The 66,414-nt window shown below is 43.0% G+C and overlaps 1 pseudogene across 1 annotated transcript; it reads right to left on the bottom strand.

Annotated features, from left to right (window-relative positions):
- Window positions 1-28,214: 28,214 nt before the first annotated feature.
- Window positions 28,215-28,890, bottom strand: Gm6083 (predicted gene 6083; annotated as a pseudogene). The gene has a single exon (NR_102704.1). The product of NR_102704.1 is annotated as a predicted gene 6083 (transcript).
- Between the last annotated feature and the right edge of the window lie 37,524 nt (window positions 28,891-66,414).

The following is a 66,414-nucleotide window of genomic DNA, read 5'->3' as shown; positions in this document are numbered from 1 at the left end:
TCACACTGGTACCATGAAATTCCATTTAGAACAGAGCCACGGTATGAGAGTTGCAGGCAAGGTAGAGGAGAGCGCAATAGTCTCTGGTGCCAGGAAAATCAGTAGTTGTGATAGTGGTTGCACAAAAGTACACGTGACAAGGTGACCCAAGTCAGTTTGGGTGACACAGAACTATTTGGAGGAGACATTGAATGTGTTGTTATCTTGTTTGTGGCAGTGATACCATTGGGTGTATACTCAGAAATAATCAGTACACATTAAATACAGATATCTGCCCCTTCTACATAATTTCAAATACCTAAGTCAGTTATGGTTCAAAAATATTAAATGGAAAATTCCAGATACAAGAAAACTCACAAGTAGTTTTCTAAGTAATCGGATGAAATCTTACTGTTCTTCCTATAACCTGAATGATGCCCTCATTTAATATCCACATTTGCACTTGTTACCTTCCCATTAGACACTTAGCAGTCAGCTTTGCTATCATATCAGTTTTCACTTAATGCTTGTGAGGTTGTCAAATGCCTCTTTTGAGGGAAAAGGTGCAAGCCCATCAAGTATGTGTGGAAAACACTGTATGTATAAGGCTCAGTACTATCCATGCTTTCAGAGTTCCGCTGAGGCACTGAGGACTCAGCTTCATGCATTCAGGAACCAAAGTGTGAATAGTTCTTTGTATATTAATTGTATAGAAAACAACCAATAACTGTATAAATGCAGTGTCATTTGTGTATTGAGCCATGGTGATTTAAAGTATAATCATAGTCAGAGGCTAGATTCAGGATTTCCAAGGTACCTGAGATTACAAATGCTTCCCACTTTTGTCCTCATGTTTATGTAGCAAGCAGTGTTCTTGCAACATGCTGTGGATGTGGATGTGGTTGTGTGACTCAAAATAACAAATTTTAATTCAGCCTAAAATAATAACAAATTATTTACAACTGCATGGCAGGTGGTGTGTATAGACTAGGGATGGTTCATTTTATGTTTCCAGATGCTAAGGAATTTCTAGATGTTGTCTGCTAGTAAAACATTATTTTTGGTTGTGTCTGTGAAGGCATTTCCAGGAGAGATTAGCATTTGAACAGGACTGATTAAAGATCTGCTCACTTCTGTGGCCTGGCATCCTGTAGCCACTGCAAGTCTGACAAAGGGATGAAGGAGAGCAGATCCTATTAGTTCTCAAGCCAGGAAGCCCGTCTCCTGTCATCCACATCTTGGAGTTTCAGGATCATGGGTACTTGGGGGCTGCATCAGCCCCTAACCTCTGGTCCAGGCTGAACACTACCTGATCCTCTGGGTCTCTGGATCACAGATGCCAGAAATGACCCTTACCAGTGTCCATAATCACTTTGCTGAGGTCAGGTTGTGCCTTCCTCTAAGTTACTCCATATAGTGTAAAGGTGTTTTGTTGTTTTTGTTTTGTTTTACAAGCAACTTTTGACTCCAGATTGAGGGTGGTGGATGATTGTGGCCTGAATGAACGCACAAACCCCACCATCTGTCTGATACCTCCTATGTAACACAGGCTGATAAATTCATTATTCCTGGGAGTAGAAGAAATGTCATCCTGTAAATTTATGGGGGTGAATTGAGACTATAGGGGCACACAGGTGATTTAAAATCATATCAGAAAAACCAGGCCTATGAATTTACCCAACATGCCCGACTGCATAAAGGGTGTAACTTCCTCACCACCTCATAAAGTGGTGGACACCTAGCACTGTGATGGCACATAGCTCTACCAATCTGACTCCTGGTGTGTGGGTGAAAGACCAACAGGCAGAGAACTCCCAATTATCTCCAGAGTTTCAGCTTGGCTCAGTCCCCCACTATTGATACAGCCTATCCGACTGCTATCTGCTGGTCCTCCTGCTTTCCCATCTGTACCTGAACCCACACTTCCTTCTCTGAATCTGGCTTTGCTCTTTCATCTCTGCAGCTGGTTGTATCTTCTCTTTCAACCCCATTCTCCTGTAGGCTGGTTTCTACAGCAACACATTCCTTACTGTGGCTGAGTTATAGTCCTTATTCTAACAATACAGACTCTATTGCATTTCTTTTAGCTCATTTTAAGCAACACATATTAAATTATTGTGGACTTTTTGTGTGTGTGTGTGTTTTTTTTGGACTGAGGCAATATTAAATTAAGAGCCTGACATATTATTTCATCCTATAAATTTATGGGAGTGAATTGAGACTATGGGGGCACACAGGTGATGTAAAATCTATCAGAAAATCACATATCACATACATGTGAACAAATAATCACAAACTTATCTGTTGAAATAACACACTTTTATGATATTTCTATTCTGGAGGCCAAAGTCTTGTACAGCTCAGACTACATGGCTATAGAATTGCCTCTGGAGGCTGCAGAGTAAATCTGTTTTTTTTTTTTTTTGCCTCTTCCAACGTCTAAGGGGCCCCCTGTGCTCCATATCTGGGGTCCCTCCCATTGATCACATCCTTCTGCTCCCAGTGTCTGTCTTCCGGTTTCTTCCTCTGACTGACCTTTCTGCCTCCTCCTGTTAGACTCTATGATTATTTGAGGTTTCTGAAGATAGTTCGGGGTCATCCTCCTGCCACAACTCTCAGTTCTAGGCATTAGGATGTAGACAGACCTCTTTACAGGGCCTTTTTATTGTATGTAAAGTATTATCTCTACAGAAGTTTCCTGTTTTAAATGAGATTATATTTCTCCCTTTTCCCTCATTTTTTTGGTATCAAAATATACCATAGGTGGGGCTGGAGAGATGGCTCAGTGATTAAGAGCACTTGCTGTTCTTCCAGGGGACCTAAATTCAGTTTCCAGCATCTATATCTGGCAGCTCACACACACACAAAAAACCAAAACTGTAATTCCAGTATCAGGGGAATCTGTTGTCCTCTTCTGGCCTCTCAAAGTACCTGTACACATGTGTATACATATACAGACATAAATAAAAAAACAAAATGTTTTTCAGAAGAGAAAAAGAAATATACCTGAACTCCCATGTTTACTACAGCACTTTACAAGCTCTGGAAAAAACTAAATGCCGACCAGTAGATGAGTGAATCAAGACACGATTGAACCGTTTGTTTGTTTGTTTGTTTGTTTGTTTGTTTGTTTTTCAGGACAGGGTTCCTCTGTGTAGCTTTGGCTGTCCTGGAACTCACTCTGTAGACCAGACTGGCCTCAAACTCAGAGATCTACCTGCCTCTGCCTCTGTCACTGATCAGTGACAGTCTCTGTACACTTATCTTGAGATGTTTGTAGAATATACAAGATGGCTGTCCTTGAATTGGCTCTCTCCTTCCAGGGATGGAACTCAGGTTGTCAGGCAAGTGCCTTTACCAGCTGATTCATTTTACTATCCCAGCACCTAAATCCTAAGAAGTCACCCTCCAGAGTCGAATGCTTCAATGTATAAGTTTCTGAGCCTTCAAGAACCTCCCTCCAGGGTGCAAGGTTTTAATTCTGAGGAAATTACTATACCATAGCCACTCAAGTTGTGCCCTGACCACTAGAGCTGTCAAAGTCATGCAATTAGATCAGCCACTGTGGTGGTTTGAATAAAAATGCCCTCATAACAGCTTAGTCCCAAGTACATGTAACTGTTTGGAAAGGATTAATCTGGCCTTGTTAGAAGAGCTGTGTTACTGTGAGCTAGCTTTGAGATATCAAAAGATTTATGCCATTCTTCATGGCCTTTCTACCTTCTACTTGTGAATCTAAATGTGAGCTCTAGGCTACTACTCTAGTCACCTGCTTCCATGCTTTCATTTAACCCTCATAAACCTTATCTTCTGGAACCTTAAACCCAATTAAACCCTCTTTTGTAAGTTTCCTTGGTCATAGTGGGTTTTTTATTGGTTATTTTATTTATTTGCATTTCAAATGTTGTCCCCCATCTCAGTTTCTCATCATGCAACCTCCCCCCATCTCATTCCCCCACTTCTGCCTCTATGAGGGTACTTGCCCCCCCCCAACTCTCACCTCACCACCCTAGCATCTCCTTACACTGGGGCATTGAGCCTCGACAGGACCAAGAGCCTCCCATCCCATCGATGCCAGATAAGGCAATCCTTTGCTACATATGCAGCAGGAGCCATGAGTCCCTCCATGTGTACTCTTTGGTTGGTGGTTTAGTCCCTGGGAGCTCTCGGGAGGGGGGGGGGAGGGGCAGCTGGTTAGTTGATATTGTTCTTCTTCTTGTGGGGTTGCAAACCCTTTCAGCTCCTTCAGTCCTTTTCCTTACTCTTCCATTGGGGTCCCTGTGCTAAGCCCAATGGTTGGGTGTGAGCATTTGCATCTATATTGGTCGCCAGCTGGCAGAGCCTCTCAGGGGATAGCTATACCAGGCTTCTGTAAGCAAGTGTTTCTTGGCATCAGCAATAGTGTCTGGGTTTGATGTCTGCAGATGGGATGGATCCCTAGGTGGGGCAGTCTCTGGATGGTCTTTCCTTCAGTCTCTGCTCTACACTTTGCCCCCCCCCCATTTCCTTTAGACAGGAACAATTCTGGGTTAAAATGTCTGAGATGGATTGGTGGCCCGATCCCTCAACTGGGAGCTGTGCCTATCCACTGGATATGGACTCTACAGGTTCTATCTCCCCTTTGTTGGGTATTTTGGCTAATGTCATCCCCTTCGGGTCCTGAGAACCTCTTGCTTCCCTGGCATCTGGGACTTTCTAGTGGCTATCCACAGTTCCCCATACCCTACTGCTACACACCTCCATTCAATTTCCTGACCCTTTGTACTGATCCTGCTCCCCTCTTTTTCCCTCCTCCTCCTTTTCCTCTCCCCCTCCCAGGTCCCTCCTGCCCTCTATCTTCCGTGATTATTTTGTTCCCCCTTCTAAGTAGGACTGAAGCACCCATACTTTGGTCTTCCTTCTTAAGCTTCATATAGTCTGTGAATCATGAGTATTCTGAGCTTTTGGGCTAATATCTGTGGGAAGCCACATGTGCCGTTGCAGAGTGGCGCTGGCTACCGCTGGCCACCACGCATAAGTTTGGGCAAACAACCAATGTGTACATATGCAGTAAAGTTTTTTGCCAAGATACTGCCTGGCCCGGGCATGATAATGAGGTTCTGTGAGGTACTGAGAGAGAATAACCAATCAGATGAGGAACATGCAATGAGGTAGAATGCATAACCAATCCGGGTGTGAGACACACCTCTCCTAGGCCTATATAAGCAGCACCAGTTCTGGGCTTAGGGTCTCTTTGCCTCTGCAGTCAAGCTCCCCCAATAAACGTGTGCAGAAGGGTCCTGTTGCAGTGTAGTTCTTGCTGGCGAGTCGGATGCGCGCAAGAAATATCCACTTGTCAGTGAATATACACCATGTGTGTTCTTTTGTAACTGAGTTACTTCACTCAGGATAATATTTTCTAGTTACATCCATTTGCCTGTGAATTTCATGAAGTGTTTTTATTACAGCAATAGAAAATAACTAGTATGTAAGTTGATGCCCTAAATGACAGACCTGACCATATGGACCTTTTTGTTGTTGGGAGGTGTTATTTGTTTGTTTGTTGATGAATATGGGAGACTTTGAAACTTTGGCTAGATAAGCAGGCAATTTGATTGAGCTTAATGGACGATCTCAGTAGCAATTTTGAAGACAGAAGTAGATTTATGGGACTTGTGGACTGTAGAGGCCCAGCTCAAAAGCTGCTTCAGAGAGAAACAAGGCCTTTACATCAACATGGCTAGAGCCATTCCTGTGATATTTTGGCAATATTCTGGCTCCCTTCTTGCCCCGTCCTAAGGATTTTCCAGAGACTGATTTCTTTAGTGGAGGTTTTAAAACAGCTTAATATTGACTCTGTTGCATGGTTGTTAATGATTATGCGTGCACAGGTCTTCAATGAAAAAGATCAAGTGCGGCAGAAAGAAAGGGGCTGGAGAGATGATACAGTGGTTAAGAGCTCTCCCAGAAATTCCCAGGACTCACAACCCATCTGTAACTCCTGTTCCAGGGGATCCAGTGCCCTCTTCTGGCCTCTGTGGGTGCTACATGCATATGATACACAGACTTATACAAGTAAAACACATATCATACACATAAAATAAAATTTAAAAAAAAATTTTTTTTAATGGAAACACAAAATGTACAGTTTGAAGAGCAAAAGAGTACCAGGAAATTGAATGTTGGAGCCAAAGCATGTGCTGAAAGAGATCCTGAGATTAAGGTGAGGCCTGATCTACTTTGGAATTAAGGGAAGGATATCCTTAGGGAAATACCCTACCCAATTAAGCCTCCAACTTGTGAAATGGACAGATCTAGGGAACTTTTTGTTCCTAAAAGAACCACAAAAAACCAAAGCTGTTACAAATGTGACTCAAGGGTGCCAGGCTTCACCCAAGCTCTGGTGGTTGAACAGTGTTATCCATATGGTTCACAGGCTTTAGAGTCATGAAAGATACACAAATAAAGGGGTTGTGAACTCTTCCTCAGTGGTCAAGGAGAGCTGTTGTGGTCAGGCAATGTGTGGTGCTACACCCATTCCAGTAGTGACTCGTGTGACAGGCTTAAAAACTTGGACGCAGTCCCGAGGTGAAAAGTTCACGGAAACTTAGTCCCCTGGAACCTTGGCATTCCCATAGCATGTGTGCTCTAAACCTGTCCCCGAGTTAGTCTGGTGTATGGATCTGTTTGCTTTCTTTCAGTATTGTTTTATTGTAAGTGCTTTTAAGGATTGATTTTGACATATAGCTAAGTTAGATTAGCTTCTACCAGTGTGCCAATGTCCTAGGCAGTCCTTGAACCGACCCTGAGCTTAGAATTCAGTGAGAATGTTACCTATTCAGTAACATTCAAAATTACCTCTAGTAGAGACAGTGAAAGTAATCAGGCATTACAATTTACTTGAATAGTGCTAGTAATCTCAGGGCTAGTTACATAGTAGTTACTTAGAATAGCCAAGTCACTCCTATACACAGGAATTTACAATGGCCTAGGAAGGTGGGTTGTGGTTGTAGGAGGAACTGAAGTATTATTCATGAAAGGGTTAGTAGAACAGAATTCTCCTGGTACATATTTTTCACTAGGCCCAGAGGAATAGCATAATCAGGTATTTACTAAGGGACTCCTGGTGTTGGGTTTAATAATAGACTAGCATTGCCTCAGACCACTCACCTGGCTCCTGTGTTTAGCTGATCTTAGATAGAGCTGTTCCTATCTCAGTTGTAAACACTGCCTGGTTCCCCCTTGCTTTTTTGTTGTTTTTGTTTTTGTTTTTTCGAGACAGAGTTTCTCTGTATGGTCCTGGCTGTCCTGGAACTCACTTTGTAGACCAGGCTGGCCTTGAACTCAGAAATCCACCTGCCTCTGCCTCCTGAGTGCTGGGATTAAAGGTGTGTGCCACCACGCCTGGCCCCCCTAGCTTTTTATGTATGCATTTTCTTTGTTTTGTGTAAAGAACCGCTATGGATGTACCTTGGCAGATGTATTTGCCTAGCTTTCTTGTTTTTCTTCTGTATTATAAGACTGGTGCTCACTTTTGAGAAATTACATTCAGATACCACACTTCCTTGTGTCCTTGTCTGTTTGTCACCCTTTTCTCGCCGACTCCTGCCCACCTGTAACCGGAACCCTGATTTCTCCTGCGGATTGAGAGGGGCCGACCAAAGCGGTCCGTGGCAGTGTGGCAGGCCGCTCCCTTGTACAAAGGCCCCTAGAGATCAAGAACTCCTTAGAGGCCACGGTGTAAACTGGATTGTACTGGACATGCCAAGATGTTGTTTAGAGCCATGGAATATCTGCCAAGGAGAACTGCAGACAAGGAGTGGAGCCAACCCAAGAGAGAAAAGTGTGTTACAGTCAGCAAAGCTGGAAGGGAAGAGCCATCTAATCTCTTTGACATCAGACATAGAGCTACAAGATTTGGAGTTTGCCCTTCTAGATTTGATATCTTTGTTTGTTGTTTGAGACAGGGTTTCTCTGTGCAGCTTTGGCTATTCTAGAACTTTCTCTGTAAACCAAGCTAGCCTAAACTCAGAGATCCTCCCGCCTTTGCATAGTGAGTGCTAAGTTTGCTACAACAACCCTGCTACCCTGCTGAGTTTTAATCTTGCTTTGATCCAATATTTACCTCATTATACTCACATTCTTCCCTTTTGGAATAATAATATATAGTCTGTGTCATTGCGTGTTAGAATTATGTAATTGCTTTTTTATTTTACTAGAGATTATAGTTAGGGAGAAACAATGGGCTTTGGACTTTTAGACAGTGTTGAGACTGAGAAACTATGAGGCCTTTTGAAGTTGGACTAAATGCATTTTCCGTTATGATATAACCATAAGCCTATGGAGTAAAGTGTGCTAGTTTGAATAAGAATGGCTCCCATATGCTCATATATTTAAATGTTTGATAAATACTGTTTGGGAAGGATTAGGATGGCCATTGTGGTGGTTTGAATATGCTTGGCCCAGGGAGTGTCACTATTAGCAAGTATACCCTTGTTTGAGTAAGTGTGGCTTTGTTGGAGGAAGTGTGTCACTGTAGGGGTCCGCTTGGAGACCTTCCTCCTAGCAGCCAGGAAGCTAGTCTTCTCCTGGCTTTCTTTGGATGAAGATGCAGACCTCTTAGCTCCTCACCAGCACCGTGTCTTCCTAGACACTGCCATGCTTCCAGCCATGATGATAATGGACTGAACCTCTGAACCTGTAAGCCAACCCCAATAAAATGTTATCCTTTATAAGGGATGCCTTGGTCATGGTGTCTTTTCACAGCAATGGAGACTCTAACAAAGACAGCCATCATGGTAGGGAAGAATGGCAGTAGGCAAACATGAGTTCAGAGCTCACATCTTAAATTGTAAGCATGAAGCAGAAAGAGATGGGTCAAATTGAGAATATTGCATGGCTGTTGAAATCTCTAAGTCAGTTTCCAGTGACATAGTTCTTTCAGCAAGGCCACACCTCCTAAGCTTAACCAAGTAACACTACCAACTGGAGACCAAGTATCCAAATACTTGACAATATGGGGGACATCTCATTCAAACTACCACATGTACTGATACTATTTTATGCCTTAACTTCAACATAATTTTAATCACTTAAAGAGACTAGCCAATTAAGAGCGTGTTTGGTAGCCATTGCATGTGTGGAACCAGATGGCCAGAGCACAAATGCCTCATACTACTTTACCAGCTTTGGGTTATAGGACCATCAAGGAGCAACCACTTCAGAGCACACAGCATTCTTGGAAGATGTGCACAGGCTTCCACTCAAAGTCACCTAGAAGTAATTAAGAAGTAGAATATGAAAACAAAGCCACTGCTGGAGCTCTGGAGTCCTGCTAGGCTCCACTAAGGCTATACATAATCTCACTTGCTTCTTCCTAACAGCACACCTAGGAGGTTAATAGGACTGCCACATTTAAGGAAGAACAAAGCTCAAAAGAAGAGTTAATCAAGAGGCTTTCTAGCTGGGGCACAAAGCAGTCAAGACCACAACTGGTTTCTCTATAGCTCCAGGGGTTGGCATTACCCTCAAGATGCATCTCTGAGAATCCATCAAAAATCTGGATTCAGTTTCTAGCAATAGAGATGAGGATTTGTCTCAAAGATTTCCAAAACTGTTTTTTGTTTGTTTGTTTACTCTGAGTGGGGGAGGAATGCTATAAAACATATTGATTGTCATTAGACAATATTGAAAACAGCACTTCACTTAAGTACTTTCTGATAGTTAAGTATCAGGTGGCAGAGTCTGCCAAAGAATGAGGACATTTTATTTAAAATTACACTGGTATAAGACCATCAAAGTATCTTTAACATTTTCATTAAATTGAGATACAGAAGAGGTAGGACAGTAAATCTCTTCTGATACAAGGAGTTCATATATGAGCCAAGGCTAGAGGCAGCATTGGTGGCTAAAATAGTCACTAGCTGCTGAAATCTAGAAATATCCAAGATTTTTGTGAAAATATTTTATGTGTTCCCAGGCTGTGTGGTGGGCCGATGGTGACTGAGCAAGGTCTCAGTGGCTCAGATTTCCTCAGGTCCTAGTTATACATATGTGAAGTGGACAGAACCAGGCATAGCACTCTGAGATTTGATTCAAGGGCAAGAAGGTTAGTGGCTAAGACAATGACCACAAGTAAAGAGGGTGTTGTTCATTATTCCAAGAGGCCACGATGGCACAGAGCAGTATGGAAATGGACAGGATAGCAGGGAGCAGAGGGAGGGACCAAAGTGCTTCTCATTGTAGTTTCTTAGGAAGGAATGTAACCAACTGGTCAGCTCTGGAGTCTTGAACCACCCTGATGCAGGTAGAAGTAGAGGTCCTAAGAGTGAGACACCAAGGGAGAATCTGTCCCAGTGGTGGTGAGTAATAATGGTCTAGAAACAGGCTAAGTCTGAGAGAAGATGGGACTCTCAAGGTCATCATAGGCCACTGGCCAGAGCATTTGACCCAAAAGGAGGAACAGGAGGAAGAAGAAGAAATGGGGTGGGGTGGGGGAGCAAGAGGAGGAAGAGGAGGAAGAAAAGAAGAGGAAAAAAAGACAGGTTAATCTAGTATTAAAAAGTTGGGGATTGTCTTGTTAGGGTGACTATTGCTTTGATAAAATACTATGACCAAAAGCAAGTTGAAGAATGTGATGATTTGTATATGCTTGTCTCAGGTAGTGGCATTATTAGAAAGTGTGGCCCTGTTGGAGTAGGTGTGTCACTGTGGTCGTGAGCTTTAAGACCCTCATCCAAACTGCCTAGAATCCAATATTCCACTAGCAGCCTTCAAATGAAGATGTAGGACTCTCAGCTCCTTCTGCACCATACTTGTCTGGATGTTGCCATGTTCTAGACTTGATGATAATAGACTGAACCTCTGAACCTGTAAGCCAGCCCCAATTAAATGTTGTCCTTATAAGAGTTACCTTGGCCATGGTGTCTGTTCACAGTTAGTAAAACCCTAAGTAAGATTTCTGTTGGTACCAGGAGTGGGGTATTGTGTGATAGGCCTGACCATGGCTTTGTTTGGAACAATGTGGATTTTGGGACTTTGAATTTGGAAAGAGTGGAATGCTTTAAATGAGGCATATCCTAGTAGGAATATGGAAGACTTTGTTACTGAGAGTGATTGGAATTGTGAGGACCTGGCTCAAGAGGTTTCAGTGGAGAATATCTATACATGACCTAGAGACTGGTTTGTGGTATTTTGGTGAAGAATGTGGCTACTTTCTGCCTTTGTCTGAAGAGGCTGCCTGAGGCTAAGATGAAGAGACTCAGATTAATTGCATTGACAAAGGAAGTCTCAAAAACACTCACCATAGACTTTGTTCTCTCATTAAGTCTCACGCAGAATATTTTAAACAAGCATAGCAAGTTCAGAAAGGGAAAATATAAAATATATGGTTTGAGTATTAAAGGGGCACCAGGAAGTAAAATGGAGGTGACTCATGTGTTCAAGGATATTAAATTGGATTAAAGGAGTCGTGACCATGGGGCAAAATCCCACCTAGCTAAATTTAGGTCTAGGCATGGTAGTAAAAGCCTTGAATCTCAGGAGGCAAAGACAAGCAGATCTCCGAGTTCAAGGCCAGCCCAGAACAGAGCAAGTTCTAGGTATAGAAAAACTTAAAGCCAGGCATGGTGGTATAAACCTTTAATCCCGGGAGACAGGCATGCCAATCTCTGAGTTCAAAGTCAGTCTACAGAGCAAGTTTCATGACAGTCAAGTTTAGGTAGTGAAGAAGTTGGAAAACAAAAAGCTGATGATAATATAATAAAACAAGAGGCCATGTTCCAGCCCCAGCAAGCAGCAGAACTCTGCAGCTTTGGCCACGTGACTCTGGCTTTAGAGTGAAAAATAGAAGGGACGACTGAGACAATTGATGCTGGTTAACTGGAGCTAAGGAATTAGTGGTGATTAAGAAGAGTCCAGCATCACTGCAGAAAAATCTTCTGGGAAGTGTTTTCTGAGAGCACAAAGAAGCTGTGTTCCAGAGACAGACAGGGTTGTACCTTGTGCTGTAGCTGTACTTGGTAACGTGTAAGTGTCACCCAGGTGGTACTGGTTTTGAAGGTATGAAGGGGTCATGAAGAGCAGCTGAGGCTTGGTAGTATGAGAGACCATGGAAGGCCGTTGAAGAAGGTGCAGCCCCAGTTGCAGTTGATGGCCCAGGGCTGAAGGAGTTATGCAAAGTATTTGAGGCCTGGCACCATAAAGAGAGCCTATGAGAAGCTATTGGTGAAGCCTAGTTGCAACAGAAGACTCCAGTGAATTGGAGATGCCAGTTCGCCAAGAACAGCAGCAGTAGTGGAGTGGATGAACCTGAGCTTAGAATGCTACAGAGGGCAGAGCTGGAGAAGTGACACCAGCCCTTTGGAGGAGCCCAGAAGATCATGTGTGGATCCTAGACATTGAAACAAGAATCTGTAACATTGAAGTTGCCTTGGAGGAGACCCCAAGATGTTTGAGATGCCAGAACCATGGGGTATCTGCTGAGGAAAGCTGCTAACAGGTAGTGGAACCAGCCCAGGAGGAAGAAGTTTGTTGCAGTCAACAAAGATAAAAAAGGAGTTAGAGATCTGAAGACTGCTTTGACATCAGCCATGAAGATCAGAGTTTGGAGTTTGCCCAGCTGGTTTCCTGACTTGCTTTGGGAATTACAGTTAAGTGATTGGTAAATCTCAGAAGAGACCTTGAACTTTGGACTTTTAACATTGTTGAGATGGCAATAGACTATGGAGACTTTGGAAGTTGGACTAAATGTATTTTTGCATTATGCTATGGTAAGGTAAGGCCCCATAAACTCATATGTTTGAACAAGCCTATGGAGGCCAGGAAGTGGGATGTGATGGTTTTTATATGCTCGGCCCAAGGAATGGCACTAATTAGAAGGTATAGTCCTGTTGGAGTAGGTGTGTCACTGTCAGGGTGGGCTTTTAGACACTCATTCTAGCTGCCTGGAATCCAATATTCTGCTAGCAGCCTTCAGATGAAGATGTAGAACTCTCAGCTCCTCCTGCACCATGCCTGCCTGGATGCTGCCATGTTCCAGTCTTTATAAGCCAGCCCAAACTAAATGTTGTCCTTATAAGAGTTTCGTTGGTCATGGTGTCTGTTCACAGCAGTAAAACCCTAAGGAAGACAAGGAGGAAAGGATTTGCTTGGCTTATACTTCCATATCACCATACATCCAAAGGACAGGATGTCAAGCAGGGCAGGAACTGATGCAGAGGTAGGAGATTATGCAGAGGCCATGGAAGGGTGATGCTTACTATCTTCTTCATCATGGTTTGCTTAGCCTGCTTCCTTTTTTCCTCCCTCCCTTACTCCCTCCCTCCCTCCCCTTCACTCTCTCTCTCTTTCTCCTCTCTCTCTCTGCTTCTTTTGTTGTATATCTAATATCTAATTAATTTTGGTCTTCAATTTATAAATCTGGATCAATTTTTTTTTTTGAGACAGGGTTTCTCTGTGTGGTCCTGGCTGTCCTGGAACTCACTCTGTAGACCAGGCTGGCCTCGAACTCATAAATCCACCTGCCTCTGCCTTCCAAGTGCTGGGATTAAAGGTGTGTGCCACCACTGCCCGGCAGGATCAAAATTCATTCTACAAAATAAAATAAGTTTACCTTCGGTAGTAACAGAAGAGTGGGTTTTATAAAACAGGAACGAGGAAGTAGAATTTTGAGGAAGCTGAAACAATGGTTTCTTCAGGTTTCTAGGAGGGATTTTTGCTGTGATTCTGTGTCACAGAGACTGGGGTCTTCCGTTTTCTGGAGAAGCAAGTCTGTTCTGGAGTCGGCCTGCTCTACCATCTCATATGGATTATGTGCCGCTAAGCATGGGTGAGTTCATGCTGGTTTGTTTTGGTGTGTTGGTACCTAGTGAAGGAATTCAATCACAGATGGTAACATCCCATGATTTTTGATTAACAGACGTAGTTATATAGACTAATTTAAATTTAAATTTGAAAAAAAAAAAAGTAGGGTAGCCCTGAGAACTTAGCTTGATGATACAGCACATGGACCTTGGATTTCATTCCATTACTAAATATAAGTATAGATACACTTATAAATCTATGTATTAATGTACATGTATATACATGCATGTGTGTGTATATAATGCATCACACATTTTTAAATAGGCCTGCTTTCTTATAGAACCCAGGTACCACCAACAATGAGCTGTGCCCTCCTTTATCAATCACTAATTAATAAAATGCCTTACGGATTGTTTACAGCCTGATCTGGAGACATTTTCCAAGTTGAAGTTCCCCCCTCTCAGATGTCTATATGTTATGTCAAGTTGACATTAAACTAGCCTGTACAGGGGTCAAGCCTCAGTGACCAGCTGTGAGTGTATCAGGTGTCCTTAGGACCTGACTGTTGAGTGTTACCCAAGATTGATAACCTGTTCCTAATTTATTAAAGAGTCTAGCTTAATGCTTGAAAGTTTATAGGTATGGTTAAATCTTAGATATGTGAAGCCGGTGGTGGTAGCAGATGCCTTTAATCCCAGCACTTGGGAGGCAGAGGCAGGTAGATCTCTGAGTTCAAGGCCAGCCTGGTTTATAGATCAAGTTCCAGGAGAGTCAGAGCTGCATAGAGAAACCCTGTCTCAATCAATCAATCAATCAATCAATAAATAAATAAATACATCTTACCTATATGAATCTAGTGAGCTTTTAAAATATGTCCATAGATTCTCTAACATTCCCAGGCATGAGGCTCAATGCTCACCTGAAGTAGAAATTCAGGATTCAATTCAAAAGTGGAAGAATACTCAATTTAGGAGTCTGTATCTAAGGAGCAGCAGAACCACAACTTCAAAAGTGCTTGATCAAGATAATTCAGATTACAAGATCCGTGTGTTCCCTCTCTGGGTTGCTTTGCCTAGAGAATGTGCAGCACCAGGGCATGAGAATATGAGAGACAGCAGGAGATTCTTGGGATTGTGTGGCAGGAAACAATCAGGACCCACAAAGTCAAGTGTGGGTATAAAGTCTCCCAAACTATGGCTACTCAGAAATATGACAGCCTACCTGGTCTTCATACAGAGCCTACTGTGAGTCTTGATTACATGCCAGCTAACTGCCAGATGGACACAGGATCTCTAGCTGCCTGGATTTGGAGGCTCTTACCACCTCTACACAGGTGACAGCTCTCCACAAAAGGACAAGAACATTGTGGTCTGGGAGCCACTGGATGCTTTTGCTCAAAGCTGCACGCTTTTGCTTGCAGACTTTTGCCAAAGTTTGTTTCACAGCATCTAGAATCACAACCACTGGAAGAAAACAAAGTAAAATTATTTAAGGCCTGGGAGGTGAGATCAAAAGCACCCCACTACAGGCATCCACAAAGACCTCTATGCACCCACCATGAATGCTGAGCCACAAACTGGCCATTTAACAAGGGAAGATAAACCCTAGCTCACAGGACCAATATACTAAAAGCCTCTCTGTTAATAGGAAGGGATCCAATCACTATTCTTGATGCCAAATGTCATTAATAAACTAACTGGAAAGTCAGGGCCAGGATTGATTTTTTTCAAATTTATAATGAAATACTTCAGACACACAAATGATTAAAAAAAAATAAAATATGAAGTTCCAATGTTCCATTCTCTAACCCGAAGATAAAGCATTGACTTCACAGGCTATATCTTCCTCCCTTTCCTGCAGAAGCATCGAGGCCACTCTGCCTATCACTCCCAGCATGAGGACCAGCCAGGAGACACCATCTGGACTTGTATAATTGTCACTCCCATTCTGGTTTTGAATTTTAAAATACTGAATTAGAACAATCATCATCATTTGGGTAGAACTTCAAAAATACTTACTACTTTTCATCTTATGTTATCATTCAATACCTGTAACAATCTATGAAACAGTATGGTGAGGCAGTAAGACATGTTATGGAACACGGTGTCCCAACCCTAGTTGTCCTCACACATTTTCTTTCCATTCCCTAACTTTTATTCTCTTCTTACACAACTATTGTTTAGGTACTAGGATCAACTTTATCATTTATTAATTTCACTTCTGTCTCATATGATGAACTCTTTAAAAATTCCTTTACCAGGGCTAGAGCTGGGGCTCAGTTGGTACAGTGTTTGCCTAGCATACACAAAGCCCTGGACTCTAACCCCAGAACCATACAGGTTGTAGGGGTACATGCCTGTAATCCCAGCTCCCAGGAGATGTGTGCAGAAGGACCAGAAGTTCAAGGTCATCTTATGCGATAGAATGAGTTTGAGGATAGCCTGGGCTACATGAGATTTTGTCTGAGAGAGACAGTAGGAAGGGACAGAGAGCAAATCCTTTATCAGTACAAACAGTAGTTTTCTTTCCCTCCCTAATAAGGATTTTGTGAACCTACACAAAACACCATTTCTTCCTTAAAGTAGCCATGAGAAAGTGTTCAGGCTGACACTTCCTTGCAGAACTTCATCTCCACTGAGAAGTGGTTTAGATTCTCCAGAAAGACACTTGAACATGTCTCTGTGGGAAATAAGGGGAATCACTTCCAACCAAAATCAGGTCAGGTGGTAGTGAGCAACGGGGCTTCCATTCTCCTCCTAAGACCGATTCTCCCTACTTGGGGGTCGCATATCAGTTATTTATGTTATGACTCATAGCAGTAGCAAAATTAAAGTTATAAAATAGCAACAAAATAATTTTATGGTTCTAAGATCGCCATGACATAAGGAACTATATTGAATAGTCAAAGCATTAGGAAGGACTGTCCTAGGAGCTCAGCTATGCTGAAGAATCCTAGGCACCTACAGGATCACCCATAGAGGGGCATGGATGTGCTTTCTGATGAGCACACTGCTGGGCTTGAGAGGCCCTAGCTGAAGCTGATCGGTGACCAACCAGACCAAGTTCTTGTTTCTTATGCCAGTAATTTGTGAGGTTGGCCCTCACAGCAGAAAGACCTAATCCTCAAAGGGACTTAGGAACTCTGGTAGCAGAGATGGCCAGAAAGGCCACACTCTCTGTTTCCTCCTGTTCTCACCTGCTCCTCACATTTGTAAAACAGAAGCTGTGACTCCAGGTCTCACCTAGACATCCCAGGAAGGGAGAAAGTGAATCAGCTCTGCTAGAAGGTCCAGAGCAGTGCCCGTATCCTCCTGGATCTGTCCTCTTCCCATGGTATTCTGAGCCCAATGTAAACCATGTCAATATTCTGGGAAAACCCACATACTTTGGCTGGGGCTTAACCAATCATAAAAAACGAATGGACCCTTGCATCAGCGAATGGGTTGATTCCTCCCTAACTCCCTACTTGGACAGTGAAGCACAGACAGGCAGACCTGGAGACAGCCTCATTGTCCACCAGATCACATTAAAAGGGAGAATTAAAATTCTCTATGGTCCCTATTGATTTGCTATTGTAAGGACACTTTTACATAAATATAAAGTGCCTTATAAACTCATGGTGCTTAAATGCACCTTGCAATCATGAAAGTAAAATAATTTGTAAATTGAATATAAATTGTTACAATTCAAATTAGCAATATTGGTGTGCCATGCTATGCTGATTTGGCTAAAGTCAGGTTGATGTTCATAGAGCAAAGAGGCACCATCTGCCAATGGACAACCTCTCCTGGCTCAGTGCCTTGATTATAGCTTTTGCCTTCCACTTAAGGGTTCCCTTAATTTTCAAATGGATAGATGCAATCTTTCTTTTTTTAAAATATTTATTTATTTTATGTATATGACTACACTGTTGCTGTATTCAGACACACCAGAAGAGGGCATCAGATCCCATTACAGATGGTTGTGAGTCACCATGTGGTTGCTAGGAATTGAACTTAGGACCTCTGGAAGAGCAGTCGTTGCTCTTAACCGATGAGCCATTGCACCAAGGTGCAATCTTTCTTGGGAGACCAAAGAGTCTAAGGTGCCAGCTCCTCATGAAGTTGTCCTTGAACAGCCCAGGGGTCTGAATATGCCCTGGAAAAACTGTAAGTCCAACAAGAAAATGAAACTGAGGTCCAGATGTGTGGAGTGCTGTTCCAACGATGTCCCAATACAAACTCTTGCTTTGAGGCTGCCCTCAAACTCCTGGGCTCAAGTGATCTTGTGCCAGCCTTCCAGGCATTTGGGGCAACAACTGGCTGCATTTTAGCCATTTTAAAATGTGTGGCTCGGGCCTGGTGAGATGGCTCAGTGGGTAAGAGCACCTCACTGTTCTTCCGAAGGTCCAGAGTTCAAATCCCAGCAACCACATGGTGGCTTACAACCACCCGTAATGAGATCTGATGCCCTCTTCTGGTGCGTCTGAAGACAGCTACAGTGTACTTACATATATATATATATATATATATATATATATATATATATATATAAATAAATGTGTGGCTCAGTAGCATTGTGTAAAGCCACATTGCCTTGCACCCATCCTTATCATACATACATCCCTAGGACAGTTTCCTCTTCCCAAACTACAATTCTACCTGACAAATACTAACTCCATAATCTCCCTTCCACCAGTGACAGAAACTTTCAGTCTTTGAACTTAGCCAGTATGGGTATCCTATGAATGTGTAATTATGCAGAATTTGATCGGTATGTCTGCTTTATTTAATAGCTAATATTTAATAATTAACTGCCTTATTTCCCTTATCATGTTTCCAAGCTTTGCCTGTGTGGTTGCATGTTTCAGAGATCTTTTCCTGCCTTACACTGAATTATTTCTCTATGTATGGACATGCCACACTGCCTGTCCATTCATCTGCTGATACACACTTGAGTTACCTCCTGCCCGTTTTCAGTATCAGGAGCAGTGCTGCTGCAGGCATCAGTGGGAAAGCATCTGCTGGAAATTTGCCTCTCGATTCTTTGGGACACATACTTACCAGTTTAAAAAAAAAAAAACACCAAAATGTTTAGGCAAAATTTATTTTCTGTTTCATCAGTCATATAGCCAGGAAAACAAAACCTTGTAATCTGCTATACATTTGCAAACAAAGGTTGATCTAGTTGCTTCTCCATCCATAACAACTTTTTAATGACCAAGAAATAATGAAAATAACAAAAATTTAAAATGCCCAGGGTGATGGAGACACATCATTAATCCCAGTACTTGTCAGGTGGAGATAAGAGGATCAAGAAGTTCAAAATTATCTTTGACTACATAGTGAGTTGAAGGTTAGCTCTTGCTTCAGGAGATCCTGTCTCAAAGTGACCTCCATTCCTTTTTCTCACCCCACCCCCTCCAAAAAAGACAAGAGGTGAGTGGGGAAGATGGTGTAGTTGGTAATATGCCCTCTGAGGACTTGAGTTAGGCTCTTAGCACACAAGCTATGCTGCTTTACTTAGATTTTACAAAAAAGCAACATGGGGAGGCATTTGGCTTAAAGGTTAGAGTACATTATCAAGGGAAGCTATGCAGGAATCTGAAGGCAGAAACTAAAGCAGAGATCATGGGGGAATGCTGCTTACTAGCTTGTTCCTCATCCCTTACTCCGCTTACTTTCTTATATGCCCCAGGACCATCTGCGGAGGGGTAAGACCACTCACAATGGGCTGAGCCCTCCCAGATCAATCAAGAAAATGCACCAGACGTGCCCACTACCAGTCTGATGGAGGTAACTCATCAATCAAGATTTTTTCTTCTCAGGTGACTCTATTTGTGTCAAGTTGACAAAAGCTAACCAGCATAAGCAGTGTCCTGGCTGTAGAGCTGACATTGGTTCTTTACTGAGAGGCTAATGAGAGACTCTGACTCAAAAAGTAAGTTGGAGAGTAATTGAAGAAAATAATTTCAAACTTGAGCTCTGCCTTCACATGTACAACCACACATGTGCATGCCACACATACATGAACATACACAATCCCCCTGTGATGGTTTGTACATGCTTGGCCCAGGGAGTGGCACTATTGGGAGGTGTAGCCTTGTTGGACTAGGTGTGTCACTGTGGTTGTGGGCTTTAATACCCTCGTCCTAGCTGCCTGGAAGTCTGTCTTCTCCTGTTTGCCTTTGGAACAAGATGTAGAACTCTCAACTCCTTAGAATTAGAAACTGAACTGGGGTCTTCTGCAAGAACAGTTAGAGCTCTTAACTACTGAGCTGTCTCTCCAGCCCCATCGACCCTGTTTATTTTTATATAATACCTAAAGGGTTGGGGTGGGGATATAGTCTCAAAGCAGTTTTAACTTGTAAACTTATTTTACAAGTTTACAAATATTAAGCCTTTTTAGGATAAGAGTATTAAGCCTTTTTTCAAATAATATATAATAATATGCAATATAATATACCTTTTTTTTAAAGACAGGGTTTCTCTGTGTAATATCCCTGGATGTCCAGAACTCTCTTTGTAGTCCAGGCAGGCCTCAAACTCATAGAGATCTGCCTGCCTGCATCTTGAGTTCTGGGATTAAAGGTATGTACCCAGCTTTTAAAAAAAATATTGATTAGCTATTTGTAGCTCTTCTTTTGAGAATCATTAAATTCATTTATTAGCTGGATGATTTTTTTCTTATGTTTAAAATTTACAGTTCTTTATATATTCAGTATATCCTCTCTGATATGGAGTTTGTAACTACTTTTCTCCCATTCTGTGGAATAGCTTTTCACAATGGTGTTGCCTCCTTTGTTTTTGGTTTGATGGAATCTCACTTCTCAATTCCTAGGACTGTTTCCTCTGCTATTTTAGTGCTTTTCAGAGAATCTTTGCCTGAATCTACATCTTGAAGTCTCTGTTTTCCTCTAGAAAATTTAAAGTTTCAGATATTACATTAAGATTGTTAATTTATTTGGAATTGATTTTTGTGCACAGTGGGAGATTTGGATTTCTCTCTCTCTTTTTTTTTTTTTTGTTGTTGATTGTTTTTTGATTTTTTTTTTTGTTGTTGTTTTTTTCTCAAGACAGGGTTTCTCTGTGTAGCCCAGGCTGTCTTGGAACTCAATCTGTAGACCAGGCTGGCCTCGAACTCAGAAATTCATCTACCTTTGCCTCCCACGTGCTGGGATTAAAGGCCTGCACCACCACTGCCCGGCTAGTTTAATTTTTCTAAACTAATAGCAAGTCCACTTTTCTCAGCAACATTTGTTGTAGAGTCTGTCTTTTTCCAGTGTATGTGTTTTCGAACGGCTATTTTGTTTCTGTTTTTCTGAGACAGGGTCTCCCTAGTATTAAGCCTTGGCTTTCTTAAACTCACTAGATACATCAGGCTGGCCCTGAACTCACAGAGATGAGTAAGAAAAAACCCTGACTAAGACATGGCCCAAAGTTCCAAAGTCCTTCCACAGTCCTCCCCAAAACATGGTCAGGTTGTCACAGGAATACCGCACTCTGCTGGTACCAACTTGTCTTAGTTGGGGTTTCTATTCCTGCACAAAACATCATGACCAAGAAGCAGTTGGGGAGGAAAGGGTTTATTCGGCTTACACTTCCATACTGCTGTTCATCACCAAGGAAGTCAGGACTGGAACTCAAGCAGGTCAGGAAGCAGGAGCTGACGCAGAGGCCATGGAGGGATGTTCTTTACTGGCTTGCTTCCCCTGGCTCGCTCAGCCAGCTCTCTTAATAGAACCAAGACTACCAGCCCAGAGATGGCACCACCCACAATTGGACCTCCCCCCTTGATCACTAATTGAGAAAATGCCTTACAGCTGGATCTCATGGAGGCATTTCCCCAACTGAAATTCCTTTCTCTGTGATAACTCCAGCTGTGTCAAGTTGACACAAAACTAGCCAGTACAGAGTGTTTTCCACCTTCTAGTGTCTCCATCAATTAATTTCCTTTTTCAGTATCTTGAAGTTTTCACCACAGAAGTCTTCTATCTCTCTGATAAGGTAAATTCCCAGGTATTTTATTTCTTTTTAAAGACATTGTAAGTGGGATACCCCACCTCATTTCTTTCTTGACAAGTGCATTATTGACATCTAAAAGGCTGCTGATTCTGTGTGATAATTTTGTAATCTGTGTGCACTGGAGCTAAGAGTTTCTTTTTTATTATTAGATATTTTCTTCATTTACATTTCAAATGCTATTGCGAAATTCCCATATACCCTCCCCCTGCCCTGTTCTCCAACCCACCCACTCCTGTTTCCTGGCCCTGGCAATCCCCTGTACTGGGGCACATGATCTTCCCAAGACCAAGGGCCTCTCCTGCCATTAATGGCCGACTAGGCCATCCACTGCTACATATGCAACTACAGACACAGTTCTAGGGTGGGTGGGTGGGTACTGGTTAGTTCATATTGTTGACCCTCCTCTAGGGTTGCAGACCCCTTTAGCTCCTTGGGTACTTTTTCTACCTCCTTCATTAGGGGCCCTGTGTTCCATCCAATAGATGACTGTGGGCATCCACTTCTGTATTTGCCAGGCACTGGCATTACCTCATAAGAGATAGCTATATCAGGGTCCTGTCAGCAAAATCTTGCTGGCATATGCAATAGTGTCTGGGTTTCATGGTTGTACATGGGATGGATCCCCGGGTGTGACAGTCTCTGGATGGTCATTTCTTCCATCTCAGCTCCAAACTTTGTCTCTGTAACTCCTTCCATGGGTTTCCCCTTTCTAAAAAGGAACGAAGTATCCACACTTTGGTCTTCTTTCTTCTTGGGTTTCACTTATTTTGCAAATTGTATCTTCAGTATTCTAAGTTTCTGGGTTAATATCTGCTTATCAGTGAGTGCATATTATGTGTGTTCTTTTGTGATTGGGTTACCTCACGCAGGATGATATCCTCCAGATCCATCCATTTGCCTAAGAATTTCATGAATTTATTGTTTTTAATTACTGAGTAGTACTCCATTGTGTAAATGTTCCACATTTTCTGTATCCATTCCTTTGTTGAGAGACATCTGGGTTCTTTCCAGCTTCTGGCTATTATAAATAAGGCTGCTATGAACATAGTGGAACATGTGTCCTAATTACAAGTTGGAACATCTTCTGGGTATATGCCCAGGAGAGGTATTGATGGATCTTCCGGTAGTACTAGGTCCAATTTTCTGAGGAACTACCAGACTGATTTCCAGAGTGGTTGTACCAGCTTGCAATCCCACCAGCAATGGAGGAGTGTTCCTCTTTCTTCACATCCTCGCCAGCATCTGCTGTCACCTGAATTTTTGATCTTAGCCACTCTGACTGGTGTGAGGTGGAATCTCAGGGTTGTTTTGATTTGCATTTCCCTGATGATTAAGAATGCTGAACATTTTTTCAGGTGCTTCTCAGCCATTCGACATTCCTCAGGTGAGAATTCTTTGTTTAGCTCTGAGCTCCATTTTTTAATGGGGTTACTTGGTTTTCTGGAGTCCACCTTCTTGAGTTCTTTATATATATCAGATATTAGTCCCTTATCTGATTTAGGATTGGTAAAGATCCTTTCCCAATCTGTTGGTGACCTTTTTGTCTTATTGACAGTATCTTTTGCCCTACGGAAGCTTTGCAATTTTATGAGGTCCCATTTGTCAATTCTCGATCTTACAGCACAAGCCATTGCTGTTCTATTCAGGAACTTTTCCCCTGTGCCCATATCTTTGAGGCTTTCCCCCACTTTCTCCTTTATAAATTTCAGTGTCTCTGGTTTTATGTGAAGTTCTTTGATCCACTTAGATTTGACCTTAGTACAAGGAGATAGGAATGGATCAATTCGCATTCTTCTACATGATAACCGCCAGTTGTGCCAACACCGTTTTTTGAAAATGCTGTCTTTTTCCCACTGGATGGTTTAAGCTCCCTTGTCAAAGATCAAATGACCATAGGAGTGGGGGTTCATTTCTGGGTCTTCAATTCTATTCCATTGGTCTACTTTTCTGTCGCTATACCCGTACAATGCAGTTTTTATCACAATTGCTCTGTAGTACAGCTTTAGGTCAGGCATGGTGATTCCACCAGAGGTTCTTTTATCATTGAGAAGAGTTTTTGCTATCCTAGGTTTTTTTGCTATTCCAGGTGAATTTGCAAATTGTCCTTTGTAATTCGTTGAAGAATTGAGTTGGAATTTTGATGGGGATTGCATTGAATCTGTAGATTGCTTTAGGCAAGATAGCCATTTTTACAATGTTGATCCTGCCAATCCATGAGCATGGGATATCTTTTCATCTTCTAAGATCTTCTTTAATTTCTTTTTTCAGAGACTTGAAGTTCTTATCATACAGATCTTTCACTTCCTTAGTTAGAGTCACACCAAGGTATTTTATATTATTTGTGACTATTGTGAAGGGTGTTGTTTCCCTAATTTCTTTCTCAGCCTGTTTACCCTTTGTGTAGAGAAAGGCCATTTACTTGTTTGAGTTAATTTTATATCCAGCTGCTGCACTGAAGCTGTTTATCAGGTTTAGGAGTTCTCTGGAGGAATTTTTAGGATCACTTATATATACTATTATATCATCTGCAAATAATGATATTTTGACTTCTTCCTTTCCAATTTGTATCCCCTTGATCTCCTTTTGTTGTCGAATTGCTCTGGCTAAGACTTCAAGTACTATGTTGAATAGGTAGGGAGAAAGTGGGCAGCCTTGTCTAGTCCCTGATTTTAGTGGGATTGCTTCCAGCTTCTCACCATTTACTTTGATGTTGGCTACTGGTTTGCTGTAGATTGCTTTTATCATGTTTAGGTATGGGCCTTGAATTCCTGATCTTTCCAAGACTTTGATCATGAATGGGTGTTGTATTTTGTCAAATGCTTTCTCAGTATCTAACGAGATGATCATGTGGTTTTTGTCTTTGAGTTTGTTTATATAGTGGATTACGTTGATGGATTTCCGTATATTAAACCATCCCTGCATCCCTGGAATGATGCCTACTTGATCAGGATGGATGATTGTTTTGATGCATTCTTAGATTCGGTTAGTGAGAATTTTATTGAGTATTTTTGCATGGATATTCATAAGGGAAATTGGTCTGAAGTTCTCTTTCTTTGTTGGGTCTTTATGTGGTTTAGGTATCAAAGTAATTGTGGCTTCATAGAATGAATTGGGTAGAGTACCTTCTGTTTCTATTCTGTGGAATAGTTTGAGGAGAATTGGAATTAGGTCTTCTTTGAAGGTCTGATAGAACTCTGCACTACACCCATCTGGTCCTGGGCTCTTTTTGGCTGAAGACTTAATGACTACTTCTATTTCTTTAGGGGGTATAGGACTGTTTAGATCATTAATCTGATCCTAATTTAATTTTGGTACCTGGTATCTGTCTAGAAATTTATCCATTTCATCCAGGTTTTCCAGTTTTGTTGAGTATAGCCTTTTGTAGAAGGATCTGATGGTGTTTTGGATTTCCTCACCATCTGTTGTTATGTCTCCCTTTTCATTTCTGATTTTGTTAATTAAGATACTGTCCCTGTGCCCTCTAGTTGGTCTGGTTAAGGGTTTATCTATCTTGTTGATTTTCTCAAAAAACCAGCTCCTGGTTTGGTTGATTCTTTGAATAGTTCTTTTTGTTTCCACTTGGTTGATTTCAGCCCTGAGTTTGATTATTTCCTGCTGTCTACTCCTCTTGGGTGTATTTCCTTCCTTTTGTTATAGAGCTTTCAGGTGTGCTGTCAGGCTGCTAGTGTATGCTCTCTCTAGTTTCTTTTTGAAGGCACTCAGAGCTATGAACTTTCCTCTTAGGACTGCTTTCATTGTATCCCATAAGTTTGGGTATGTTGTGACTTCATTTTCATTAAACTCTAAAAAGTCTTTAATTTCTTCCTTTATTTCTTCCTTGACCAAGGTATCATGAGTAGAGTGTTGTTCAGCTTCCACCTGAATGTTGGCTTTCTATTATTTATTTTGTTATTGATGATCAGCCTTAGTCTGTGGTGATCTGATAGGATGCATGGGATAATTTCAATATTTTTGTATCTGTTGAGGCCTGTTTTGGCCGATTATATGGTCAATTTTGGAGAAGGTACCATGAAGTGCTGAAAAGAAGGTATATTATTTTGTTTTAGGATAAAATATTGTATAGATATTTGTTAAATCCAATTGGTTCCTAACTTCTGTTAGTTTCACTGTGTCTCTGTTTAGTTTGTGTTTCCATGATCTGTCCTTTGATGAGAGTGGTATGTTGAAATCTCCCAGTATTATTATGTGAGGTGCAATGTGTGTTTTGAGCTTAAGAAAAGTAAAGTTTCTTTTATGAATGTGGTTGCCCTTGCATTAGGAGCATAGATGTTCCGAATTAAGAGTTCTTCTTGGTAGATTTTTCCTTTAATGAGTATGAAGTATCCTTTTTTTATCTCTTTTGATAACTTCAGGTTGAAAGTCGATTTTATTCTATATTGGAATGGCTACTCCAGCTTGTTTCTTGGGACCATTTGCTTGGAAAAATTGTTTTCCAGCCTTTTACTCTAAGGTAGAGTCTGTCTTTGTCACTGAGGTTTCTTGTATGCAGCAAAATGTTGGGTCCTGTTTATCTACTCAGTCTGTTAGTGTATGTCTTTTTATTGGGGATTTGAGTCCATTGATATTAAGAGATATTAAGGGACATTGATTGTTGCTTCCTGCTGTTTTTGTTGTTAGAGGTGGAATTATGTTTATGTGGCTATCTTCTTTTTGGTTTGTTAAAAGATGATCATTTCTTGCTCTTTCTAGGGTGTAGTTTCCCTCCTTATGTTGGAGTTTTCCATTAATTATCCTTTAAAGGCCTGGGTTTGTGGAAAGATATTGTTTAAATATAGTTTTGTCATGGAATATCTTGTTTTTTCCATCTATGATGATTGAGATTTTTGCTGGGTTTAGTAGCGTGGACTGGCATTTGTGTTCTCTTATGGTCTGTATGACATCTGCCCAGGATCTTCTGGCTTCTATAGTCTCTGCCGAGAAGTCTGGTGCAACTCTGATAGGTCTGCCTTTATATGTTACTTGACCTTCTTCCCTTACTGCTTTTAACATTCTTTTCTTTTGTGCATTTTGTGTTTTGATTATTATGTGACAGGAGGAATTTCTTTTCTGGTCAAATCTATTTGGTATTTTGAAGGTTCTTGTATGTTCATGGGCATTTCTTTCTTTAGGTTAGGGAAGTTTTCTTCTAAATTTTGTTGAAGCTATTTACTGGCCCTTTAAGTCGGGAATCTTCACTCTCTTCTATACCTATTTTCCTTAAGTTTGGTCTTCTCACTGTGTCCTGGGTTTTCTGGATGTTTTGGGTTAGGACAATTTGCATTTTCATTTTCTTTAACTGTTATGTCAATGTTTTCTATGGTATCTTCTGCACCTGAGATTCTCTCTTCTATTTCTTGTATTCTGTTGGTGATGCTTGCATCTATGCCTCCTGATCTCTTTCCTAGGTTTTCTATCTCCAGAGTGGTCTCCCTTTGTGATTTCTTTATTGTTTCTACTTCCATTTTTAGATCCTGGAAGGTTTTGTTCAACTCCTTCATCTGGTTGGTTGTGTTTTCCTATAGTTCTTTAAGGGATTTTTGTGTTTCCTCTTTCAGTTACTTGCTGTTTACCCGTGTTCTCCTTTCTTTAAGGGAGTTATTTATGTCTGTCTTAAAATCCTCTATCAGAATCATGAGATGTGTTTTTAAATCCAAATTATGCTTTTTCAGTGTGTTAGGGTATCCAGGACTTGCTGTGGTGGGAGAACTGGGTTCTAATGATGCCAAGTAGCCTTGGTTTCTGTTGGTAAGGTTCTTGTACTTGCCTTTTACCACCTGGTTATCTCTGGTGTTAGTTTGTCTTGCTGTTTCTGGCTGAAGCTTGTCCCTCCTATGGGTCTGTAAGCCTGTGTCAGCACTCTTGGGAGACCAGCTCTCTCCTGGTAGAACCTAGGTCCAGAGGCTGTGGAACAACCTTAGCTCCAGGTGCAGATGATGATCGGAAGGATCCTGTCCCAGCTGCTCCACTGTTCCTGTGCCCTGTGTGCTCCTGGCCTGCCCCACTTTAGTCAGTTATTGGAGAGAAAGTGGAAATCTTGGCCTGGGAGTGAGAGCACTCCTGGGAGACTAGCTCTCTCCTGGCAGGAACTGTATACAGCAGGCTATGGAACCCTTCAAGGATTTTACCATGAAGGGATGTGGATCTTGGCCAAAGCCCCTTTCTGCATCTGTGAGATGATCATGTGATTTCTATCACATACCTGTTGTATTACTTGAATTGATTCATGTTGAATCATACCTGCATTCCTAGGGTGAAAACAACTTGATCATCATGTATGATATTAATGTGTTTTTAAATTTTATTCTCAAATATTTTATGGAGGATTTTTGCATTTATGTTTGTCAGGAAAATACATTACAGAATTTCTTAAGATTATCTTTTTTTTAATCATTTCAATTTTATTTTTTATTTAGAATGGTAACCTTGGCACTCACATCAGAATGTGCAGCAGGGATCCAGGAATATCTTGCTAGGATGTAACAAAGCTAAAAATCCCGCCAGAACCAAACACTGGCCACAGCTTAACCCGCGTCCAGGTGGGAGACACAATGACTGGAAACTGGCTTCACTCGATACACTGGCCTAGCTCCAGGGTCTTCATGGATTCCTCCAGCTTCAGCACTCCTTTTTGCTGGCGCAGGCGGTACCTCTCAGCCATGGACTGAAGTATCCATTTAGCCAGAACCTTGTTGTTTTGAGAGCCGTAAAGGAAGACCTCGATAAGTTCTTCGGGAGATTCCAGGTTCTTCAGCTCAAACATGGCCTGGCTCACCTGCTCAATGTGAGACATTCGAGATCCCTGTGGGCCAAACAGAGATTTCAGTACCAGCGACTGGACCTGGAATACTTCTGGATCTTTCAGGTCTTCAGGAACTTTCACCCACGGGGGGATGTCTTTACGGGTCATGAGGGTTACCATCATAATTCCTGCCAAGGAACCAGACTTCAGGGAAGACGAGATCAAGCTTATCCACCATGGCCCCAAGATTATCTTTATTTTAGAAAAGATTTCATTTCTGTTTTTGAGGCAGGGTCTCACTATGTAGCCCTAGCTGTCCTGGTCGATATCTGCTTGCCTTTGCATCCCGAGTGCTGGGATTAAAGGCAATGTACCATTATGCTCAGCAAGATTCCTTGTATTTGTTTATTTGTTTATTTATTTATTTACTTATTTACTTATTTACTTATGGCAGTGTCCTTAGAGGGCATCAAATCAACTAGATTTAGAGTTACAGGGGATTGTAAATTGCCTCAGATTAAGGCTGGGAATCAAATTCAGGTCCTCTGAAAGAGTAATATTTACTCTTAACTGCTGGGCTGTTTCCCTAGCCCCATTGTTGAGCAATTTTGACATATCATTACTAACTCTAGCAACATATGGTACAACTGATCTTTTGAATGACCTATTTTTGTAGAGACCAGGTCCTTTGTCCTTGAGTGCATGTTGTAGTGGTGACAGGTATGAGAAGTCATTGTGGTAAGTTTCAGGCTCCATTTTGGCTGCTAACAGGGCAGTATCATCTGCCTGGTAGACTAATCACGGTGAGACCCTGTTGACTCTTACCATGGAGATAAGAAGAGATTCTGGTTCATGATTCTAATCAATTCCTTATTTGTTTACTGACAAGCAGTGCTACTGAGAGGTACATCCCTTAGTGTATTGTCTAAACATACTAGACAAGTTAGGATCCCTGCTTATTAGTTCTTGGCTGGCTCCACATACCAGCTTTGAAATACCAAGCTGCTTCCTGAGCATCCTCAATGCTTCTAAGCTAGGGATAGAAGCTTTGGGGCTAAGAAATGGCACAGATGATGGAAACAGAAAGGTAGGATGTCCTTCAACCCCAGTCACTGAAAGGAACAACGGACCTAGGATTGGCATGACAGAGAATGTACCAAGAGGTTGGCCACTAGGGCCACAGCTACGATCATGAGCCCCATGCCACTTTCAGAGGGATGCATACAACAAGACTGCAGCTCATGACAAAATTTGATATGTGGTTTGTGAAGAATCTTGATTTTGTCCCACCCCCACCCTCAATCAAGAGAAAGTTTCAAAACATGAGTTGGTAAAGTCAAAGAATGTTATACTATTACTCAGGCTTAAAAAAGAAGTGCTGACAGACATAGTAGTACATGCCTATGATTATAGCATTCCATAGGGCTGGCTTGCTCTCTCTCTCTCTCTCTCTCTCTCTCTCTTTTCCTCCCTCCCTTAAATCCCTTAAAAATAACCTGGGCATGGTGGTGCATACCTTTAATCCCAGAACTCAGGAGGCAGAAGCAGGTGGGTCTCAGAGTTCAAGGCTAGCCTGGTCTATAGAGCAAGTTCCAGGACAGCCAGGTATATACAGAGAAACTGTTTAGAAAAAAGAAAAAAAAAAAAAAGACTTCTTCCTAATGATCAGGGTAGTGCAAACTTCCATCCCCCAAACTGGCTATCCTTGGAGGCACTGCCCCAAGGTCCTGGACAGTAGCCTCCTCTGCTCCCTTATCTGCTTCACTTATTTTACTTCACTGATACATGGTAATGTCCACATTGATAGGAATTCCCCAGAGCTTTCCCCCCCCTGACTCTGTATAATGAGCCTTCAATGACCAATCCTTGACTTTTAAAGATTATTGTCCAAAGAGATATGAGACTATATTCCAGGGGTTTCTGAGAGCTGCCCAGAAATCCTGCCCTGCCTCTTGTGTGAGGACCTTATAAAGATGGAAGGCTACTGATAGATTTTTAAAATTTGCTTTGTTTTTAAGGATAGAAGGAAATTTAATTAAAGTTAATTACAAAGAAATAAAAATATTGAGATATTTGATCTTAAAAAATTAGGGGGCTGGAGAGGTGGCTCAGTGGTTAAGAGTACCGACTGCTCTTCTGAAAATCCTGAGTTCAAATCCCAGCAACCACATGGTGGCTCACAACCATCCATAATGAGATCTGACGCCCTCTTCTGGTGCATCTGAAGACAGCTACAGTGTACTTAGATATAATAATAAATAAATCTTTAAAAAAAATTAGATCAAAGGCAGGGGTAGGTCACCTAGCCTAGGTCAGACAGTAAAAAAATTTAGGCCTTGAAAATTATATAAAGGGGAAGCCTGGAAATAGGCTCATACAGTAAGTAGACAGAGATATGAAATACATAATTTAGGCCTTGATCTCATGAAGGTCGGGACAGGAGGCAGCAGAAGCACTGTCTCATCAGTTGATATTTGTTTAGGTAGCTTTATTTGCTTTAAAGTGTTTTATCAAAATTTCATGCTTAACTGATCTGTGCACCCTGCACAATCTATACAAACATCTTAATGGTACTAAAATTTTGGTTGTGAGATTCATATATTGCAGAATATACAGCTCTGACAAGATTCATCTGCTGGAATGCTAAACCGACCTGCTGTTCCAGCCCACTACTTCCTGATGTTGTCCAAAGACTTACTTCCATAACGGCTTTAGGATAACTGCTGATTCCAGGCCATCTCACCGCATCCAAACTTTCAGACAGACCTGGTCAAAACTTCAGTCAAGCTCCAAACCTTCCAAATATACAAAGACTTGATAACAGATACTAAAGATAGCTTCCTTAAGCCTAACCAGTTTTTCTAATTTCCCTACCCCTTCCCACCCCTTTAGAAAATTTCTCATCACCCATAGCTATAGAGAGAGTTGTCAGCCCAATTCCCTGGGTTTGGGTGTCTGGTAATGGTTATTTTACAAATTATAGATAGGTTGTAATTTTAAAATATAATTTAGAAATGGTCATAATTTTGAACAGGAAGGAAATAGATTAGATGGATTACTAAATTTTATCCTTAAATAAAACATAGTGTAGCCATAATCTTAATTGATAGAAATCTTTATAATTGATACAAATTAAAGTTATAATTTCTTACATTGGTACAGAGTTTATATTGATACAGATCTAAGGTTTTCATTGGTGTGAATTTCCTATATTGATACAAAATTTGAGGTTAATATTGTTACTCTTAGATAGGCACTGTGCCCATGAAACTCGTTTAAAAATACAAGACTTAGTCCCAGTCCTTCTAACAGCTGTTTTACAAACTGTTTAAGATGATTAAGCAATACAAGTTAAGGGCCAGATAGCAAACTCAAGGTTATGTTAGATTCTGATTTAATTATGATAAAGTACTTTTAATTTACTCAACTAGAAACGGCTAAGGATAGCTAAGGTTTAACAGTTCAAGATACTTTACATGGATAGATAGTCTTCAAAAACATCAGAAACCCACAGAATGTGTCATTTAATGTTATTTCACTATTAAAAGTAATTTGACAATGAGACATGTCTGCTCCAGATAGTTTTCTCATTCTCCTTCAAAGACAAATTGAACATCTTTACCTTCAGGCAAGGCTGTTTATGTGACAAGGTAGTAGTCACTAGACAAAAGTTGCTTATATCATCTACAGACAATATACTGTCCAAAAGAGCCAATCAGAGGTGGGATGGACAACTACTAGCTCTGCCAAGACAGGATAAGCTGGTCCTTCATATTTCCTACTTCACAAAAGATCTGCCAGATGATTATGGAATGAAAGGGTAAAGATTGATGCTCTAACTTATGAGGTTGTCCAGGTAGCCAGCTGTCTCTATAATTGTTTAAGTTTTCAAAGCCATGTTTGGGGCTTCTTATATACTCAGGTAATATTTAATTTGTTCTCGGATTTCTGAAGGGATTAAAGACTAGTTACAGTCTCATAAACTCAAATTGTTTAACATTGATAGAGAGGTTATAGAGTAAAAGACAGTTTTCAGATGGTGTTACAAACTAAAATCTAAACATAATCATAATCCTTTAAATTAAAAATGATGATAGAGCACTTTATTTGACAAATATGATGGACTGGATGTTAATTGTATATCATACTTTGTAATTTACATGATTGTTATTGTTTGTTCAATTTATATCTGGGACAAGAGGTTTTATTTTATTTTATTTTATTTTACTGGACAGAAAAGGTGAGGTGTAGAGGGTAGTTCTAATGCTAAGGTCCTGTTCCCCAATTGGTTCTTGATTGATCAATAAAGATGCCAGGGGCCAATTGCTGGGTGGAAGGAAAGAGGTGGGACTTCCAGGTCACCAAAGGGGAAAAGAAAGGAAGATTTTCATCATGCTTTAGAGGGTGAAAAGTTGATGAGATTTCAGGTGGAGCTGCCATAGTCCACTTCCCCAGTGGGAGTTTAGAAACACAACTAAGCCGGGTGGTGGTGGCGGCGCATGCCTTTAATCCCAGCACTTGGGAGGCAGAGGCAGGCAGATTTCCGGGTTCAAGGCCAGCCTGGTCTACAGAGTGAGTTCTAGGACAGCCAGGTCTACACAGTGAAACACTGTCTCCAAAAAAAAAAAAAAACAAAAAAAACAAAAACCCCCCAAAAAACCAAAAAAATAAAAACAAAAGAAAAGAAACACAACTAAGTGGAGGGCAGTTTTGGGTTGCTGAACAAGGAGAAGGTAGCTGAAGAACTAAAATTGAGTGCAGATTTAGGGTGCTTAGCTAAGAATTGAGAAGGGCACGCTAGATGCAGGAGATTAGAAGCACCCAACAATTGAGCCAATAAGGCAGGTTAAAAAATAAGCTAATGCATGTGTATGTCTTTCATCCAGAGATCCGAGGAAACCTGGGCAGGGCTAGTAGCACAGTTCACCTGGAGCCTAAAATGGAGTGGCTACACACTACAGCTGGTAACACTTTGTTTTTAAATTGTGTCTCACTATGTATTCCAGACTCGTCTCCTGAGGAGCTGTGATTACAAGTATGAACCACTGTGTTCATATTGGTGAGATATATGTAGGTCACTGTAATTGTATCAACAAATGTCTATTGCCAACCTGCTATAGATGAGAAGCTCTGAGAAAATCTGGGGAATGGCCTACCAATGCATAAAATCAAAAGAGGCGTGCACGGTTTAAAGATGTGAAAGACGAGTTGATCTGGAAGGAAGACAAAGACACCTACAACAGTCATCAGTGGGACCCAAGTCCTCCTTAGCTTTAAGATAATGTCACTGACCCTAAAAAGAAATTCATTTTCAGAAATTATTTTTAAAAGCTTGCGCCTTTCCAGCAGTCTTGAAACATAAATCACGCCTTTCATGAAGACCCATAAAACACTCAGCCTGTAGATGAGATGGAATCAAGACAGGGTCAGTCTGCAGCTCAGTGCTGAGACGGGCTTCAGCAGGATCCTGACACCCAGAGAAAAGATTCTCAAAGCAGATGCCAGCCTGGTTGTCACCCTCTCTACTCAATGGGTTGGTGGCATGGGCCACTCTTCGCCCTTTAGTGTAGCATACCTGCTGCTGGGGTAGGTCTCCCCTTACTCTGGCAGGCACTCCAGGCAGTTTGCTCAGAGCCAGCCTCTAACAACTTGGCGATCACAGAAGCAGCCTCACAAGATTCTTTCATGCTCTTCTGATGAAGCTAGCATGACCTAGTGCTGGCCACAATGTCACACAATCCAAGCCACATGTCATAGCCTATTATGAGTTCCCAGAAGAGCAGCCTACTATACCTGAAGGGGCCCACATGAGGCTGGAGACCTGAAACCTTCTGGTTGACACCATCCTTCAAGATAGCAGCTGAAACAATTCCCCATATTAGAATAAGCTGGGCACAATAGTACATGCTTAGAATTCCAGCTCTTGGGAGGTAGAGCTAGGAGGATCAGGAATTGAAGACCGTCCTTGGCTACCTATTGAATTGAGGTTACCCTGAACTCCATGAGACTCTATTTTAAAAAATAAAAAAATTAAATAAACAAATAAGAAAATAGGGACAGTAATCAAGAATCTTTGCCACTCTTTCAGAGGATCAGAGTTTGGTTCTAGCACTCATGTTAGGTGGCTTACAATTGCCTGTTAAATCCAGCTCCAGGGATCCAAAAGCCCTTTTCTGGTTTCTGAGGGCACTGCATGCTTGTATGGTTTGTGAGGGCACTGCACACACACACACACACACACACACACACACACATTTAAAAACAAAGTATATATTAAAAAAAAAAAGCAAGCAAAATAAGGTTTGACTTTTTGGTTTGGAGTCTAAATCAAAGATTCTCAACCCACAGGTGGAAACCCCTTTGGCAACCGTCTTTCTACAAAAATATTTACATTATGACTCATAACACTAACAGAATTATAGTTGTGAAGTAGTAACAAAAAACAATTTAGTGATTGAGGGTTACCAAAACCCGAGGAACTGTTATTAAGTGGTCACAGCATTAGGAAGGTTAAGAACTGCTGGTATAGAAGAGAGTGAGTGGGCATGTGATACACATCTGAAGGTTAGGGTTAGCTGGAAGACGTGTGTCTACAAAACTCAGGCCCCAGGATCCTTGGACCTTCATGTTATGTTGCTGCTAGCATTTGCCTAGAGATATGTGACAGGTTGGGACCATCTATGTCCACCCCTGTATCCCCCACAGACAGTAATGTTTCCTAAGGAGAGAGGGGCTTGGGGTCCTCAGTCCTAGGTACTTTGTGCAGAATTTTCCAGCATGTTACATCCTGCTGTACAGATAGCTCTGACTATATTGACTTCAATCATTCTGTGACTTGAAGAACAAGATTAGCAAGCCATGTTTTTCTCATAATGAGGTATAGAGCTCTGGCCACCATTGCTTAGATACCCTTGCTCTGTGGTTCTAAGGAAAGGACAGGACAGGTTGGCCAGTCAACATGCCCTCCTCACCTCCAAAAGGGCCAATATCCATAGAGCCACCTAGGAGTCTTGTAGTCCAATGGCGAATTCCTGTCCCCGCCCCTTCCCGTGTACAGCAGGACCCTAAGTCAAAACTGATGAATCCAAATGACCACCACCTGGGATAACCAGGGGTAAAAGCCAAATGATATGAAATCACTTTATTTTAGTTCTGGAGAGATGACTCAGAGGTTAAAGGCTTTTGCTGGTTTCATAGAGGAACCCATCACCCCACATATGGTGACCCACAGTCATTTATAACTCCAGTTTTAGAAGATCTTATATCCTTTTCTGGTCTCCTGGGGCACTGCATAGATATAGCACACAGACATACATGTGGGCAAAAATACCCATACACATAAAATAAAAGTAAATAAACTTTTAGAAAAAAACAAAACCTTCTATTTAAAAATAAATTCCACCATGCAGGCTCTCCTCCTCAGACTTCCAGAGCTGGATGCTGGACGCACACAGCCCTGTGGACAAGCTCCATCTGCTCCCATGAGGGTAATCTAGAGTCCAGAGACATACATATTGCACCCAGTGCCTCTGACTGTCTGGAACAAGATGGTCCAATGACCCTTTCTTGGTTGGACTTTGGGTATCCTCCTTTATATGAAATAAATCAGACTCCTTAATGAACAAAGGCCTCCATGATTGCCAAAGCCATGAATTAGTTTGTGCTCTACCTGTGGGATCACAAAAGTAGTCATTACAATTAATGGTTCCAATCTTAAACGAGAGGGCCTCCACATCAGGTGCTAACACAGTCCATTTTGGCATCCTTATCACTCTTTAATGATAATTGATGTACCTGGGAAGAATGTCAGCTGCATCATTTCCCACAGGCGCTTGCCCCTCCTTGCTTCCCATCCTGCTGGCCACCCAGGATATCAAGCAACGTGGTTTTGATGAAATCTGAATTTATTAGGGTTATTAAAAGTCATTAATTATTTGGCACCCTCTAGATTTCATTTGCTCCATTCTTAATGAAAATTGACAGCTTTATATTTTTAGGTGTAAAAGTTGAATCTAGTTTTAAATACTTCCTATCCTAGCTGCAGGACTTGGGACTCCCCTATCTCTCCCAAGTTTTTGTTCTGACCTCGCTCCCCAAGTATTGATTAGAAACAAGTTCTGTTTCAGGCAAACAGGTCATTTGTCTTCCCTTGAGCCCTTCTCCACAGCCCCTGTGGAGATTCCCCACCAAACCCAAGGGCAGTGATCTGGGTCCAGAATGGGCTTTAAGGGCTCTACAGACCAGACAGGGCTAGAAATCTCTATCCTGAAGTGAACCCCCTGATCTCTTCTTCTCTCATAGGTGGGGAGGATGTGGGTGGTCATCTGGGCTCAGCCAGGGGAAGTAACCTTGTATGTAGCCACTTTAGCCAGGCTTGCAACTAACTGACTGAACACTCTTTCTCCAAACAGAAAATAATAGGCTGGGAACCCCTTTCCCCTCCAGAACCAGCATGGGACAGAACTTCAGTGGGTGTCCTTTCCAGAGGACTACTTTCTGACTCTGCAAACCCATCCTAGCACGAGGAAACACACTCCCTGCATTCTTCATGATTTGTTCTGGGAAGAGGTTAGTAATCGAGGATGTTCAACACTGGTAGGATAACATGCCCTTCTCCAGGGACTCAGCTCAGTTTCTGTGAGGTTCGTCTGATGTCTTTGTAAGGCCAGAGCAGCTCCACCCAGCTCCACTGTGCTTGCCTCTCACTTAGGCAGAAAGTTTAGGCACAGCACAAATTATAGGAAGAATGGCGCTACATTCGTCATCCTGCCTCAGGAGTGGTGGCAATTTGAAGAGTTTTAGCACTCTGAAGGTCAAGATTAAGAACAGAGTAATTAATTACCACTGATTTAGAGATAACATTGTGCCAATTAATCAGTTGCTCAATGTGAAGAATTGACAATTAATTGACGGTTTCCTTCCAGCATGGCACACATTTGGAGTTCCACTGCGAGTGAGACGAGAGCTCTAAATTGAAAGGTTATGAGGGTATCTTCCCAGCTCAGAGTGGAAAAAAAAAAAACAAAGTGAGCCAGTCACAAAACACCAGCGTGGGATGTACCAGCCTCATGGCCTTGACTCAGTTCCACTGAGTGGTCAAATTTACATACGGTGGAAATGATGGGCTCTTAATGACTGACCAGTGCACGCCTACTTTATCCTTTAAGCAACACTGGTTCTCTTGATAAATACCCTAGGAATTGTGAATTCCCTCATCTTCCAGAGGGTGAGGTTGCTCTAGGGAACAGCTAAAATAATGTCTACAGTCAGGTCTTTTCTGAAAGATTTAAAGCAGATCTCTCCATTACCTCTGAACAGTCCTGAGGGTGTTCACTGCCCTGAGTACCAAATCCAAGGTCAGGAAGGCTATAGCAGCTGTTGGGCTTAGATGATAGGCACCCCCAAGGGGGACAGAGTAGAAAGGCCAACCTTGGAGACAGAGCCTGCAGGACTCAGCGGGGCCATGAACAAGGGACAAAGCAACCAGTCTAGAATGCCAGCAGATACCTTGAGTCTCAGCAGAAGGCAAAAGGCATTACAGACAGCCTGTGAGATGGGGCGAGTGAGGAAAAGCTTAAAGTGTAGGGGAAGATCTAGGTCACTCCTCCAACCTCTAGAATCACTTCTGTCTTTGATGCCTCTGTCCCCAGCTGGAATTACCTGTGATCTCTATGGCCCTCTTTTCCCTCCTCTCTGGTCCTCCCATCTCGGCCCAGTTACCTCTGCTCTTCATCCATACTGAAGAAGGGAGGTGTTGGAGCACAGCAGTGGACCTGGGGAGGCTTTCCCTAGGGCCCTTCTAGAAGTGGCAGTCAGTAAGGCTCTAAGCCCTAAAGACTACACTGGACCCACTTCTATCACAGCAGATGACTTTAAAGAAGTCCAAAAGGGAGAGTTGAGGAAGGAGCATTCTTACTGCTGTCTTCTCAATAAAATCAGGAGGAAAATGAAGGCAAAGAGGAAGCTTCTACCTGCTAACAAACTTTCTCCTGTCCTCCATAAACTTCTCTGAGGTCCTAGAGGAATCTTGCCACCTGACTCCAGCAGCCAATTTCTCCCAAAGACATTCTCTTTTGAAATTCTTGCTCATTTCCTCTGATTAGTGCAGAAAACCTAGCCCATTCCTTCAAGAGGATGGAGGAGGAAGAAAACCAGACACGGAAGCTCCTGCCAGTAGTGCAACTGCAGAAAGGCAGAAAGTCCCTTTCTGGGGTCTACCTTCTTACCCAGGTCCTCAGCCTCTGTGAGTTTCCTGGGAAGGCAGAGGCCTGAACCTCTCTTGCCTACAATGGGGCCAAAATTGGAAGTAGGTGTAGGAACACACAAAGGAGGCTGGAGAGTAGGTCTCATCCAGCCAAGCTGAGGTCAGGAAACCAGAGGTCAATATCAGTATGAGGGAAGCACAGCACAGGATGGCCAGGACCAGGCATGTTGCTGCTTCTCTGGGAGCTGCTTATTCCCTGGGAAAGGAGTGCAAAGAAGGACTTACTTGGACTGTGGCCCTGAACAATCCTTGGTCCCATTCAGGTTCCTACAGTGAGCACTGGGCACAGAGCCTGGAGATCTGCTATCTCTGATGAGGGATATCTACACATTTATGAGGATACAGCCAATACATCCTTATCTGGGAGCCCCTTCTAAAGTCACAAGAAGTCCAGGGCAGGTGACCTCGCCAGGTGCAGCAACTCAAAAGTGTGCCAGAGATGCATGCCCTTCCCATCTCTGTCACTTTCTAATGGAAAGGCCATTTCCAGTCAGGGTAGCAGAACGTTCTGGATTTGATGCCCATATTCTGACAGTGATTGGCTAGCATTATCTCATGGGAATCTGAACTTCTCAGAAGTCATTGCTCTGAGCTGAGTTACACAACAGTCTGAGACATCATGCTCATCACATTAGACAGACCACGGGTCAGAGTGGTGTCATTTCCTACATATCTTTATAGGTGAACTTAGAGTGCACCGATGTTAGATTTGGCCATTTCCCACTTAATACACAAGGCCTAGGCCTTCAGATCAATGTGTGATGTAGGAGTCTAGTAAAAGGGGTAAGCAACATGCCATGAGCTTTGTAATCCCAGGCAGCAAGTACCTTGGGCATGCCCATGAGGAAGGGTGACCTAGAATTCATGATTCTCTACAGAGACACTCAGGTTCTAGATCAAAATGTTCTTCAAGTAAATTGTGAATGGAGACTGTGTGTCATTTCTCTTAATTAGCAAACCAATTTATTTCAGAGCTGGGAGTCCAAAAGTGAAATCTGTCATTGTGAGTCCTCCGCCCAGTCTCTAAGGCAGGCATGGGGTGGAGGTGGCTGGTGCTACCTCTTCCCCTACTGAGGATGCTCAAGTTCCCTCGGGGTAGACTGCCCAGCAGCTCATTCTAAGAAGCTCAGCAGCATCTTTGAGCTGATGCAGTTGCAGCCTGGTAATAAAGTAGCTCTTCAAATGCTGCTGGAGCCTGTCCATAAGGAGGAGATAATGAAAAGGACTGCCCAAATGGGCAAGGATAGTACAGTTAATGCATTACTACTTTTATTATTTTATCATCTTTCATTAATTGCTGGCAGTGTGCCTGTGGGAGTTGGTTGTATGGAAAGGGCTTTTAGTTAAATGTCTAAGTGAGACGACCACTTAGAACCTGGGAACAAGGTTGAACCAAGGTTCACTCAACTTCAGTAAATCTTGTCTAAAGGGTTGTGTACAAGGGAGGCAAAAGGGGGCTTTCTTAAGGGACAACCAAGCCTGGAGAGGTATAGACATTCCAAGCTCTTCAGAACTCATGGCCTCAAAAATCTGAAACATAAAAGTAATATTCAAAAGTGTAAAAGCCTCCTGTCACCACCAGCTGCATTGTCTCAGCATGTGACCTTGAAGAAGTGACTTGCAGTCTCAGTTTAGGTCTCAGCACCAGACTCAGCAAACCCTTTCCCTGGCCCCAACTAATTACCTGGCCATTTAAGGGTCACAGCTCATTGTTAATTGATGGAAGAGGGATGTGAACAGGCTGCAGGCTGCTGGGGACAGCTCCAGGCCTTGGCTCCCACTTAGCCCCTCCTTGATGCTTCAAGCTGGACCTCACTGTCATCCCCTCAGTCTCTTGGAATGACAGTCACAGTGGGGTGTGGACAATCCCCTGGCTTTTTGTGACCCATCAACTGGCTCCCCACCAAGAATGTCCCACCAAGAATACAGAGAATATGTCACCTAACTCAGTACTTCACACCAGCTCTTCACACTTCTCCAAGCAATCCCTATTCATTCACAGCTAACTGGTACCTGCTATGCCCATGGTGCGCTTGCCAAAGGACTGGCCTGCAGGAGTTGGTTTTCTCCTTCTTCCATGTAAGTTTCCTCACTCTGCTCCCTCCCCACTAAACATCAGGCTTGGCACAAAACATCTTTAGCCACTGAGCCATCTTGCCAGACCCCATTTTTTAAATTGTAAAGGGAACTGCCAAGTACTTAGGAGACAAAGGAAGAAAAATTGTGAGTTAAAGGCTAGCCTGGGCTATGTAGCAAGAACAAATCACAACAAAGAAAAACAGACAAAACAAAAACAACAACACCAAATAAACAACAAGAATTAAAAACAACAAAACAGGGGTTGGTGAGATGGCTCATTGGGTAAGAGCACCCGACTGCTCTTCCGAAGGTCAGGAGTTCAAATCCCAGCAACCACATGGTGGCTCATAACCATCCGTAATGAGATCTGACTCCCTCTTCTGGAGTGTCTGAGGACAGCTACAGTGTACTTACATATAATAAATAAATAAATAAATCTTAAAAACAACAACAACAAAACAAGAAATTCCTAGAGGGGCCATCAGGCTTATTCCTGCCCGGCTCCAATCACTCGCTTCCTCCAGCGGCCTGTGGATGATTTTATTTATCTATATTCTCATCATCTTTTGCCATTATTGCAACTATTCTACAGCTATTCTAATAAGTGATCATCTCTAACATGCAGAGTTGTTGTCTGTTTGAATCTGTACTTCAGGTCTGGAAACATGCACAGCAGTGGGCAGCTGTATCCCTTCTCCACCTTCAGAGCTTGCCCTCGGGACACTTCCTTTTGAGAAATTGACTAAAAGTGTTTTCTTTCTCTTGGACACAGATATAGGAGAAATGGAAAGAGGAGCTCTCAGAATGCAGGCAGCCAGCACTTAGGAAGGAGGTAGAGGTGTCTGGGTGTCTTTGTCACCTGGTCACACAGAGGGTGGCTGAAACTGAAGGTACCACCATGCACATATTGCTAGTGCCATGTAATAGGTCCCTTCAAAGTTTACTGGTACAAAACCAAAGGTTGTATCCTTTCTCCTTTGTACTGTATCATAGTGGTTTGCCTGGGCCTGCAAGATCAGCTTCCATAGCAGCTCACTTGCAGGGCTATGGACTGGGTACAGTTCCTAGCAGTTAACCAAGGCCTCTGCTCCTCACCTTGTGGGCCTGTCGGTCAGGTTGCCTGGGCTTCCTCATAGCACAATGCTGAAACTACCGGTAACAGGGGTTCTAGAGAGTAGAAGCTTTCAAAAGGCAACTTAAGGGAGCAGGGGCCTGTTTTGCTTTGCAATGTGATGATGGCTGTGAGAGCAGCTCTCAGCTCTGGTGGCATGAAAAAGGGTAAAGCTACTTGCTCAAATCAGACAACTCAGGAAGAAAAGCAGGTCCATGCTGGCTCCTAAGGTTTAAGGAAGCTCTCTGTGCTGAGGATTCTGCTCCTTCACAGATTCCTCAGACCATGGTGGGGGGAAGTTTGCTGAGGCTTGTGAGGTTAGTGGGGGACTCGGGAATTTACAAACAACCAAAGAGTTTCCATTGCTCCTCAGGGGAGTTTCTGCTTCCCATCCCTATGTATATTTGCAGGGGTGCACATATGCATGCATGTGTGTCTACATGTGGAACCCAGAAAACAAACTCAGGTATCCTCAGGTACTGTCCACCTTTTTCTTCGGGGTGGAGGATAGGTCTCTCACTGACCTGGAACTGGTCAAGTAAATTAGCTGGGTGACTGGCCAATGAGTCCCAGGGATCTGACTACCTGTATCCCTAGCACTAGGAGAATGTGTTGCATACAGCCATGCCAGGCTTTAAAGCAAGCAAGCAAGCAAGCAAGCAAGCAAGCAAGCAAACAAACAACAACACCAACAAAAACCCAAACCAAACTGGGTTCTGGGGACTGAACTCATGTCCTTGTGCTTGCAAGCTGAACACTTTAGCAACCCAACTATCTTCCCAAACCCCACCCCCATTCCCAGGTATTTTGATCCTAAATCAATAGCATCAAATTACTCCCCACTCTTTGCCTCCATGTAAGCTTTCTACAGCCATGCCATTTACAGAAGCCACAGAGGTAAAGTCCAGAGTAACCACCTACTGCAAGGACCCCAAACAGGACTGAAACTACCCAAGAGCCTTGAGGTAAAAAAAAATCAGTGCTGACACCAGATGCCAAGTCAAGACAAGAAGCGTTAGCTGGGCGTCATGGCACACACCTTTAATCCCAGTCCTTGGGAGGCAGAGGCAGGTGGATTTCTGAGTTCGAGGCCAGCCTGGTCTACAAAGTGAGTTCCAGGACAGCCAGGGCTATACAGAGAAACCCTGTCTCGAAAAACCAAAAAAAAAAAAAAAAAAAAAAAAAAAGAAAAGAAAAAAAAAAAAAGAAAAGAAAAGAAAAGAAAAAGACATGAAGCGTTACTGGATCTTGACCCAGAAACCTGGGAGGTGATGTTCTGAAGTGTCCAGTGTTTGAAGCTGGAAACTGGGACAGGCTCATTTGTGTGTAGGACATTGATTGCCAACAGTTAATCACCAAGGGCAAGTGAAAGAAATCATTCCTGTTCATTTGCAAATGGAAATCAAATGAGGACTCCAGCAAGCACCAACACTTTCATTTCCAAATGCTGCTTTGCTGACCTTGGGTTGCCTGGCAGGCAAAACTGAGTCCAAACTTCTGCTTCTTTTTTTTTTTTTCGGGAACATCTGGGAAAGCTCAGGATGTTCTCAACATTACTGCCCATCTTCGGGTATGTGTGTATGTGTTTAGTCCAGAAAATCTGAACCATTTTCAGATGCAATGAATTTGTGTGAGCACACAAATAGCCATGTCTCCCCTCTTTATTGCTCTGTGGAGACACACTTCACCTTGCTTGAAGGGATCTAGCAAATTACACTGAAACCCTTCCAAAAGTCAAGCAATGCACTTATATCCTCCCCCTTGTTGAAATTCAAGTCCTGAGAAAGTTTGCATTGCTAAAATGCTCATATACTGGGGGCTGGGGGTTTTCCCACTCCATCCCCAATTGTGAGATTTTTTCCGTTTACAGGGCAGTTGTTAATACTGCATTTGATGCCCTCAAAGGCATGAGCACTGAGTCCTGGAGTAATAGCCCTGTGTATGAAATGTGTAATGGATTTCTCTCCTCGATGTGGGATTCATTAGCATGATTTATGGCTGTTTTAATGTACACAGCCTTCTCAAACAACTTAGAGTTGATTGTTCTGGTACTAGACTTGGGTCCAAGATTGCTCTGGAGCAGGGCCATTGTGCAAAAAAGTTATCACTGTCCCTGAGGTAAACAACCTTGGACCAACAGTTTCAGGTTTGCCATGAATGATGACAGTCACACATTCATACCCAGAGCCATCAGGAAGTTGTTTCAAGCTTGAGCTTCCTCTGCTAGGCTCAGTACCACCCAGCTAATGGGTTGTGCACTCTGACTAGCTTCCTTGAACTCACTAGCTGTTGTCACAGCAGAGCTACAAGCAAACCATCCCCCATCACCACTGGAGATAGTCATAGGGTTACTCAGGCCATAGAAACAGTCTTTGTGATATTATAATTCTACCAACTGAGCTATAACCTGTGGCACTGATTTTAAGATTCCTAAATTAATTAAGAATGATTTAGTGTATTGTCACATGCATAGCCATACTGTCTCCCTAATCCAAATTTACCTTCAGGGAAGGTCTTTCTCAGAAGGTAGGAAGCTTGAATGAGGAAACATAGGCTGAGAGGCCCCATTGCTTTATGTGATAGGACTAGCACTGTCTGTGTGGACTTTGTCAGGACAGAACTAGCCTCCAGCCCAGAAGACTCCAAAAGGTACAGAGGGCTTTAGAGCTCAGTGTAGTAAAAGAAACTGTGGAAGTCACTGGCAGAGGGAGGACCAGAGTGACATCCTCAGTCCAAAGGCTCCAGACCTGTGTGCGAGAGGTGACCCAACTGTGCCCAATTATAAAACCTTTCCAGAAACAAGTGGCCACTGGATTCCAGAGGGCAGGGTCCAGTACTGGGGACTTCTCCTTCCTTGGAAAACTGCATTCAGAGCTGGATGTAATGGAGCAAGCCTCTAATTCCAGCACTCAAGAGACTAAGACAGAATAATTGCCTGAGAGTTTAAGGTCAGCTTGGTCTCTGTAGTGAGTTCCAGACTAACCAGATTAACATAAAAAAAAATCTGTCTCAAAAATAGTAAACAAGAGGTTCGTGAGATGCCTCAGTGGTTAAAGGCACTTGCTGTGCAATCCCGATAACCTGGGTTCAATTCCTAAAACCCACATAAAGATGGAAGGAAAGAACTGACTTTACAAAGTTGTTCTCTAACCTCCATCTGCATACACACATCATGACACACATCCCCACCTCTCTCTCTCTCTCTCTCTTCCTCTCTCTCTTTCTCTCTCATACACACACACACACACACACACACACACACACACACACACACACACACACATGTCTTTAAAAATGTAAAGAGAATTGTCAGTTAATAAACAAATCCCAGCAACCAAAGGGCTTTGTGTATCTTGAGCGTCTCATGGCAGTGTCTGGATTTCTTTAAGGGATGTCAATCTTCAGTGCAATGTGGGATGAAGAACATGCAGTAAAGCACCGGGCTTTCTTGCTTGTTTTTTGTTTTTTTTTTTTTTTCCTCCAGCTAGCTGACCATGAAGCTGACCTTGTTTGGGCCTCTTTCATGCTCCACTCTGGTTTTTCTACTCTGGTTTCTCATGATAGCCAGGAGATGTTTACTAATATTGCCATTCCTTTCATGAAGAGAAGCCTGTTTAGCACTTGTGCAGTTTGTCTGAGGTCCTCTGCTAGTGATTATCAGTTCAGTATGTTCAGTACAATCCATCTGTCTCTTTAGGACAAACACAGGATCTTCTACAGGAGACGTGTAGGGCAAATATTGCCAGACTGCTTATGTCAGAGGGTTGGAACAAAGACCCTGTGGCAGGATAGCTGGGTCTAATCAGTCTGTCCTGATGGGTGGCTGGGTCTAAGTTGTCTGTGCCACAAGCTATCTTCAATCTTTGCTTTTACATGAACAGCGTTCTGCTCTGAAAAGTTGAGGTTAGTTGGAAATGCACCCACCCCTAAGAGCAATCAGTACTCAAGAAGAACCCAGCACAGATTGAGTGCTGATATCCCCTATGGATTGCTGGGTATTTGGAGTACAATCCCAAGAATAATCAGTCATCTCCTGGCTATCATGAGAAACCAGAGTAGAACTTCTTCGTGTTTGGTGTGAAGATGCTGGTCTTTGGAGCTATAGAAATGGATCTAAGTGGGAGAGGGTGAAGCTGGGTTTCCAGACCACATAGTTCTGTGGATCCTGGCTCAGGTGTCTCTCTACTGATCCTGAGTCCCAATACTAATCCTGGTTCCTAAATATCCTCACAGTCCTCCTCTGGTAAAACACAGAGCCAGAGATCAGCCCTCCTCAGGCATTTCTGGTCTCAGAAGAGAGAGAGAGAGAGAGAGAGAGAGAGAGAGAGAGAGAGAGAGAGAGAGAGGAGAGAGGAAAAGCTGGCATCACAGAGGACTAGGCAAAAATCAGATGCTTTTCATAATGTCCTCCGAGAGGCTACTCCTAGCAGCTGACTCAGAAAGATGCAGAGACCCACAGCCAAATGTTGGAAGGAGCTCAGGGAGTTTTATGGAAGAGTTGGGGGAAAATTGAGGGCCCCCAAAGGGATAGGAACTCCATAGGAAGACCAACAGAGTCAACTAACCAGGACCATTGGGGCTCTCAGAGACTGAACCACCAACCAAAGAGCATACACAGGGATGGGGGCTATCCCTAAAGCTGTTGCCTGTTTGTGAAATACCCTCCCCTAACCGGGCTGTCTTGTCTGGCCTCAGTGGGAGAGGATGCACCTAGTCCTGCAGAGACTTTATCTGCCAAGGTAGGGGAATATCCAGGGAAGGGTCACCACACTCTCAGAGGGTGGATGGAAGGGAAGGAAGAATGGGAGAAGGGACTATGTGATGGGTGGGTTCAGGAGTGGGGGCAGCATTGGGATATAAAGTGAATAAATAAATAAATTTTTAAAAATCAGATGCCTTTGACAGGGCATGTGGACTGAAAACAAAAACAAAAACAAAAGAAAACAACTACAAAACCAAAGCAAGAACCTCAGAGAACAGAAAACAAGAGCAGAAATGAAGAGCACACCTGCAGAAACTAAAGCTTTAGTCCACACACCAAGACAAAGCTGAAGAGCAGCTGAGACACTTCCCCGGACAGGACAGAACAAGAACAAAACATAAGACTTAAAACCCAAAGGAGTTCTGCACACAGGGACAAGATATCAGAGAAACCATACAAGACACTCTCCTCACGGTGGAGAAAGGTGTTCTAGAAGGCAAGTGCATCAAAGAGCACCAGAACAGATGAGGAATACAGCTCACGGCTTTACGTCTCAGAATTCTCCAGTTAGTGAAAAATCCCAAGAGTGTCTCTTTAGGAATTTTCCTACAGAGTAATGAGACTTCTTACATCTCTTTTATGAAAAAAAAAATGTTTATTTCTTTTTAATGTATGTGTATGTGTATGTGTGTGCCTGTGAGAGTTTGTGTACACCAGTTGCATGCAGGAATCTGAGAGTCTAGAGGATGGTGTCAGATCACCTGGAGCTGGGGTTACAGACCCTTGTGACTCACCACATGGATACTGGGAGGTGAACCTGGGTTCTTTCAAGAGCCGTAAGTGTCCTCAACCACTGAGCACTTTCCAGGGCTATCAAACTTCTTACTATAAATAATAAACAATCATGCAAAGGAATGAAAGCTTTCAGAAATGGAAGACTTTTTTAATTCTAGTATTCTCCAAAATATGAGCAAACAGCCACAGGTGAGGGTTAAAAACAATGGATTTTAAGCTAAGCATGGCTCAGCTGAGACAGGAAGTTCTTGAGTTTAAGGCCAGCCTGAGCTACATGGCATGTTTGAGGCCAGCCTTGGATATTAGTACGATCTTATCTCAAAGTGGAGGGTGGTGTTGTGTAATGCCTGAGAACATTATTCACGGAGGTATTTCAGCAAAATGGAAAAGAAAAGTTGGGTAAGGAAGATGCAAGAGAAAGGCATTTGGGCCTTTGGGCCTTCCCATAGGTGGATGGGCCCAGGAGTGCTGTGAACCTCATTTAGTCAATGATAGTTATAAAATGTGTTCTAATGTAAGACAACAAACTTATTTATAACAGTATGAGATTTTTGTTTTGCAAACTAAAGTGTTTTTTTAATTGTGTGTATTATTTGCATGAGTCTATGTGCTCCACGTGAGTACTCGAGCCTACAGAGGCCAGATTGGGTCCCCTGGAACTGGAGTTTCAGGCACTTGGAACATCAAGTATACTGTTTGGCTCCAAGGGGAATGCTATTTATACATCCACAACACAGTCTTAGGGATTAGAGAGATGATTTTGCAGTTAAGAGTGCTTACTGACCTTTCAGAGGACCTGAATTAGGTTCCCAGCACCTGGGTGCCCACTGCTGTAACTCTGGCCCATGGGTATCTGACATCCCCTTCTGGCCTCTTTGGGCACTCCACACATGTGGCATTTTACACACACACACACACATACACACACACACACACACACACACACACACACACACACACACACACACAAATAAATCTTTTTAAAAGTTTTCTTTTTTTTTTTGAGACAGGGTTTCTCTGTATAGCCCTGGCTGTCCTGGAACTCACTTTGTAGACCAGGCTGGCCTCGAACTCAGAAATCCGCCTGCCTCTGCCTCCCGAGTACTGGGATTAAAGGCGTGCGCCACCACGCCCGGCTCTTAAAAAGTTTTCTTAACAAGTACTTTGCAAACCACACAACCCATGGTGTAAAGCTTGGTATTCAGTGGCTTTTAGTATATTCATACTTATGCAACTAACTTTGAACAATTTTATCCCAAAGAGACCCCTAGGGCCAATTAGCAGTTTACCTCCCCTACCCATTCTGCCAAAACTCATCCCTACTCCCACCCCATGCAACCAGGGTCTATTTTCTGTCTCAAGATTTGCATTTGGGAGGCATTTCACATAACTGGAATCATATACTACATCGTCTTTTGTAACTGGCATCTTCTGTTTACTGTAATACTTTCAAGGTCCCTGTGTGCAGTGCATCGACCTCTCACAGCTGCATGCACGGACCACACAACACCTGAGAGCATTGCTTAAGGAGACCTTTCAGTTGCTGGGCAGTTGAGTTACTCCTAGTGGCAGAGTATTTATGCATATTTGTGCATGAGTTTGTGTTTCATTGCTCACATGTGTTTACTTAGGAGTGGCTCCCTGGGTCATATGGTATGTGTAACTTTTTGGCAAGCCAGTCCTCAACATGGCTGTACATTTCACATCCCCATGCCACTGTACAAGGGCCCTAATCAAGCTCCCTGAGCTGCTTTCTGACAATGGCCAGCCTGGCAAGTAGAGTGGTCTATTGGTTTTGACTTGCATTTTCCTATGGACCCAGGCACCGTGGACTGCTTTTTCAACTTAGAAGTGTCCTGTAGGCAAGGTGGGGATACTTGATTATAATGACGAAATAGAGTGTAAACATAAAATTTGGGCCTGCTAAAGAAAACTAGAAGACTAACAGGAGGGATGTGAAAAGAAAACTAACACACTCAAGTACTCCCTGGAGAGGCAAGAAGAAGGAATAACAGCATCAGAACAAGAAGTGGGAGGGGCACCTGTAGGCCTGAGGCTCATACTGTATTTTGTAGGGGGGAGCATATTGCTAGGACATATTACTTATATAGGTTCACTACAGCATAAGTTATATGTAATACATACAATATGTTATGTACTTTTTACTTACATATGAGGAAGGATCTCACTAGAAAACCTTGGCTGGTCGCAATCTTGCTGTACAGACCAGGATGACTTCAAACTCACAGAAATCCTCTTGTCTCACTCAGCCTTATTATGTATTTACATTATCTCATATTACTTATAACTTCACTGGTAGAACTAATGCCATAGGCTGTTAAGAGTAGAATGTTATTAGGAAGGGAAATTCTCATTTCACTAAAAATGTACACAATTCACTACTGTGTATTGAGCTACTATATTCACATGCCAACATGTACCATACAAGTGGAGCTCTCTGTCTGTCTCTGTCTCTGTCTCTGTCTCTGTCTCTGTCTCTGTCTCTGTCTCTCTCTCTCTCTCTCTCTCTCTCTCTCTCTCTCTCGTGTGTGTGTGTGTGTGTGTGTGTGTGTGTGTAAGAATTGTAAGGGTGAGGTGACAGTGCAGGGAAGATCTTGGTTCAATACAGATCACCAAACTACTTAGTAATTTGCTCATAGTTCCGGTTTCCTCTGTTGGCTCGTTTCTGTTGAGTTGAGATAGGACAGTGCTCTTATCTCCACCACAGCTTGACCTGAAGCTTGTGATCTTCCTGCCTCAGCCTCCCAAGGGCTGCAATCATCCCTGTGTGTTTTCCATCGCCCTCCTTGTTTACTTTCTGTGCGTACTACATGTGTGAGGGCACACATACGTGTAAACAGCAGAGGTGGACACTGAGATTCTTTCTCAATCCTTCACACTTTATGTTTGGAGACAGGGTCTCTTACTGAACCTGGAACTTGTCAACTGCCTAGACTGGCTGGCCAGCGAGCCAAGGATCTTCCTGTCAGTCTTAGATTACAAGCAGACAGCTCACACGTGCTTTTACATGGGTTCAGACGACCAAACTCGGGTCCTTCAACTTGTGTGACAAGCACTTTTAAATGAAAAAAATAAACTCTACATTCATAAAAATGCTCTCAAAACACACACACAAAGGAGGAAATTTCTCCTGTTTTGTTTTGTTTTGTTTTTTACTTTGCTACCATGGCTTCTCTCTGAATGCTCTTCCCACTGTCTCTCGGCAGATGATTACAGTGTCTTCTAAAGTGTCATCCTACTGTGCAGTGGTGGCACTCTGCCCATGTCCCCTGGCCTTCTAGCAGCCTCATTGTCCTTAAAGCAGCTTGACAGATATTGCTCGGAGGATGTCAGTATGAGTAGCCTGCGCTGAGAGAGCCACACAGAGCCTGAAGCTGTTTGATTGTTCAGCTATGAGTGTGTGAACCAGGAAAGCTGTGTGAATGTTTAGCAGTCTCACAGTGGCTAAAGCATTCTTACCACAGCAGAAAGTCCAGAAGTGACAAAAATTGATTCATTTTGATTAAATAAAAGCATCACATTTTGCAAAGAAAACGCTCAAATCAAGCCAACAGACCAGAAACAAATTGAAAATGGATATCCATAACATATACAGAATGCTGAAAGCTAATCTTCTCAATCTGCAAAGAGCTCCTAAAAATCAATAGGGAAATACCCAAGAATCCAAGAGAAAAATTGAGCCAAGGAAATAAATAGATGGGTCTGAGGAAAAGAAATACCAATGAGGTTCTGCTTCTGTTTTGCTTTCTTTTCAGGCAGTGTTGCTACGTAGTCCTGGCTAGCCTGGAACTTTCGATGTAGACTGGCCTCTAACTTGAAGCAATTCTCCTGCCTCTGTCACCCAAGTCCTGTGATTCGGTCTGCATGTGTGTGTCTGCATGCCTAGCTTCAAATGGTTTGTACATAAGAAAAGAACCCTCGTGTGCCCAACCCCTCCCCCTCCCCGGTCCACCTGGGGAATCCAGTTTCTTTCTCTTTCCTGGGGAGATCCTTGTGTGTCTGGTTAGGTCCTCTGTAATTAGCCTCTCTGGGTCTGTGGATTGTAGCATGATTACCTTTTACTTTACAGCTAGTATCCACTCATAAGTGAGTACATACCATGCTTGTCTTTCCGGGGCTGCATTACCTCACTCAGGATGATTTTTTTTCTAGTTGCATCCATTTGTCTGAAAATTTCATGTCATCATATTTTAACAGCTGAGTAATACTCCATTGTATAAATGGAGTATCACACTTTTTTTTATCCGTTCTTTGGTTGAGGGACATGTAGGTTGTTTCCAGGTTTGGACTATTACAATTAAAGCTGATAGGAACATAGTTGAGCAAGTGTCCTTGTGGTAGGATGGAATGTTCTTTGGGCATATGCTCAGGAATGATATAACTGAGTCTTGAGGTAGATCAGTTCTCAAATTTCTGAGAAACCACCATATTGATTTCTAAAGTGACTGTACAAGTCTGCACTCCCACCAGCAGTAGAGGAGTGGTCCCCTTGCTCCATCCTTGCCAGCATGTGCTGTCACTCGTGGTTTTAGTCTTAACCATTCTGACAGGTGTAAGATTTTGAACATTTCTTTAAACATTTCCCCACCATTTGAGATTCCTCTGTTGAGAATTCTTTGTTTAGATCTGTACTCCATTTTTAAATTGAATTATTTGGTTTGTTGATGCTTAGTTTTTTGATTGTTTATGTATTTTTGATATTAACTTTCTGTTAGGTGTGAAGTTGGTAACAATCCTTCCCCATTCTGTGGACTGCAGCTTTTCCTATTGATGGTGTCCTTTGCCTTACAGAAGCTTGTCAGTTTCATGAGGTCCCATGTATTAATTGTTGATCCGAGTAATTGCATTATTGGTATTCTGTTTAGAAACTTGTCTAATGTGCCAGTGTGTTCAAGGCTATTCCCCACCTTCTTGTCTATCAGGTTCAGTGTATCAGGTTTTCTGCTTTGATCTACTTGGACTTGAATTATGCAGGGTGATAGTTTGGGGGAAGGGAGAAATGAATGAAATTGGGGAACATGTCAGAGTGAGGTAGAAACCTAGTACAGTGGAAACTCCATGGAAGCTACAGGAGTAATTCTAGTAAGGGGGACACAGAGCCTGAACTAGCCATCTTCTGTAGCCAGAGAAGACCTCAAGTGGAGGTATTAGGACACCAACCCAGTCACAAAACCTTTGACCTACAGTTCATCCTGCCTGCAGAGAGTGTGCTGGGGCTGGAGCCTAGCATCATCATCATCATCAGAGAGACCAGAGAGACTTCATCCAGCAACTGATAGGAGCAGATGCAGAGTCCCATAGTCAAACATTAAGACAAAGCTCTGGGAATCCTTTGGAGTTGGGAAAAAGACAAAGAAGGATCAGAGGAATCAGGGACAAACCATGAGACTCATGGGGGCTCACAGAGATCAGAGAGCCTGTATGGGTCTGACCTAGGTTCTTTGCTTATATGCTGAGTAGCTTATAGGCTGAGTAGCTTGGTGTTCCTCTGGGATTCCTAACAGTGGGAATGGGGCTGTCTTTGACTCTTGCCTGGTTGTGGGACGTTTCCTCATGTTGGGTTGCCTCTTCTAACAATAATGTGACGGTATGTCTCTGGTCTGCAGCTTGTTATGCCATGTTTGGTTGACGTCCCTGGGAGGCCTGCTCCTGAGGTGTGTGCGTCTGTGCATGTGTATGTGTGGTGAATCTGGGTGAGTAGGAATGTGGAGAAGAGAGACTTGGGGAGAAGGGAGGGAGGGAAATTGCAGTGGAGATGTAAAATATGAGAGAAGAATAAAAATAAAAGATCCCCATCTTCACAAGAGACAAATACAAATTAAGAGCAAACTAAAATACTATTTCTCACCTGCCAGATTAGCAATGGCCATCAAATCCAAGTTGAGTTGAATAAGAACAATGTCCTCACATGGACAGGAAGGAGAAGTAGCTATGAAATGCAATTTGATATCTATCAAATTTCCAAATGAATATATACTACATACTATACTTGCTGCAAGCAGCCTTATAAATATATGCTCAGATGTTGTTGTAGATACACAGTGGGCTTTAGGAGTTGGCTCCTCCTCTTGTGTAGCATAAGTCACACACTTATTTAGGTTTTACAGGGTTATCACTGTTGTATCAGACAAGTAGGAAAATGATAAGAACAGAGCATGTTGGGGCACACTGACTGTCCACCTCCCTCGGGAAGTCACTGCCATGATGGAACAGCATTCTTGTACCCCATCCCTTGTCTCTGACTGGTAAGTCACAGAGATGTCACCCAGACACATCTGCCTTAAGACCCATCTCAAATTTTCTTTTATGATCCAAGACTATTGTTAGTTCAATCACTTTACTCAAACAAACAAACAAACAAACAAAACCCCTACGAAATGCCAAAAACTTTATCAAAGTTCTCTGCTACAAGAAATAGAAATTTTTGTTCATAATTGTGAATATACTAGTCACCATTCTGTTGCTGTGATTAAATATCACAATCAACATAACTTATGGAAGAAAAAGAGGAGTTGGGGGAACCTAATGGTTCTAGAGACATAAGAGTCCATCATAGTCAGGTGATATGGCAGTAGGCAGGCATGGTGGCTGGAACAGGAAGTGACAAGTCACATCCTCTACCACCAGCATGAAGCAGAGAGTGCAAAGTGGAAGTGGATCTCAAAGCTTGCCGCCAGGAAGCTAATTCCTCCAACAAGGCTATACCACCTAAATCTCCCCAAACAGTGCCACCAACTGTCCAAATATCTGAGTATACAGGATGTAGTTCTCTTCCAGATCACTACAACAGGTTTGTTGGCATGCACCTATAATCTACTTCTTGGGGAAGGACATGGTAGAGGCAGATGGACCAGTAATTCAAGGCTAACCTCAGCTACATAATGAGGTGTTTGTTGTTTTGGTTTTGACTTCTTTTTGAGACAGAATCTCTCTATATAGCCTTGACTGTCCTGGAACTCACTCTGTAGACCAGGCTAACCCCAAACTCACAGAGATCTGCCTGCTTCTGCCTCTCAAGTGCTAGAATTAAAGGTATGCACCTTCATGTCTGGCTACATAGCAAGTTTGAGACCAGTCCAAGTTACCCAAGACCCTGTCTCAAAAAGGGAGAAAAGATATAATAATAAAGATATCTCACTAGTTACAGTGGAGTATGCCCATTCAGGATTTGTTGAATATGGTGGAAGCAGGAGGATCACAAGTTCAAGGCCAGCCTGGGCTACACATAAAGCTGGCTGTGTTGGCGCATGTCTTTAATCCCAGCACTCAGGAATCAGAGGTAGGTGGACCTCTAGGAGTTTGATGCCAGCCTGGACTATAGAGTGAGTTCCAGCACAGCCAAGGCTATACAGAGAAACCCTGTCTTCAAAAACCAACCAACAAACAAAAAAACTAATAATAATAATAAATACAAAAGATACCTTCAAAATGGAAGTACAACTCCAGGTTAAGGTGTTTGTGCTGACTTGGCCCCTCTCATCCTCCTCTTGTGCATATAGGATGTAAGACCACAGAGGGCTACCAGGCCTCAGAGCATTCCTCTAGCTTAGACCCTCCCAGAGTACATGGGTATAGAGGCCAGACTGGACAAAGATGCTTGTCTCAGTCAAAGGCAAGACTGAGTCGTGTATGCAGTTCTCCACTGAGCACTTTCTCCCCCATCTAATGCACCCACTGAATGCAAGCTTTGCCCTTATCAACTTTCCCTGCACCCTTCTAGGAGAGCTAGTCGGTCAAACTAACTAGGAGATCCTAAGTCTTTTATTGCCACTTTCTCTGTGTGAAAAGACACCTCTATTATCACAGGCAACACTGTGATACATCTGAACCCCAGCTGACATGTATTAATCAACTGGACACCGTGATAAACAGCTCTGCCTGACACACTGTCAGTGCAAGCTCTGTTTATAGCTCACTCACTGCCTTGATGGAAGGAATTCCAAAGACCAGGAGAAAAGCAAGCCAATACCAACATATGTTGGAGAAGGCCCATCAGCCTCTGCCATTCCACACAGCAGCCAGTCTACCCAGACATGGAATTAGAGGCAAGACCAGGAATTTGAGTAAAATAGGCTCACTACTATATACTAAATTCTACCAGGCCTCTGAGACAAGAGAACTGGAAACATTTCTACTCAGAAGAGCTTCCCATTTCATAAGAGATGATATGCATTTCAGGTTATGACCCTGTAGCCTTACATTTTTCAAAACCTACTGAAATAACAGTTCTTAAACACTTCAACCTCCCTTTTAGCCTACAAGTAGTAGAAAAGAAAGGTTAATAGGAAATGGGGGTTGTGGACCTGTCTCCTGAGCAGCTCTGCCAGTGCCTGACAAACACAGAAGTGGATGCTCACAGCCATCCATAGGATAGAGCACAGGGCCCCCAATGGAGGAGCTAGAGAAAGGACCCAAGGAGCTGAAGGGGTTTGTAACCCCATAGGAGGAACAACAATATGAACGAACCAGTACCCCCAGAACTCCCTGGGACTAAATCACCAACCAAAGAGTACACAAGGAGGGACTCAAGGCTTCAGCCGCATATGTATCAGAGGATGGCCTAGTCGGTCATCAATGGGAGGAAAGGTCCTTGGTCCTGTGAAGGCTTTATACCCCAGTGTAGGGGGATGCCATGGCAGGGAAGCAGGAGTGGTTGGGTTAGTGAGCAGGGGGAGGGGAAAGGGATAGGAGGAGTTTTGGAGGGGAAATGAGGAAAGGGGGAAATTTTTGAAATGTAAATAAAGAAAATATCTAATAAAAATAAAAATTTTTAAAAAGAAGAGAAAAAAAGAAGTAGTTCTTTGGGACAATTCTAGTCTTCATTGTCAGAATATCAGCAGTCTAGTCAAAAACATCAAACATGAGTCAGTAATGACAGTCCAATCAGCAAATACCAAGTAGCTTGATCCAGAAGAAAGCACAAAATTCCACCAAATGGGCACAAATCCAATGAAGTAGCAACAAGCGGCCAGAATAACACAAGGTACGTTCCTCTCTATGAAGTCGTGACAAGGGATCAGCGAAGACCAGCAAAGGGTTGTAAGACTTACCAATGCAAAAGTGCCATCAGCAAAGACCAGTGAAGTGTTGCAAGGCAGATCAATGCAAGAGTGTCACCTCGCTCTATGAGGTTATATTTATATTCTTTATAAACATCACATGACCTCTCAAGTATCTATTCCAGCAAAACATCATATGCCCTCTCACAAGACAGCTTCCAGAAAAGCATAGTAACTTCTCAGCAAAACATCCTCTCACAAGACAGCTTCCCAGCTTCCAGAAAAACATAGCATGACACCACCGAGTCTCCAAAAAAAAAAAAAAAAAAAAAAAAAAAAACAACCCAGAAATTTCCATTTCATATCCCCTACATATCACAGGCCAGAGTCCTAATGATTCCAGGGGCCTATGCATTTAAAAAAAAAAAAAAGATTTTTGAAAGGTTAATCAAATTAAGATGAAGCCATTAGGATATACCCAAATCCAATGTAAAGGTGACCTTACAGAAAGAAATTGAACACACAGACAGACACACAAGCACAGGGATGCCATGTGAATAGGCAAGTAGAGATTGGACAAAACAACGACCACCAAAAGTTGCCAGCAACCAGGAGACACCAAGAGGGGCTGAGACTAAACCTTGCTTAAAGCCCTCACAGGAACTAGTGCTAAAGACGCCTTGACCTTTATCCCAGCCTCTAGAATCAAGATCATATGTTGTAGCTGTTTAAGCTGACCAATGGCAAGCTTCTTTGCGGAATTCCTAGGACGCTAATGATACAATGCGCATCATAAATCACCACGGAAGTCTGGCTTCTTGACCTAATGAGTAATAGAGTCAACACCAGATCCATAGACACAAGTCACAGGGATAAATGTGCCCCTTACCAGTTAATTTAATTACAGTGCAAAGCAAGAAAAGCTTATTGAACCATTGGTATAACTGAGTCTTCACTCCCCCCTCAGCAATTTGCTAGAATGAACTTTTCTTTTTTGTTGAAACAAGGTTTTATATAGTCTGTGCTGTCCCCAAACTCACTTTGTATTATAGAGTGGCCTTGAACTTCTGACCCTCCAGCCTTCACCTTCCTAGTGCTGGAATTACAGGTGTGTACCACCATTCCTGGTTTACGTAGTGCCTGGGAGAGAATCAGAGCAGTGTGCATGTTACACAAGAGGTTTCTCAACTGAGCCACATTCCTTAGCACCCTGACTTTAGGTTCTAACTCAGGAATATTTCCATTCCATGTTCCTGGGATCAGGGTGAAGGGGTCTTCCCAGAAAGGTACAGGCTGGCTGGCTTCTCTGCGCTGCATCTGCCTGGGGATAGTGACTCTGTGACCCAGTTAAGGACTATGGCAAAGCCAAAGATGCAAGCACATGACTGCCTCAGTGAAGGGGACGGTGCACACCACTACTGACTAATGGTTTGTTTGGGGCCAGGAAACTGTCTCCCACGAGAAAATATATTATTCTATAATTTCCTTAAAATATTGAAAGTGGAGTTCTGCTGTGAGAGTCCAACTTGCATATATATTGGCACTGTCTGCAGGAGGACGTGGCTGAAGGGCTTTGGGAACAAGGGCCTGGTCTGGCTTTTGACTTTGGAAGGCTGTTCAGGGAGAGGTTTTCTGTTCCTCCACTCAGCCTCAACTATTAAAGGACTTTGAAGGAATTATGCTCTGGAATTAAGTCTCTTAAAACCCTGGGGCCCACAGAATAGTGGTGTGTTGGGGAAAGCTTGATGAAGATCTTGGCATGGCAATGCACAGGACACCTTGGTATTCTTTTTTTTTTTTAAGATTTATTTATTTATCATATGTAAGTACACTGTAGCTGTCTTCAGATGCTCCAGAAGAGGGTCAGATCTTGTTACAGATGGTTGTGAGCCACTATGTGGTTGCTGGGATTTGAACTCAGGACCTTTGGAAGAAAAGTCGGTGCTTTTACCTGCTGAGCCATCTCTCCAGCCCCATCTTAGTATTCTTTAGCAAAATTTTTAGTCTGGATATTAGAAGACATCAAGGAGTCTATGGATGAAATTCAAGAGAACGGGCCTGGGGAGATGGCTCAGCACTGGATACCCTTCCAGAGGACCCAGGTTCAATTCCCAGCACCCACGTAACAATTCATAGCCATCTCTACCTCCAGTTCTAGGAGATCTGGATAGAAATATTGTACTTGAACTATCCAGGCAATGAGGGGATAAAGAGGACAGGGAAATGTGATCAAGATCATAAAAGCCACTGTTTCCATAAAATCAGCGTGTGGGTCATTTAGCCTTTTGTTTAAAATGAAAAGGAAACTGTATAGCGGTTCAGTCCATTGTTGTCATGGAGGGAAGCATGGTGGTACACAGGCAGACGTGGTGCTGGAGAAGTTCTACATCTGGATATTCAAGCAGCAAGAAGAGAGACACACTGGGACTGATTTGAGCATTTGGAACCTCAAAGCCCACCCCCAGTGACACACTTCCTCAAACAAGGCTACATCTCCTAATTCCTCTCAAGCAATGTCATTCCTTAATGTCCAAGCATTCAAATCTATGAGCCTATGGGGGCTGTTCTTATTCCAACCACCACAGGGATGTGTCAGTAGAGCACCAGCTTCATGGTCCAATCTCCAGTTCTTCCCTCTCCAAAATTGGGGATTCTGGGTGGCAGCTACTCAGGTGACAGTAGAACTGGAAAGTGACACAAATGTGTCAAAACCCCTCCACTGTTCTCAAAGCAGATAGGACTATAGGAAAGCGAGTCTGCCAGACGTCAGAGGTAGCTGGGCCCACAGAGCTTCCCAGACCCCTACTGGGGGTACAGCCATACCTCCCAAGTTCTGGCTTCTCCTTTTATCCAGTGATCTTCTCCCTGATACCTGGTCAGAAAGTAACTCCTGAGGAGCCTGTAGGACTCAACTGGCTAGGGACCAGAACAGAAAGGAAAGGGTGTGGCCAGGACCCAGGGCAGCAAGCCCTCCTGAGAGCCTCAGCCCTTCCTCTACGGCCTTGGATTCAACGAGTGTTCTCCTGATCCACACACTCGCAGCTGAACCACTGCAGTAGTTTGCAGTGTCAACTAAATTTAATGTCAATACAAGACCCAGCTGCCCTAGGACTGCTGAGCACTCAAGGGGACCAGCCTCACAATGCCTAAGAGCCCCTGTCACAGCTCTACTGATAAGGCTTTGCAAGGCACTGTTAGAGCAACAGGCATGGTGCCCACAAGAGGAACACTGGGACCTCAGAATTCCAGCTCTTCTGTTTGTACATCTGGAGTGATTAGCTGGCCACCTCCTTCCTGCTTCTCACATCCATAATAGCAGGTCACATTGGGCTACAGACACTACTGAGAGACACAGAATGAAATAATGGAACCCTCATATTGATTCATTCAGCAGCAGCCAGGCTGGTCTAGAAAATACAGTAAATATGGGTGGTGTCGGCGTGAAATAAAACAATCACTGGCTTATTAGCTCTTTGCACCCGGAACAGGACTGGGAATGGTGCCTGGGATCCCTCTGATCTTATCTACTTTACAATTGAGCTGGTCTTCCCACTTCTTTGTAAGAATTGCAGTTTTACATCAATTACATTTCAATTAGCATTGCAGATCTTCCTTTCCCTACCACTAGCAGGCTGCACACACGCTGAATGTCAATATTTTCTCTCATTTTATTATGCTAATCATACTAGGAGCCTAGAGATGCTAGGTTCTTGCTGGAGTCTGAGCTGTCCACTCTACTCAGATGCACCATTTACAAGCAACCTGCTTTCCCAGGCAGGCACTTCCCACATCCAGAAACATGCAAGGCTAATGGCTCGAGTAAAGAATGTGTCTGTCTAATTGGCCTCCTCATCATCAGGCGTCTGAATATCAAGAAGCCATGCAACTCCTCATCTGTGAATCCATCAGCTGCCATCATGCCCTGCAGCTAGCAGATACAGAAGTGGCCAAAGCTGAAAGAAGTGAAGGTCAGAATCAGGTCTAGGAACTAAGTGTTGCTTGTGTCCCGTGCCTGGTCTGCTCCTCCTGTGGCTCTGTCCTGTGTGAATGCCAAGACTAACATCCAACAATCATGATAATGACCATTCCACAAAAGAATAAACTACAGTGTTTGGTACCTCTGTCCTGTCCCAGCAAGAGGAGGCAGACGGCCCTCACTGAAGGAGGAATGTATAAGCAAAGTTTGTGACACGAAAATGTGCAGATTTATAAGCAAGTGCCCTGGAGCAAAGTCCCTGCAGCAGGGTAGAAGGTGTTAGGTCCAGCAGGATGAGTCTGCACACAGACCAGCCTTGCCAGGACCCCTGGGAAAGCTCTTCAGAAGGCATCTGTAGTTTACCCTGCTGCTCTGATGGAAGAAACAGGCCTTCCATCCTCTGCTTCAGAGCTTCTACCAGCCAATCCTCCCAACTGTGGGATAAGCAGAGGACAGGCCCTGGGTACCCTCCCAGCCCAGTGATCTACTGTCACCCTGTCCTCCCTGCTTGGTGCTGTCCCAGTCCTTCACAGGTGTCTAACCCTGTTCCGGCTCCACTTCTGTCCATTTTCTTCCTTCCCTTCCTGACCCCTTCCACTCACTTGGACATTTCTCCTCACTTCCTGTTTCTCCTCCAGTCTCCTGTCTTTCCCCCTCTCTTAGCCACACAGATCTTCATGTCTCTGAGGCCTACTCAGATAAGAACCTCGATTCAGCCTGTCCCACCCTCCTTGTGTGGTTCTCTATAGTGCACATTACATTCACTTTATCCCCACCGAAACTCCTCAGTGATGGTGTTATGGGTGGAATTATATCCTCTAAAAAAAAAATGCTGTTGTTTTACCATGGTAACTTTGTATGTGAAAGTTCATTTGGAAGTAGGATTGCTGAACACACAATTACAGACCATGAGGTCACACTGGAACCTGGACCACTCAGAGAGGTCTGTCCCAGGGGTATAGGAGAAGAGGAGAAGGAATTCATATGCTTGGGAATGAAGCTGTGGCTCAGTAGAAGAGCAGTTGACTGGTCTACCCATAAGACCTGTTGTTCTAAACCCAACACAAAGAAAGAAAAGAAGAGAGGGAAGGAAAAAAAGGAAGAGACTGAAAAAGAGAAGGGAAGGAAGAGGGAGGGAAGGAGAAAGAGAGGGTCCTTCTGTTTCCTAAGGGTCCACTCTGGGAACCTGTCTGCTTAGTGCTCAGTGCAGTTGTTTGTTTTAGGCTAGTTTATTGGCCCTCTGCCAAATGACTAGAGATTAGGATCTAGACATTTTTGGGATGTTAGGGCTTTATTCTGCTTCCCACATTCATCCATTCTAATGAAGCACTGACTGCCTTCCTTAACCCATGATGCTTCCAGGGTACGGGCAAGACCAGGGCCCTGGCTGTCCAGAGAGGATGGTAATTTGAGCAGGGCAGGTAACTGCAGAGGATGCGTTCATAGACTTGAGAGAATCATCTGACACACTAGATAGAAAAGCAAAGAGGCACCAAAAGTGAGTCTGGGGTTTCAGCAGGAGGTGGGGCAGGATGGACTCACTATCTGCTAAGGCAGAAGAAAGGCATGTTCGGAGGAAGAGGAGGCCAGCCTCTGGGCCTGGACCTGTTGAGCTGCAGACCAGGTGCTGGGAGGAAGCATCAGCAATAGCAGGATGCAAAAGTCTAAGAGCCAGAGAAGGATGCAAATGTTGGAGGTGTCTGTATGTAGGCAACATTTAGACACAGGAGACCTGAGGAAAACCTCTTGACACTGGAAAGAGATTTGATGATGGAGATGTCCAGTCCCAGAAACAGGAAATGAGAGGCTGGCAAAGAGGCCAGAGAAGAAGAAACAAGGAAAGTCAGAGAAAGTTGGAGAAAATCTGGACTCCAAGATATAAGTAACTCACAGAATCCATTGCTAGATGCAAACTAAGAATTAATTGGCTGTTGGCAACCCCACAGGCTGTGAGCATAGGGAGAGGAGTTCCAGGGTCACGGTAGGGCAGGGTTGAAGTGTTAATGGGCCCACAGACTATGGAAGATGGCCAGTAGCCAGAGGAGAAACAAGGGAAAGTTAGCTTCTGAATTCCAAAATATACTCCAAAGCTACAGAGTTCAAAACAGAGTTGAGACTGGTATGGTGATTTGAGTATGTCCAGGGAATGACGTGTGCAGCCTTGTTGGAGTAGGTGTGGCCTTGTTGGAGGAAATGTGTCACTGTGGGGGTGGACTTGGAGGCCCCTATGCTGAGGCCCAACCCTGTGTAGAATGAGGCCCTCCTCTTGGCTCCCTTCTGATTAAGGTGGAAAACACTCAGTTCCTCCTCCAGCACCATGTCAGTCTGCATGCCACCACACTTCTTGCCATGACGATAACGGACTGAACCTTTGAAACTGAAAGCCAGCCCCAATTAAATGTTTGCCTTTATAAGAGTTGCCTTGGTCATGGTATCTCTTCACAGCAGTAAAACCCTAAGACAGCTGGCATGGGATAAACACATGTCAATGGGACAAGCCTCACTTGCATAGTCAATATGTTTTTACAGGCCAACACTGAAGGGATGGTCTGCTCTAAACAGACACAAGAACAACAGAATATCCATTGGAAAAAGATAGCTCTTGTGTTGTTGTTGTTTTAATATTTATTTATTTATTTATTTATTTTATTATATGTGAGTACACTGTAGCTGTCTTCAGACACCACAGAAGATGGCATCAGATTTTGTTAGGGATGGTTGTGAGCCACCATGTGGTTGCTGGGATTTGAACTCAGGACCTTTGGAAGAGCAGTCGAGTGCTCTTAACCACTGAGCCATCTCACCAGCCCAATTGTTGTTATTTTTAATGAAGGCTATGAAGACCCAGGTTCCATTCCTAGAATCAACAAGGCAGCACACAATCATTTGCATCTCCACTTCTAGCCATCACAGTCAGGCACCAGGAATGCACATCATACACAGACATACATTCAGACCAAATACTCACACACATAAAATAAAAAATACCTTTAAAAAAAAAAAGATAAGGGCTGGAGAGATGGCTCAGTGGTTAAGAGCACTGACTGCTCTTTCAGAGGTCCTGAGTTCAATTCCCAGCAACCACATGGTGGCTCACAACCATCTGTAATGGGATTCGATGCCCTCTTCTGGTGTGTCTGAGGACAACAATGGTGTATTCATATACATATAATAAATAAATAATTCTCTTTTTTAAAAAAAGATGAATAGGGACACCCTGATGACCTCAGCTGGCCGGAGATCTGGGAGCCTCTAAAATGAGCAAATTCATGGTGGTGAAATAGGAGTTAAAGAGAAGCATTTGTGCACTATGAAGAGAGGCAGAACTAGAGACAAAGGGTAGTGATGTGAGTAGCTTTTGCTGCTACCTGAGGCCATGGTGAGATCCTGGCCCATGCTGTAGCCAAGGATCATGTCTGGATTGGTGGCCCTGCAGCAGCAGAGGTCTGTGTCTCTGAGCCAAGAGAAAGCAGGCCTGAGGCCTCCAGAGGGACAAAATGCAGGGCTTTGCAGGAAAGCCATGATAGGACACATTCCAGGACCACCATCGCAGGATGGCCACAAAAATTAACTGAAATTAGAACACCCTACAGAGATACTGTCCATGTTACAGGGTACTCAGGTTGATCTACCAAACAGCGTGGTGAAACGAGGACAGATTTATGTCACCGTTGCTTTGAGGGGTTCACTATCAGAATGGAGGCAATTGGTGAGATAAACAGCATCAGAAGAGCTCAGTATTAAACTGTCATTTTGTCAATAAAACGTCATTTCATCAATATAATGTCCTTGTGCCTGAATGCTTCTGCATAGTTAATTCTGCTGATGCATTAGGGAATGTTTTACACAGTATTAATCAAAAAGTATGTCAATAGAAGGGCAATACATAAACCTAGATATAAAGATTACAAACATCTCTGAAAGCAGTATTCCCACCAAGATACTTTCATCTAAGAATATTTGTATTTTTTTAATAAATCTGCAATTTGAAAAATTAGCCAGTCAATGGAAAGCAATTAAAGTAATATAGAAAAATCTCCTGGGAAATTAATTTCTACAAAACGTTGTTTGATCAATTGCACTTAATGTTTGGAAAGTCTTCTGAAGATAAAAATGGCCACATCCTTGGTGCCTCTGGATGGTTCTACTACCTGGAACCTGACAGAGTTATGAGTCCTTGAACATAGCCTGAAGCTGTAAGGCTCCAGACACCTCTGTGAAATTTGAGTTGTTTTAGAATATACTGATTTCCCACCTGCTAGCCCGAAAATAGCTCTTTGAAACTGGCCAAAACCACTGATTCTTCACTGTGGGCCGAGGTACTGCTTCCTACTCTTGCTCCAGCCTGGGACTGTTGGCACTTCTCCCTTTCTCTCCTGGCCTTCCGTGTCTTCTCCTAGCCTTCATCTCCTGTCCTGAGCCTGCATCCCTCTGAGACCCAGATTCCCATTCTCAAAGGCCCTCATCCTGGGACCACAGTATGCAGGGAACTTGTAGTCCTTATTTAAGATCAACAAAAATAAGGGACCACAGAAAGAAATTCTACAGTGACAACTGCCAGACATTGAACCCAGCACAACTGGCTCAGAAACCTCACCTGCTAAGCTAGAGTTACCTGGAACAGTATCCTTACCTGCTCCATTCACTATTGCTGCCCTAGGGAAGCAGTCATGGTTCTAGATCCAATTACTAATGGCAGATATCTGCATCTGGATTCCTGAGGCTAACACAGGTTTTGCCATGGGACACTCTACTCCTCCAGCAAGGGCCTTTCCCACTGTTATGCATCTGAGGAGGAGTAATGCCAATAACTCTTCACTGAAGCAGTAAGGCTTTAAGGTAGCTAGCATTTGCCTAGTATATAAACCTGGATCCAACCCCAAGAAACCTAGTGATTGGCTTACAGAAGCTGCCAGTTTGATAAGGGTTCACAGCCGCTGATCTAGTTTCAGCTACTGCTCTTTTCTGGGTCTGACCTCATTCCTGCCAGGACACAAGACCCTGTTGTGATGGGTTAAATAAAAATGGCCCCCATAGGCTCATATTTTTAAATACTTAGTCATCAGTGAGTGGCACTATTTGAGAAGGATTAGGAGGTATGGCCTTGTTGGAGTTAGTGTGTCACTGGGGGTGGGCTATGAGGTTTCAAAAGTTCATGCTCAAGTGTTCTCCTCCTCTCTCCTTCTACCCACCACCACCTCATCCTTTCTCTGCCTGCCTGCAGATGTAACTCTCAACTACTTCTCCAGTGCCGTGATGATAATGGACTAAGGCTCTGAAACTACAAGCAAGCAAACCCCCAATTAAATGCTTTCTTTTTTTCTTATGACATATATGTAGGTTCTGGCTTTAGAATCAGAGACACATGGCTCTCATCCCTGCTCTGCTTCACACCATCTCTATAGTTCCAGACAAAAAGCCTTTCTAGGCCACCTCATTCTGCGGGACTGCCATGTGGAACTTGCCCTGCTTCTGGACCCTACATAGGTCTGTGATTGGATTTCTTTAGCTTGACTGGTATTAAAAAAAAAAAAAAAAAAAAACCAGAGACCAAGAGAACAAAGATCAGTTCTCTAGGGTTTGGAAAAGCAGTCCTCTAAATTGCTCAACCACTCATCCACTTGCTCAAAACCTGGCAAGGGCCAATCTGGAAGAGCCACCAGGACACCCTGGACACAGTCAGAGAAACTGAGGTTGAAAACTCCCAAAATCAATGTAAGCAGAATCCAACAGACCTGGGTTCCCCATTTGGGGCACCTACAGGTACCAGGCATGTACATGTTACCTGCCCATGAAGCTCCTCTGTTAAGTATTTTTATTTGTAATACTAAAATGAGAGAATTTCTGGACTATTCTGTTTTCTCATGAAAGTTTTCAAAAGTGACACTTGACACACTTAACTCCGAAGGGCAAAGAAACACCAGTGGAGATCTTTTAAAACCTCTTTAGCTGGAAAGACAGATA

The sequence above is a fragment of the Mus musculus genome, chromosome 5, assembly GCF_000001635.26.
Source record: "Mus musculus strain C57BL/6J chromosome 5, GRCm38.p6 C57BL/6J".
In the NCBI taxonomy this organism is placed as follows: Eukaryota; Metazoa; Chordata; class Mammalia; order Rodentia; family Muridae; genus Mus; species Mus musculus.
The sequence above is the reverse complement of the archived record's forward strand: the minus strand, read 5'-3'. Positions and strand labels throughout refer to the sequence as shown.